The sequence below is a fragment of the Pongo abelii genome, chromosome 9 (genome assembly GCF_028885655.2).
Source record: "Pongo abelii isolate AG06213 chromosome 9, NHGRI_mPonAbe1-v2.0_pri, whole genome shotgun sequence".
Taxonomy (NCBI): Eukaryota; Metazoa; Chordata; class Mammalia; order Primates; family Hominidae; genus Pongo; species Pongo abelii.
In genome coordinates this window covers 34,801,571-34,872,402 of record NC_071994.2, presented here as the reverse complement: position 1 = coordinate 34,872,402, position 70,832 = coordinate 34,801,571, and the positions used below count along the sequence as shown (strand labels likewise).

The 70,832-nt window shown below is 46.8% G+C and overlaps 2 protein-coding genes across 5 annotated transcripts; one reads left to right on the top strand and one right to left on the bottom strand.

The window, feature by feature from the left end:
* Nucleotides 1-16,450: 16,450 nt before the first annotated feature.
* WT1 (WT1 transcription factor) lies at nucleotides 16,451-65,058 on the bottom strand. 4 transcript variants are annotated; one of them, XM_024255267.3, is made up of 10 exons: nucleotides 64,219-65,058; nucleotides 58,066-58,188; nucleotides 57,525-57,627; nucleotides 47,087-47,164; nucleotides 46,007-46,057; nucleotides 29,167-29,263; nucleotides 25,482-25,632; nucleotides 21,872-21,961; nucleotides 21,176-21,268; nucleotides 16,451-18,390 (listed from the first exon to the last, which is right to left on the bottom strand). In XM_024255267.3, exons 1-10 carry the CDS (start codon nucleotides 64,658-64,660, stop codon nucleotides 18,269-18,271), a joined length of 1,350 nt encoding a protein of 449 aa, XP_024111035.1. In that variant the 5' UTR covers nucleotides 64,661-65,058; the 3' UTR covers nucleotides 16,451-18,268. The 4 variants fall into 4 exon arrangements, with proteins under 4 accessions (XP_024111035.1, XP_054380496.1, XP_002821958.2 ...); XM_054524521.1 differs by lacking the exon at nucleotides 64,219-65,058 and adding an exon at nucleotides 60,035-60,318 and having other exon boundaries at nucleotides 16,659-18,390; XM_002821912.3 differs by lacking the exon at nucleotides 64,219-65,058 and adding an exon at nucleotides 60,035-60,318 and having other exon boundaries at nucleotides 16,659-18,390; nucleotides 21,185-21,268.
* LOC100438305 (uncharacterized) lies at nucleotides 64,749-68,124 on the top strand. Its single transcript, XM_024255016.2, has 3 exons — nucleotides 64,749-64,788; nucleotides 64,960-65,365; nucleotides 67,367-68,124. The coding sequence occupies exons 1-3, from the start codon at nucleotides 64,749-64,751 to the stop codon at nucleotides 68,019-68,021; spliced, it is 1,101 nt and encodes a 366-aa protein (XP_024110784.1). The 3' UTR covers nucleotides 68,022-68,124.
* Nucleotides 68,125-70,832: the final 2,708 nt, after the last annotated feature.

The following is a 70,832-nucleotide window of genomic DNA, read 5'->3' as shown; positions in this document are numbered from 1 at the left end:
TCTAAAACTTTATATTATGGGAATTTTTAACATGCACAAAGATAAGAGAGAAAAGTACACTGTTAAACCCTCATGTAGTCACCACCCAGCCTTCACAATTTTTTAACATTTCTCCATTCTTGTTTTATTCACTCTTGTTTTATAACCCCACTCCAAACATTCTTTTCTCCTCCTCCTTCTTTTTTTGCTTTGAGGTGGTGGTCGTGAGGCAGACTGGAAGGTTTTTTTTTTTTTAACTGAGGTAAAAATCAATGAAATGTATAGATTTTAAGTGTACAGTTTGATGACTTTCATTAAATGTATATGCCCCAGTACTCAACAATCCAATCGAGATAAAGAACATTTCATTACGCTAGAAAATTTCCCTGTGCCCTCTTCCAGGAAAACATCACCCTCCACAGACAACCACTTTTCTGATTTATATCACAATAGAAATGGTGCCTTTTCTTGAGCTTCATATATTAGGAATCACGTGGTATCTCCCCCTTTGTCTGACTTCTTTCATTCAAACTTTTTTGAGATTCATCCATGTTGTTGCATATATCAGTTGTTCATTTTTCAAATTGCTGGATAGTATTGCATTGTATGAATGTGCCACACTCTATTCACTTATACCTTCTTCCATTGATAGACATTTGGGTTGTTTCCAATTTTTAGCTATTCTGAATGCAAGTAATATAAACATTCTTATACAATTCTTTTTTCTCATTCTTGTACAGTTCTTATTGTGGATATTTGTTTTCATTTTTAGGGGGGTAGATAACAAAGAGTATAGAATTGCTGGGCCATGGGGTAAATGTATACTTAGCTTTATATGGAACTGCCAAACAGTTTTTCCAAAATGGCTTTGCTATTTCACACTCTCCTCAGCAGTGTATGAGAAGTCTAGCTGTTGCACATCCTTGGTGGTATTTGGTGTTGTCAGTTTTTTCCATTGTAGCCATTTCAGCGAATGTGAAATGGCATCTCATTGCTATTTTAATGTGCACATTGCTATGGTCTGAATGTGTCCCCCCAAATTTCATACGTTGAAATCCTGACCCCCAAGGTGATGGTATTAGGACGTGGGGCCTTTGGGAGGTGATTAGGCCATGAGGACAGAGCCCTTGTGAATGAGATTAGTGCCCTTAGAGAAGAGGTCCTAAAGAGTGAATTCTCTCCCTCCACCATGTAAGGACATGGCAAGGGGCCATCTATGAGCCAGAGAGCAGCCCTCACCAGACACCAGGCCTGCCTGCACCTTGTTGTTGGACTTCCCAGCCTCATGAACTGTGATGAATAAATTTCTGATGTTTATAAACCATCTAGTTATGTTATCCTGCTATATAGCAGTGTGAATAGACTAAGACACAAGTATAATGTGTGTGTGTACAGAAATTCTTCCTACCAAATTTTAAAGAGTTTAATTAAGAAAAGTGATAAGTTTTTCATTGAAGATGTGGTGTTTTATACTTATTAAGATAATTATTTTTCTTTTTAAGTAGTAAACCATTAATAATTTATATGAATGATACCTTCCATTCCCCAAATAAACTTTTTTGAAAGGAATGAAGTGGTGACGCATGCTGCACCACAGATGAAACTTGTTAAGATGAAACTTGCATGCTAAATGGAAGTAACAATGACTCTCTCCTTGGCCAAATTTTAATCAGTGTCCTCTAAGCCCTTTTCTCAACTAAGCTCAGGTTTGCAGAGCCCGGATTCAGCAAAAATCCTACGAAGTCCAGTGTGTGTGTGTGTGTGTGTGTGTGTGTGTGTGTGTGTGTGTGTGTGTGTGGGTTAATTTTTTGAGACAGAGTCTCACTATGTTGCCTAGGCTGGTCTTGAACTCCTGGACTCAAGCAATCCTCCCACCTCGGCCTCCTGAGTAGCTGGGATTACAGGTGCACAAAATAAACCTTATATACCCATAGTGGCCAATATTTTTTTTGAGACAGGGTCTCGCTCTGTTGCCCAGGCTGGAGTGCAGTGGCGCGATCTCAGCTCACTGCAACCTCCACCTCCCAGGTTCAAGCCATTCTCCCACCTCAGCCTCCCCAGTAGCTGGGACTGCAGGTGCACGCCACCACACACAGCTAATTTGTGTATTTTTTGGTAGAGGCAGGGGTTTCACCATGTTGGCCAGGCTGGTCTCAAACTCCTGACCTCAGATGATCCGCCCACCTCAGCTTCCCAAAGTGCTGGGATTACAGGCGTGAGCCACCATGCCTGGCCAATTCTTTTCATATGTGTTGTTTTATTCTAAGTCATACAATTTGATATACCATTTTTTAATCTTTTCCCACGTGTGCTTAGTTTAAATTATTTGGTGGTGGGAAGGGCAGGGTAGAGGTAGTACTGTATCCTTGTCAGATTTAAGGATCAAAAACAAATTCAATTTATACAATCATCTCGGTTAACAGGCCATTCCTTTTCCCAATATTTTGAGAGAATTCATGTAATAAAGGGATTATTTATAGTGCCGTGGGAAGAGCATTGACTTGGGAGGAAAACAGAACTGCTCTTGATGTGAGTTGGCCACTCACCAGCCTTATGACCTAGCAAATTATTTCATCTCTCCTTCAGTATCTTCCACATCACTGAGCAAGTGGTTGGAGAGAGGAAAGACACCTGGTGAATCCGGGTGATAAGACTGACAATTGGAAATAAAATTTGCCATGAGATGGGACAAGCATACTCCAGTATGACCGCATCACAATTAATTGCATCTGCAATGACCTTATTCCCAAATAAAGTCACATTCTGAGGTGACGTGAATTTTGGAATGACACTATCCAAACCACACACCTATATTCATTCATATTTGGAAACTCCATTTCCGGTTATGAAACACGTGCCTCACTTGTTGCATGCCCTTTGCAGACAGGGTGATGCAAAATGTGACACAGTGTGACCTGGGTTCCAGTCATTGTCCTGCCTTGTGCTGGATGACCCTGGGCAATCTAATTCTTCTTTCTAGGCCTCATCCGAATAATGAAGTCGGGAGAGGTGGTCTCTAAGAACCCTTGGAATTTAATTATTCACAAGCTTTTGGGACCCAATTAAACTTTTTTTTTTCAGGGGAAATGTAGGAATGAGCCATCAAGAAACGATGCCAGAGGCTGGAGAGCCTGGATACATTGACACAATTGGGGGATGAACGATTTGTTACAATTCAATTACAGGGCAGCCCAGGCTACAGCTCCCCAGGAAGCATCTCCAAAGGTGCTACTTGCTAATCATCACCATACAAAAGGCGGGGGGATTGCTTTCATCTGTGGCTTTTATGGGACCATCCAGCTATTCTTCAGAGCCAGTTTCTCATCAAAAATGGGGTTTATTACTACAGAAGTTAAAGACCTTAGTACACATTTTGGTAAACATAGATTGATATCCCCTAGCAGGAATCAAGAGAACAGATTTCATTTACTGAAAGGTTACCAGGCATTCTGCTAAGGGCTCTACATGGCTTCTTCCATTTAATCCCCCAAACAACTCTATGAAGTCGTGTGCCAGGTAATCAATGTATCCTTCTCAGGTCCAAATTCACCCTTCAGTACCTGCTCTGCCATAATGACGTGTAAAGCTTTTGTCCTTTACATTGAGGGCCATGATAAGCTTTGTCAGTAGAGGGCGCTGGAGAGACATCACGGGAGTTCGCCGTTTCTCTTCCTGGTTCTGGCCTGCTGTTTTGCTCGGTTTGCTCCAGTTGCTTTGTAAAAGCGTCCTCCTGTGCATATGTGAGGACATCCAGTGGCATTCTGCTCCACCCAGCCTCCCAGAGTGCCCAGTCCCTCAGCCACTTTGCAGCCCTGTCGGGGGCCCAGTGACCACCTTGCTGTGGCCTTTCTGATGCAAATGCCAGTGCACCCCAGGGCTCCCCAACACACTCCCTGGCCTACCCTCCAGGTCGGTTTGCCTGCCCCCCGGGGAGGGCTGTTTTCCACCGCCCTACTAACATCAACACCACAAATCCTAGGCCAAGTGTCGCCCTGCCAGGAAGCAGATTCTCAGCATCCTGACTCCATCTGCCCACTCACCTTGGCTCACCTGGACCTGGGAGGGCTGTTTCCTGCTACCAGGAAGCCCACAGACTTCACCATCCAGTGGGTGGCACCATGCCTTCTCCAACCTAGTCCAAACCCCAGCCTCGGGGAAGGCCTCCCCCTTCCAAGTTTGTCCTTTCTTGGGCAATTTCCCTCTGCCCTGGAGGACCCTTAGAGTTCCCTTCACACCTTCATGGATACTCACCTATCATCATTTCATCCTTCTTTAGATTAAAACAACCCCTGTTCAAATTGCTGTGTGGTTTCTGTCTCCTGATTGGATGCAGACAGATACAAGTAGGTACTATTATTTCCATTTTAAAGATGAGGGAATGAGATTTAAAGAGGCCAAATGGCTTAGTGAGAATCAGATGCAAAATGTGGCAGAGCTGGACACAAACCCCAGGATGGTCTGGCTCTGAAACCTTTGATTTGCACCTCTCTATACATAAACCAGGAGTTAGTGGACAGATACTACATAAGAAAGAGGGGTGATTCAGCCTTCTCCCTCCCCTCTTTTCCTATGCTTATGTGTCCTGGGTGTTTCGGATGAAAACAAGGGCAAAAAATGCAAAAATGAGCCGGCGCAGTGGCTCATGCCTGTAATCCCAACACTTTGGGAGGCTGAGGTAGGTGGATCACTTGAGGTCAGGAGTTCAAGACCAGCCTAGCCAACATGGCGAAACCCCATCTCTACTAAAAAATACAAAAATTATCTGGGCGTGGTAGAGGGTACTGGTAATCCCAACTACTCGGGAGGCTGAGGCAGCAGAATCACTTGAACCTGGGAGGCAGAGGTTGCAGTGAGCTGAGATCGCACCACTGCACTCCAGCCTGGGCGACAGAGTGAGACTTTGTCTCCAAAAAAAAAAAAAAGAAAAAAAAGAAAAGAAAAAAATGCAAAAATGAGGCCAGCTCCTAGAGGAAGATTTTCAACGATCAAGAATGTCAATAGTCATCTCAAGATAATTGCCAAAATAAACACAGAAAAGAAGGGGAGAAAAAAATGCCTCATATATTTAAAAAACCACTTTTATACACTTTACATATGGTCAATACTCTGCTCCAAATACATTTGTTTTGAGGCTATTCAATTTTTGCCAATTTCCCCAGCTTTGTCTTATCTGCTAAAATGCCTTATCCTGCTATGGAGAGAGGTGAAATCCCAACTTTGGGTCTTGCCTGTATTTGCATCTGGCTCAAAGCAGCCAGATTTCTAGATGATGTATGTCCCAGCTCTAAGGGGCTCAGGTCCCCACTGGGGGTGTGCTCAGAGGCAGCATGTAACAGCTTCCATATTCCTGGAAATGAAGCCCCAACTTCCTTGTAGTTTATCCTTTAGGGAAATCAGCAATGTGAATCCTAATTAGCCTCAAAATAACAAACCCTAGTAATTAATGATCTTCTTTGGGGGTTGTTCTGGACTTTCAGCTTCAGTAGGGAGGGAAAAAAAAGGTCCAATAGGAGAATTCACCATTTCCTGCTGATTAGAGCTGGTGAGCTCTGGACTAAGAGTTAAGATACCTGGATTTGAGTCCTGGTTTTGCCACTAATTACACGGTCCTTTGTCTCTCTGTAAACAAAAAAGATTGGCATCTAAGCTCCTTTCTAGTTCTGTGGTCCTTCAGCCTCACAATCCTTTCAACTCTATTTAGCCATGCCCAGTTAAATAACAGCACCTTCACTGAGTGCTCACAATGTGCCAGGCAAATTGCTAAACACCTTAAATACATTATCTAATTTAAGCCTCACTGCAAACTTATGAGGTGAGCACTATTATTATTATTATTATTTTATATTATTTTTTGAGTTGGAGTCTCACTCTGTCACCAGGCTGGAGTGCAGTGGCGTGATCTCAGCTTACTGCAACCTCTGCCTCCCAGGTTCAAGCGATTCTCCTGCCTCAGCCTCCCGAGTAGCTGAGACTACAGGCACGATCCACCATGCCCAGCTAATTTTTGTATTTTTAGTAGGGACGGGGTTTCACCATGTTGGCCAGGGTGGTCTCGATCTCTTGACCTCATGATCCGCCCGCCTTGGCTTCCCAAAGTGCTGGGATTACAGGTGAGAGCCACCGTGCCCAGCCTATTATTATCCCCATTTTACAGGTTCAGAGAGATTAGAGCATGATGATAAGAAAGCCACACCATGTGTCCTCTCCCCACATGGGTTACTGTCCTTACAAATATGCTCCAAATGGGGTCCAGTAGGAGAAATGCAGGTAGATCCCTGATTGACATTGTTCAAGTCAGCATCACCCTCATTAGCGGTAAATGAGGATAAGCAGTAATAAGTAGTCAGGCAGGTGCTTGGAGCCGAAGGCAGGAGGGAAAAGGACATTAATTAGCAAAGCCAGGAACTTTATGCAGGTGGTCTCATTTAATCCTTAGAGCGAAGCTATACATTGGGATTATTCCCATTATACAGATAAAGAAAATGAGGTTCAGAGAGGTTAAGTGACTTGTCCACTTACACTTCCCACCACCGGTCAGCAGCCAACCTGAGACTGCAGTGCATTTTGTTTGACCCCTTTCATCACACTGCATTGGGACAGTCCATTGTTTGCGGCCAGGGATTTCAGGGCCTGAGCAACCATACATACATTTATTGAGGCCAAGACCATGTCAACTGACAGTGAAATAACTGTTCAATTCAGACAAAGGGAAGGTGGGGAAAGGTCTTTAAAAAGTTAGTCCTTTTCTTTGATATTGGCTGAGCTGAGATCTCCTGGGTCTATGCCCAGCCTCTGCCCCAGCCCCTCCAGGACAAGTGCTGTCCTGCCTCTGAGAGAAGAAACCAAGGACCTGCTAATCATCTCCATGGGAACTGACTCAGGGGTTGGACCCCAAGGAGCCTTCAGAATAGGCCTGTTGGAGGAAGAACAGGAACAGGCTGTGAGGCAGAAACAAGGAACAAACCTAGCCATCCTCAAAGAACAAAAAAAAAGTTACATTTTTTTCTATTTCTCTTTTGACCCTATCTTTGAAGACTACATGCTTAAGAAGAACCACTCCACTGGACCTTCCAGACACAAGGAATAATTGAGTACAAAGAGACACGTTGCTCAGGTGCTCTTGGGATATAACTTCTCAGCCACCATCCAAAGAGTAGCCTACCATGGTATACAGGTAAACTGGTTCTCTGGAAAACAAAGCAACAAAGGCAGTCCTGCTTTGTAGCACTTGCCAATTCCCATGGTGTAAAGATTTTCAGTTCAAGCTACTAACACTTTAACATTTGGCTTGCAAAATACCTAAATATTTAACAACTGCCTTCAGCTAAACAAGAAGTGACATCTTGGTTAGAAAACATGTCTTATGGGCCAGGCACGGTGGCTCATGCCTGTAATCCCAGCACTTTGGAGGCCGAGGTGGGTGGGAGCCAGTTGTTAAAGAGTTAGCAGCTCAGTTACTACTAGCAAACCAGTGGAAACCAGTTCCATGTACCCTGGGTAGCCAGCTTTGAGGGTACACCATTCTGAGCAAGCAAGAGTCTCTTGTGGACAATGGCCCAGTGTTCTCCTTCCCCACTGTGACTCCGGGTATGCCAAGATATTCCCTGTCCTTTTAATTTCTTCACTTCCTTTTACCTGGAAGCTTCTTCCCTTTCTCTTCCTTCTGAAAAACTCCTATACATCCTTCAAGAACCAGGCTGAAAATAACTCTGTTAAACCTTCCTCCTGTTAAAGCTCATTCATTCTTGATCCTTTGCCCATGCCTGTATTACCTGTTTAAGTGTCTGATTCTTCTACTAGACTGTGAGACTCTTGATCATATAGTTTGGATCTGTGTCCCTAACCAAATCTCATGTTGAAATGTAACCCCCAATGCTGGAGGTTGCCTGGATCATGGAGGTGGGAAGTGATTGGATCATGGAGGCAGATTCTCATGAATTAACACCATCCCCTCTTGGTGTTCTTGTCACGATGGTGAGTTCTCATGAGGTCTGGATGTTTAAAAGTGTATGGCATCGCCCCACCACTTCTCCCCATGTGTGAGATGCACTTGCTCCTGCTTTCCCTTCAGCCATGAGTAAAACCTCCGTGAGTCCTCCCCAGAAGCAGAAGCCACTATGCTTCCTGTACAGCCTGTGGAACCGTGAGCCAATTAAACCTCTTTCTTATAAATTACCCAGTCTCAGGTATTTCTTTATAAGAGTGCAAGAAGGGACTAATATACTTGGGGAGAAGGCAGTGCCTGATTTATCTCTGAATGAGGGACCAGACACACAGGAGGCTCACAATCAATGTCTGCTAAATGAATGACGTTATAAACTTATCTCTGATTTTAAGAAATTAAGGACATCATTCCTTCACCTAGTTTAAATGTCCATGTTTCCAGAAAGTCTATAGAAGCATTTCCAATGGTGGTAGTTGGGCAACAGCAGCTAATAGAGTACGTCTCTTCTCCAATTATGGGCAAGAACTGACTACAGCAGTGGACAGGGCTCCTCCTGGCCTATCTCAGCCCTGAAGGGATGCCCTAGGAAGACTCAGACCACTATGGCTGGCGTTAACCTTTTTGGCAATCAAAGTAAGGAATGGGAGATTTCAAGGCCAGAACTTGGTTGTTCTCCTAAGTTCCCCGCAAATCTATAAGCCCTCCAAAGGGATGCACTGCAGCCAGGGAGGGCACCCCCAGATATACCCTCTGGACCTGCCATGAGAATCCAAGCATAAGAGGGAAGGGCCAGACCAACTGCCTCAAACTGAGAATTTCCAACCTGTGAGAGAGACGTGGAGGGAAGGGATGAAAACTGGGAGAAATGATGGAGAACAAGAATGACCAGAGACAGTAGTAATGTTCTTTATGTAAACAGGTGATAATAGCAATGACAAAATTAAGAAAATAAAAACATTGCCATGAAGATTTATAGACTAGCTAACACAGAGCTAAATCGGCAATAACTTGGGCTGATAAAAGGCAACGGGGCATCAGCCACATAAACAGCTCGTCACTTCAATGCTTCCGTGTATATTATGATGACACTGGTTTGTTGATACCACACCGCCCCCATGACCCCAGGCACCAGGAATGGGGCCTGACTCACTGTGGGGAGGTTGTGCAGGGTTGACACTGACGAGTAGCTTTTTCGGAAAGACAAGTTATCCTTGACTGGATGCAGATGGCTCGGTGAAAAATGAAATCTGCCAGCAGACACTGCCTTTATCAGCTGTAGAAGTTCAGCAGGGACGAGACTTCCCCATCCCTGGCCCGCCCGGACAAGCCTCTGGTTTCAGCACCATATCACAGGCTGTCCTAATGAATTCTTCTGCGGGGTTGGAGGCTTCACATATCTGCTTCTAGGAGTGCATCCTGGCGTCTAGAGCATGGTACGGAACTCGCCTGGTGTTTGCATTCCGCCTCATGGAGTTGTCAAGGAATGCTTGCAGCAGGAAAGGGAGTGCCAGCCTTACCAGGGCTAAATGCCCTGCCTCAACTGGGCCATCTTGCCAGTATCCTGGGCCACCCTCATTGACTTCCAGGTGAGGGGTGCCCAGGAAAAACCAAGAGGCTCCCCAGGACATGTCAAGCCAGGCAACCATTGGTGTCTACAGTGTGGAAGACAGTAATAACAAGCACCTCTGTTAATTAGCTTTCTCTTATGTGCTGACCCCCATGCCAGGCACTGTGCCTCATGTAACACACGTCTGTCCCATGAGGTTACGGTTATAGCCTCGCCTCATAGATGGGCAAACTGAGGGCTACATGGACCTGTCCAGAGTCAGGGGGCTGGAAAGTGGCAGATCCAGGGAATAAAATGGAGTTTCGTATATCTACAGAGCCTGTAACCTTCAAAGGACAAATAAGAATGAAAATGGGCAAAATAAGACTAAATATCTGGAGATTTGGCACCCTACAGTCAGATAAATGAGCAGATGCTTCGGTTTCACTCGTGATGCAGTTGCATCATTGAGAAGGCCGCAGTCTGACAGATGAATCTACCATGTGGATGTTTTTTAAACACGCTATAAATTCATTTCGGAACACAGCACCTGAAGGTTTGAATTAGTGCTGCTTGTGGTTATTTGTGTCACTGTTCTGCTCCTTTGAAACCAGAACTTAGGAGGCAAGGTGTCTCCAAGGCCCCAAATCGCCCTGTGAACTGAGCCCGATTCCTTGATACTGTCCCTCCTGCCGACACACTCAGGTGAGAAAGGTGTACTTGTCCCAAGTGCTTTCCATACCTTCTTCTTCTCCTCTTATCTGGGAAATTGAAACTGGCAGGAGGCATTCTGATGGGTTCAGAGAAGACTTTTATACAAACGATGCACGGAACAATTGAGGTGTGGGCCTGACCTCCAATGAGGGTGGGTCCCAGCCAGTCCCCTAACAGCACCTTCCTCTCTGGGGTGAGACAGATGGGCACGTGTCCCTTCCACTTCCTGACTTGAGCAGGTCAAAGGAGGAGAACAGAGACAACTGTGTGATGGGGGAGTTTGGCAGTGACTGACCCCGGTTCCTGCCTGCTCCGCCCAGCGGTGCCCAGCTCTCCTCTCTGCAGTGAGGCAGGGCCAAGGTTCCCTGGCAGGAGTGGTGCAGGGCCAGTGCAGGCCGGGGCCCAGCATCAGGCTCTGCCTCAGTCCTTTCTGAATGGCTGCACTTGCTCCACGCACAGCCAGAGGCCTGACTGCTCTGAGCAGTGCCTGCCAGCAAGACTGAGGGTAGGCGGGCTAAGCACCTGTGGCCTCTCCTTTCAGCTTTAGGACAACCTGGGAGGTGAAGAGTGGTGCTGTCTGAGTTGAAGCTCCAAGGCGCAGAAGGCGTTGCTGGGCTCATGGCGGTGAGTGGCAGAGGGCGTGCTGGTAGCCGCTGCACTTTAGCACTGGGATGTTCCTGTCTCTTTGGGGGTGGGGGCCATGCCACCCCACTGCCTCTTCCCACGATCCTTACCCTTTGCTCTGGTCCCTTTCTAGGCTGTCCTTGGTGAGCAGAGGTGAGCAGAGACTGGCCAGGGGCTGGATCAATAGGCAGAAGTGTTGTGGCATCTTGCCACTAGCGGTTGAATGCTACTAACACTGGTGGGGTTGCGGGGAGGGGTGTCCTTCAAAGTTCTTCTCAGTGGTGTTCCCTGGGGCCTGGGAACCCTTGCCTAGGAACAGTGGTGGTTTGTCTCCATGAGGCAGCATTGGGAACATCTCTCTCATCAGGCAACATCGGGAACATTCACTGGGTGGGCACTTTGTGTTGCCCACCCAGTGAATTCAAAGGCAGCTCTCTCAGGAGGGAGAGGTAAATGCTGTCTCCCCCAGCCTGATTATGGGTGAAGGCAGAAGCTGTCCCACCCAGCTCCTCTCACCTTCTTCCTCCACAACAAGCTCTCCATGAGCTGGAGCAGGGAGCACTCCTTCCCAGGACGCTGCTAGGGGAGAGGTTTGCCGGGGCAGGGCTGGAAGGCGGGCAAAGATAGAGGCCACCGACAGGGATCGTTATACTTTTAGAAGTCAGAAAAATTGGGACAGGCGGTGTCTCTAGGACAGGCTTCCTGGCCTTTTTCATTTGGATGGTAAGGACTCATCTTTTAAAAGCGGAGTCTGCCTGCTGAGAAGTGGGAGAATCCCATCCATGGGGTCACATCCACAAGAGTTCCCCCGCACCCCTCCATCCCTGGAAACAAACAGCTTCCTCCTCAGCCCACTCCCTCTGACGTAGAACTCCTTGGGAAAGCAGGATACTGCTTTTAAAGAGTAATCATTGACCTTGAACTCTTAAGATGTGTTTCTCAATTTTCCCCTTTTATCACTATCCGGCTAACATTATGCCGTGTCATTCCTTGAGTTCCAGTATTTAATACAAAATGTTGAATGAAAACATATTTTGTAAACAGGCTCTACAACTGGGTATGGGGGAAGGGAATATTGTGTCAATCCTGCCCATCCTTTCTCTAGGCACCTGAAAAACATCCCTGGTATCCCAGCAAGCGCGCAAGATATCGCTGTTGCATTCTCTCAACATTCCTGCTTCTCTGGTGCATGAGGCCAACGTGCCTGGGACAAATGTGGTACAGTGTAGGAGTGAAGAATATGGGCTGTGACTCAGTCAGATTAAAATCTCAACTCTGCCACATGCGTGAACTGCATGACCCTGTGGGGGGGTACTTTTGGAGTCTCGGTTTCTTCATCTGTAAAATGGGAATCACTGTCAAAAGGAGGCGAGTGGAGAGACTGCATGTAAATGGAGAATGCATGTAAAATGGCACTGAGCTGCACACAAAGGATCAATACATGGTGTGCATTGATCTGATTCACCGTTCATCACTTGAGCATCTCCTAATTGTGAAAGTCCTGGGGTGTGCGTTCACAGGCTGGTGCAGGTTCATGCTAGGGGCAGGCCCTGTGAGACAGAAGCCCCCTCTTCCTGCAGACCTCCCTGACATCCGCACTCCATTCCTCATCTGTCTCATCTTTCTTCCCAGACTGGTCTTCCTCACTCCACCCCTCCTTCTTTCTTCTGGAGCCCAACTGCCTCCTCCACGGCCCTCCGAGTCCCCACTGCATCAGGCAATCCTTCATGGCCAAGTGTCAGCATCACCAATGCTCCTGGGATGACAGGAGAGGGGAAAGCCACTGGTCTCAACCAACCTCTCCCCTCTGCATTTATCTCAGCCCATCCCCCAGACCATCCTTCAATCCTTCCCTGCTCCATAAAAATATTGCTCCAACTCCACAGCTCACATTTGCTCATTTGGTCTGCTTGACTTGCTTACCGCTGCGGTCTCCCTGTCTGAGGCCTCTACTCGAATTGGGATGATTTTGTCTGTGCTTAAAAGCACTGACCTTCCAGATCCCCGGACTTCAGGAATTTGTCCTCATCCCCTCATCAGCCTCTGAAGCACAACCTTATTCAGGGGTCTGGTCTTGATCGTCCTAACTGTGCAGGGCTGGCCGGTGGGTTTCCAGACCTCTGAGATACTATACCCTTCCTATGCTGTCTGGCTCTCTCTTTCCTTCTCAAGGCCAGCCTGAGAGCTAACAGAATCAGGATTTTGCTTGAAAAATGGAGGAAAGCCCAGAGCCCTCCATGGAATCAGCTACTTTCTCAGCATAACATCAACCGACAATAGAAATCAGACCAGGTGTGATCATCATCATGAATATTTATATTTATTTATCGGTTTTGCAAGATCCTATCAAATAAATAATTTCACATATTTCAACCACTTGATAATTAAAATAGTCACTAGAAGCAAAGACCTGAATGAAGAGCCCAGACCTTTATATTTTCATAGGGATTTGTTTCCCTTTTTGTGGTTCTCATGCATTTACCTATGAGAAATTCCTACAAGCCACTCTGCTTAAGACTTTGAAGAACAATGCCTCCTGCGAGTCAGTTAATTCAGAATGATGGGTTCAAGACAGCCCAGACAGCAATTCTTAGGCCAACCAAGATGCACCCCATCACCCCTCTCATCTGGTAACAGTCCATCTACGGCAAGTGACTTCCCTCTTCTATGCCAGGGTCTCTCAACCGGGAGACTATTGACATTTGGGGCCAGATCATTCTTTGGGAAGGGGGAGGAAAGGGCTGTCCTGTGCACTGTAGGTTGTTTAGCAGCATCTCTGGCCTGTATCCCGCAGATACCAGGAGCACCCCACCCCTGCCCTGGTCATGATGATCCAAAATGTCTCCAGAATTGCCAAATATCCCCTGGGGGAGCAAAATCAACCCCCCCACCACCCACACACACACACACCCAAACTTCTTCCTGGCACATCCGTTAGTCCAAGATCAGTGTCGCAAACACCCTTCAGGGAGGACAGGGCTCCAAGGATCGTCACCTTTGCTCTTTGTTACCCAATAGAGCCAAGAAAGTAGTTCCTAGTAGCAGCAAGACATGGGAAAACCCTGCCTGGCAGTGAGGCTTGGGGCTCACAAGGAATACATCCTCACCAAGGCCATAAGACTTCAATTTGTGGATGCTGGAAAACAGGGCATCAGGGAGGCAGGGGTCCACTGCTGAGACGAGTGACTGAGTGAGGTGCAAGGACTGGAGAGGCAGGTATGGCCCCTCACCACACTTGATCTTACCTGTGGAAGTCTCCCCAACTTGTGGAAGTCACCAACATAGGATCTGCCAACTATATTTGAAAACAACCCACTCATGGATGGATTCCCCTGGGCTAGTGCACACAGTTCCTCTGACTGCATTCAGCATGCGTGTCTTGACCCACAGTGGACCTTCACAGCAGGGCCCTGGGCCCTCTTCACTGGCTCCTCTCAAGGACTAGAAGGGCCCAGCACCATCCCAGGATAGTCAAGTGCAAATCTCATCAGTCACCCTTAAAGTATTTAACAAGCCCACCCTGTAGATCCTTGCTACACACAGTGTCATCCACAGGCCGGCACAGTGGGAATCCCCTGGGAACTTGTTAGAAAAGTAGACTCTCAAGGCCCCGCCCCAGAAGTTCTGAATCTAAGCCTGAACTTTAGCAAATTCCCCTGCTGCTGTCCATGGACATGAAAGTTGAGAAGCCCTAATGGAAGTAATGCAGGAAAGGGAGAAGAGGATCTCCTTCCCTCTAGAAGCTCACACTCTGGCAGAGAAGATAGGATATATAAAAATGAAGATCAGTACGGTGGCTCATGCCTGTAATCCCAGCACTTTGGGAGGCCAAGGTGGGCGGATCACAAGGTCAGGAGTTCGAGACCAGCCTGACCAACATGGTGAAACCCCCATCTCTACTAAAAATACAAAAATTAGCCGGGCATGGTGGTGCACGCCAGTAATCCCAGCTACTCGGGAGGCTGAGGCAGGAAAATCGCTTGAACCCAGGAGTTGGAGTTTGCAGTGATCCAAGATCGTGCCACTGCACTCCAGCCTGGGCAACAGAGTGAGACTCCATCTCAAAAAAAAAAAAAATACACACACACACACACACACACACAAATTAGCTGGGCATGATGCCATGAGCCTGTAATCCCAGCTACTCGGGAGGCTGAGGCAGGAGAATCGCTTGAACCCAGCAGGCAGAGGTTGCAGTGAGCCAAGGTCACACCACTACACTCCAGCCAAAAAGAAAAAAAGGATATATAAAAATGAGGCAAGGGAGCAGAGCACAAGTCTACACCACCAAGCATGTTTTGGGAAGACACCTAGATGCTGAAGACCAAGACTAAGTGCTGCCTTAGCCACTTACTTCTACTGAGCCTCAATTTCGTCATCTGTAAAGTGGGACTAACACTTGCCCTGTCTACCTTACAGGATTGTCCTAAAGATCAAAAAGGATGGGAAAACACTATTCTGATCTAAAGTACTATTTAATGTTAAATGTACTCTAAATGCTACAGAGGTTCAGAGAGGAGAGGGCTCCTGGTGACTGGAAGAGTCTGGGAAGATCCAGCAGAGGGAGCTGGGGAGCTGGGAGTACTGAGTCATATGCTAAACCAGGTGCGGCAGTAAATAAAGCAAGATGGAAAAGTGCACATGCTGACCACTGCACCCAACACCGCCTCAAGCCTGGGCCACAGGGAGCTCCCACTGACCTACTTTCAACCACTAACTCCTCACAGTCTATGGAAGAGTAACACAGTGGGTCTCAGAAACACATACAGTGTTCACAAGTGCTTTATAGAAGACACAGAGCAAGCAGAGATGGTCTCTGTGGCAAGGCTGGCAAGAAGCTCAATTGCTGCAAAAGTTATTAACTCTGGGTTGGGGTAGAGGGCAATGGACTTTTTACCATTTTTTAGAGCTGACCTGTGAGGATGGCTAGACACTGCAAGAGGATGCCTGGAGGAGGGAGAGGTAAAAGAAATGAGCCAGTAAGTTCTTGGGTAATAGTTTTCCTAGATAATGTTTATAAGCCTTTGCTGTGTACTTGATGTTTTCATACTTAAAAAAAATTAAACCTCACTACGATCCTATCAGGCAGGGACTTTTGTCCCCACTTCACAGATAAGGAAACTGGAGATTTAGAATTTGAAGCCAGGTTGGTCTGCTTTCCATAGCCCATGATCTTAACTGCAAGCTAAACTTACAGGGTCGTCTGAGAATCTCTGTTCTTCCCTGTGCAGTTGAAACAATCAATGTGGCTGTACTTTTGTTGTAAGACCTGGCTCTTTCCGACTCAGTGACGTTTGCCATGCTTGTCCTGAGCTTCTCCAGAGAAATGCTGTCTTCTGGCAGGAAAAGATAAAAACGGCTGATATAAATGAGTCACCACACTCGCTATAATTAACAGTGATGCAAGAGCCAGATGCAAAATAAGAGGGGCCTCCGGACCTGACTTTTAGGCTGCCCAAACTTTGAGCTGCACTTCAATGTAAAACAGTCTCCATAGCTAGGCTTCCATCTGTTTGAGAAGCATTCTAAATGAAGAAATAAAACCCGGAATGCATGCAAGCCCCAAGATAAGGGAGCTGAGAGGGGCTGCACCAAATTAATCTCCTTACTTACAATTCAAAAACCACACACCAGAACAGAAAGAGAGTTTATAGTTTATAGATAATATAGATCTTTGCTTTCACACTCAGTTGCCCTGGAAAGGCTAAGCAGTTTTCAATCTGCTGAGCTGATTTATAGCAAGTACAGTTGTAAATTCAATTGTACTAGGTGTTTAGCCTATGCCCTCCCAGTGATGTATCTGTGAACTTTTCAAAAGGGCTAGTTATCATTAACATCTCTCTATTTTCTTTTGCTGATCTGGAATGATGGGATGCAATGATAATCTGCTTAAAATAAACCTTAAAACCTTAAAACATAGTCACCACATCATCCACAAACCCCATCCAACCATAGCACGAGCACAATCACTCTGTAACGCAAGGTGAAGATACTCTCTGTTGCTTCTAGGACATATAAGTCCCTCCTGAAGTTTGACAGCGAGAAATAAATTGTGGTCAGGACCTGGATAGGCTCACTAGTAGCCATTGATGTCGGTGGTGTCTTCTCTTACCTGTTTAAAAGAGGCTCAGTGGCCTTGAGATTTGAACACAATACAGCTGATGGAATCTTGCCACTTTCCTTTTGAATAGACTTTAATTGAGAGCAAAGTGAAAAATGCAGGTTACAATTTTAAGTGTTATCATCAATATCTTGTAAGATCAACACCCAGTGATGCATCTAGTACTTATACAGTCCTAATTTTAGTTGTCAAAGAGCAAATCATTATCAGACATATATTTACACAGTAATTTCAAGCAACAGTAAATAATAAATTCCCTCCCTTAAAAAACAAAACACAACACAGCACACACACACACATGCACACACACACACACACAACCACCTTTAAACAATGGATTTCCTCACCCAGTAAGTCTTATTTTTTTCACATATACTTGTAGACCCAAAGTTACTTAAGTTACTTAAAAACAGTCTTATCAGTGGAGATCCTGGACCATCCCCTATTTTCTTTTAAAGTCACTTTCATTTTTACAACTTGAAGCCACATAACCAGCATGGTTTTTATACACTAAGGACACCCCCAATGATGAAAATGAATTCCCCTCCATTTGTGCGAGGAGGTATGTACATCTATAAAGACACATATGATTACCACTCAAAAGAGTCAAAAACATACACAAAAAAATCTCAGATCTTCATAGTTTCTTAAGAGCAGTGAGCCAATGTTCACATTGAATTAACTGAATGGTAAAATTCTTTTAGATTTCTATACAGAGGTACTGGTTAGTTCTGATTCTTTCTTCAGCTGCTTGAAATGCATGCGCTTTAAAAGTTGCCTGGCAGAACTACATCCTGCTTTCCAGGTTAGCAGCCTGGCTGACCTCGGGAATGTTAGACAAGACTCACCCCCGATGCCTTGCTCTCTGATTTATTTCTTGCTGTTGCTGTTAGTAAATGGAAACCATGACAAAGTTTACATTAGCAGACACATACACATGCCCTGGCCTATAAATATTCCATGATAGAAAATGGTACAATAATTCCATCCCCAGCGAAAACGAGCATAAAAAAAGAAGGGAAGGGTCAGGGGGACATGATCAGCTATGGCTCTTCTTACAGTAGAAAATCCAGACCAAATGGCAAGGGGCTTTTAACTAACCAGACATTGTTAGCCGCTTCTCCAGGGCCTGTGAGTCAACTAAAAGTAGGCAGGGCAGAGACCAACTCTTCCAGGCACACCTGGTGGTTTCCAGAAGCACCGGTATCTTGTCTTGGAAGTTGGATGAAGAAGATCAACTGAAGTTTCCTTCTTAGTGAGGAGGAGTGGAGAGTCAGACTTGAAAGCAGTTCACACACTGTGCTGCCTGGGACACTGAACGGTCCCCGAGGGAGACCCCTCAAAGCGCCAGCTGGAGTTTGGTCATGTTTCTCTGATGCATGTTGTGATGGCGGACTAATTCATCTGACCGGGCAAACTTTTTCTGACAACTTGGCCACCGACAGCTGAAGGGCTTTTCACCTGTTGACACAATTGCCAGTCAGAGATACTTGCAATGAAGAGACGGGCGCAAGTTCAACTATCAAGGCCCAAGTGAAGTCATCACAAGGCACCCATTCTGAATTTCCCATCATTCCGTCCCTGAGCTAACCAACTGAGCTCATTTCCCAGGCAGCCTTGAAACAGCAGCATCTCTGGGGGCTTTAAGGATCGAAATATTGTAAAAAGTTCTATTCTTCGGTCAGAAAACTTGGAAAGTGGGAGATGAAGAATGAGTCAAGTTGGGGGAAATGTCTGAGCAATTCATAATTAAGGGGAAAAACATTTGTTTCAGTCTCTGCTGATAGAATGTTTTGTGAACTGTGTAAATTTCTCCCCCTTGTTGAGTAAGTTGGGAACTGAGATGAACTGGGCTGCAGAAGCCTCTGGGTCATCTACCCTGGGTATTACTGAGTGATCACTGTCCAGAGATCTCAGCTGTGACTGAAGCTTTTAATACTTCTATCTGTGTAGATACCCTGGATGGGCTGGATACTTTAAAATAAATCACTGATACCAGTTTACATGTTATGTGTGTGTGTTTTTTTTTTCTCTTAAAGTGTTACTGAGAGCATAATCCTGTTATATGGAAGATTCTAGTTGGGGCGTGGTTCTTAGATTTTTAATAAGCTTGCCAAAAGATTGAGGCTTCTCCAGCCAAAGAGCCCTCAGACATTCTTTCCAAGCCTCATTCTCATTAGGGAGAATAACTACCATTTATTTGATGCTTAACACATGCCAAGCCTTGTGCTGGGCTTCACACACACACACCCTCATGTATTCCTTACAACAGCCCGTAGGGGAAGCGTTATTATCCCCACTCTAAAGATGAGGTAGGACATCTATTGAGGGCGGATCCAGGCAGAACTCATATCTCCAGGTCTGTCGAATTCCAGAACCTGTGCTTTTTCCTGTATCACACCTCCCAGGCCTAGCCATGATGGAAAAGCAGCTGCGGCTCCATCTTAAGGAAGAATGCACAGAAGCCAAACCCTGTACCACCTGACGGATCTTCTCAGATACTGCTGGTCCCACTTGGCCTTCTCTGAGAACTAGTGGTTTGGACAAGCACTGAGAAATGTCCCAGGAGGGCTGGTGTCCCAGGGTCAGACTGGAGGCCAATCAAATGTGGTATTAAACAGTCTGCTGGCAAAACAGGTCATGTCACACTTACTTGGGGAGTGTGACAGCAGTGTACAAGGGACTATAACACTTTGCCACCAAATTATGAGCTCAGGACTAAGTTAAAGAAGCATCAAAGGCACCTGAGGAAGGGAAGCAAGATCCCATCCCGCCAACGATGGGCCACAGGTGCCTTGGCTCTGTTTTTAAATGCAGCCAGTTTGGGCGAAGAATCTGGGGCTGCTCAGGGGTTTGTGATGTCGTGTTTTCCTTCACTCACTGTTCCTCTGCTCTTCCTGGCCTGGCTTCCACTCTCCAACCCCACCTCCAGCAGTGCTGTTAGGGGCTGGCTCCTAATGGACTAATCCCAACCCTGTCTCTCGTCATCTTCATTCCTCTCAGTCTCTCAGTGATGTTCAGCTTTGCTGACTTTGACTCTCTACTTGACTCTCCATGCTCCCTGGACTGCAGAGTAAATACCTGCCCCTTCTCCAATAAAGAAGCAAGTGGGACAAGGTGGGCTGGAAGCAGACAGAACTGGATTTGCTACTTACTAGCTTTGTGACTTTAGATAAGCCATTGAATTACTATTGCCTCAGTCTCCTCATCTGTAAGATGGGAATAACACATGCCTACCTCACTTTTTTTGTTTGTTTTGTTTTGTTTTGAGACAGGGTCTTGCTCTGTTGCTTGGGCTAGAGTACAGTGGTGGGATCACAGCTCACTGCAGCCTCAGCCTCCCAAGCAAGGTCTAGTGAGCATCCTACCTCAGCCTCCCCCAAATAGCTGGGACTACAGGTCCACACCACCATGCCCAGCTAGTTTTTGTATTTTTTGTAGAGACAGGGTTTTGCCATGTTGCCCAGCCTGGTCTTGAAATCCTGGGCTCAAGCGATCCACCCACCTCAACCTCCCAAAGAGCTGGGATTACAGGCATGAGCCACCACAGCCGGTCCTACCTTACTCTACTTACAAGCATGTTGTGAAGATAGACTTAGATAAGCTAAATATTAACCCTCTTTCCAAAGGTAGAAAACATGCATCAAAGGTGGTGCTATTTTTATTATGAATCACACCAGCCTTGCAGAAAGCAAAAACCTTCAGCAGCCAGTAAATAAATGCCCTATTCTCTTCTCTGTACTAGTACGAAGGAAATAATATCCACACACTGATACTGGTCCAGCAGAAACCAAGACCGCTCCTGGGGCATTAACTTTCAGCAGAGCAAGGACTCAGTTCTCTGAAAATAGTGCCATGAAACATGTGCTCTCAGAAGAATAAATGTTTGGCTTGCTAAAATTTCTGCTGCTTTTCTGTAAAGTTGATTATCGTATCAAAGAGAGTGACAAAATGTGTGACGCAACAAACTGGAAACAGTAGGGACCTGGCTTATCTCTTCATTTTCATTCTGCACACTCCAGCCATTCTTTTCCCATCTTTCTCCTTCTCTGTATTTCCACCCTCCCCTTCTTTAAAAAATGTTATTATTTATTATTTAAAGATAGCCACGCACTATTCCTTCTCTCAACTGAGTCTAAACCTTAGAACTTTTACACTAGTCTTTTCCAATCCCTCTCATCATAATTTCATTCCACAATAGTTTAAAAAAATAATGAAAAATAAATGTGAAGAAAAGTTTACGCACTTGTTTTACCTGTATGAGTCCTGGTGTGGGTCTTCAGGTGGTCGGACCGGGAGAACTTTCGCTGACAAGTTTTACACTGGAATGGTTTCACACCTAAATGGACAGAGAAGGTCTAGCCTCGGCCCTAACAATGTGGGGCACTGTGAGGCCCACAAGGCTGACTTCCGGCAGCTGGAGGAGCCCAGCATTTCCTGCCATGCCTGCAATGTCTGCATCTGCCTCACCCTTAGATTTCCCCAGTCCCCCAGGCCCAACGAGAATCACTGATTCTGCACAGTAATCTTCAAGGACCTGCTTCTGTCTTGGGAACAACCATTCCTTAACCACAGAGGTCCAGCTTCTCACCAGCTGGAAGATCTCAGCTGTGTCAGAGACAGGAAAAGTGAATCACATGCTACAAATTGGATTCCGCTCTCCATCACCCTCATTCTTTGCTGATGCTCAGTGTATCATCGGCCCACTGCTATTGGGATCTCACTGTTCTGTGGTTTGCAGGGGAAATGTGGGGTGTTTCCTTTTCTTTCTTTTTCTTTATTTAAGAGGAGGAACATCTCCAGAGATTATGGGGGAGAAAATACTGGAAAAACTAAACACATGGCTGACTCTCTCATTCATATTCAGCAACAAAGAGAATCATGAAATCAACCCTAGCCCAAGGGAACACAGCTGCCAGCAATGAGAAGTGAACCTACAAACCTGTATGTCTCCTTTGGTGTCTTTTGAGCTGGTCTGAACGAGAAAACCTTCGCTCACAGTCCTTGAAGTCACACTGGTATGGTTTCTCACCTTGGGGAAGACACATATCCTATTTGAAAATGATACTGGAAAAGAGGATCTCATTAAAGGCAACCTCTCCTACTAGGACTGAACAGATCCCAAAATGCTTAGGGAACTTCACTGGAGCTTGTTAGGGTAGGATGATCCCCATCTTGCAAGTTACAAATGAATGGGAGCTCAGGGGCCAGAGGATTCTGCCCCAAGTCTCACATCTAGCTCTGCCATTAAAAAAAAAAAAAAAAAAAAAAAGCCCTGGGTGAGGTGTGGTTTCTTTATTGTAAAATGGGTCCAATAATCCAACAACTTCAAAGGATTTATGACCTTCACATAAAGGGCTCAGCCCAGAGCCTAGCATAGAAGGCGTGCTCAAAAAATATTAGCAAATAAAAAACAAAATATTTAACTTCCAGGCAGAATCTGAGGCAGAATTCTGGGATGCATGCGCCTTGAGGTCAACCTCATGAAATAAGAGTTTTATGTTTTACGGCCCAAAGACCTGGTGTTCTTTGCTACTGACTCCTTGTTCTTGAGTCAAGCAAATATGACTCCATGGTTGCGAGACACTCAAGACACACCAAAATCACTGAGAAAGTTTTTGGTGTGCTTTATCCAAGAGAAGTCAGTAGTGGGATTACCCAACCTCCTGTCTCAGAATGGAGAAGCCTCACCCCTGTCCTCGCTAGAGAAAGTTCAGCCAAATACTGGGACCTGAGCCCCAAGAGAAGTGAGCAACCTCAGGCCTTCCCACCTTCTTAGGAGAATCCTGAGTCACAGGCATCTGGGATGGAAACAAGCCATTCTAGAATCAGTCAGGTCTTTCTGTTGCAAGGCAGCCCCCTGTTACCTTTCCAACCTCAAAGCCTCTGCTATTTCCCTCATGAATCTCTATTCCCCACTATGCCAGAGCTCACATCCTGAAGTCCTCCTTGCACTCTGCTCACACTAAATGTCCCCCATCCCTATCTCCACATCGAAAGTCTCCTGGGTGTCTCCTTCTTCTGCAATGCCTGCTTGGAAACTGCATGAGCCAATTTCCCTTCCTTCCCTCATTACGACATTTATTCCAGGCTGTCTAATGTGGTGAGCTGTGTCTGGGTCTGTAATTCTACAATTCTTCAATGGGCTGGAAAATCCTGAGGGCTAGAGCCTTTTTACTTTTATTTTTTCTCAGAGACAGAGTCTCTCTCTGTTGCCCAAACTGAAGTACAGTGGTGTGAGCCTAGCTCACTGCAGCCTCTAAACCGTGGGCACAAGCGATCCTCCCACCTCAGCCTCCTGAGTAGCTGGGACTACAGGCATACACCAGCACACTTGGCTAAATTTTTAAAAATATTTTTTGTAGAGACAGGGTCTCACTATATTGCCCAGGCTGGTCTTGAACCCCTTAAGCAATCCTCCCGCCTATGCCTCCCAACATACTGGGATTACAGGTGTGAGCCACTGCGCCTGGCCCCTCTCTTTGTATTTGTATCCAGGTTGGTGCCTTGTGTTTCACCTCTGTGAGCTGGAGAAGATGATACCCCTATTGAGTCTGATTTCCTTCCCCTGCCTTTGAGCTTCTGCTCATCTATCACTTTCTCTGCCCAAACTACCAGCCTCCACTGGCTAACACAAGCCGTTCTTCCTCTGAGAAACTTTCTCGGATGACCTTAGTTCAAACTGATACCCTCCGAACTCCTCGGTACCTCCTGTCTCTGATTTAGTACATGATCATGTACTCTCTCAGTCACTTTTCATTTGTTTATATCCTAGCTCCCAAACAAACCATGAACTCTTTGAGAAGGAGGATTACAACCTTCAGTTAAAAAGCAAGAGTTTGAGTCCTCTTGCTGCTATATCCTATCCTCTTCATAAATGTTTTGTGAGTGAGGATTAAATGAAATATACATGTAGAGAGCCTGACACCCAAAAAGTACTTAATATAACAGTCTGTACTGTTGTTATAAATAAATAAGAAAATATTGCTGTCTTTCAAGGGGGACTGTAGGATTGTTAAATACCAACCTGCCCTCATCTTCTGCAAGGAAGAGTTTCTTAAAGGCTCCAGTGGGTCTGGGGTTTTGGCTGTCTTGTTCACTGCCTTCCCTTCACACAGTTGTCTAACCCTCACTGCATTCTAAGTGCTTCTCTCCCATTAAAAGTTTCTACAACCATACTGCCTTCATTTATTCCCTTGCATTTTTCAGGCAGGACTTTACTTTTTCGTTTTCTTTATAACCTTGACAGTCACTTTTCAAACGATCCCATTTGGGGAAATGTGTAAAAATATAACATGCCACTGGTCCCCTCCTTTTTAGCCTCAAAGCCTGTGGCCCACTGAGTGCAAACTCAGATTGACACCAGAATTGCATCCTCTGGACACAGTGAATTAGCAAAATCCAATGGTCCAAGGAAATCTGAATGCAGCTCACTTTTTTCTCCAGCTTCCCAAGAGCAAAATCAGCAGTAATAATACAGTTGTAACAGTGATCCTATAATAATGCTGTTCTTCGATTGTGGAAAAGGCAGCAGTAGCTCCTCTGTAGGAAAACCTGGGTTTCACCACACTCCCACACTCCCACCTAGTGCCCACAAGGCCCAGAGCAAACGTTCTGTGATATGGCTGTCCATATTCAAGGTGGCCAACACCAAACAATGCCAGTTCTCTGTTTCCCAGAAGCAGCCTCCTTGACCTGGGGGAAAATCCAGTTTCATTGGCGTATCTTCAAAAATAAAAAATCATCATCTCTCTCTCTTTTTTTTTTTTTTTTTGGCAGAGTCTTGCTCTGTCGCCCAGGCTGGAGTACAGTGGTAAGATCTCAGCTCATTGCAACCTCTGCCTCCTAGGTTCAAGCAATTCTCCTGACCCAGCCTCCCGAGTAGCTGGGATTACAGGTGCGTGCCACCACACCCGGCTCATTTTTGTATTTTTAGTAGAGATGGGGTTTCACCTTGTTGGCCAGGCTGGTCTCCAACTCCTAACCTTGGGTGATACACCCCACTTCGGCCTCCCAAAGTGCTGGGATTACAGGCGTGAGCCCACACGCCTGACCTTTTTTTTTTTAAAGTGATCACAAAAAAATCAAACTAACAATCAATTTTCCCCTTCCTGTCTAGTTGATTATTACTGACCCAAGAAGGTAAGTTTTTCTTTGGACCATCTCTTCTAAAATTTCACAATGATCTTGCCCATCGACCTCCTAAAACCATGTGATGACTATATTCCCAGGCCAGTTCCTCTCCCCTTAGAAATGCTAATAGTATTCTAACACCAACACGATTCCCACACAGGTCTCTTTAACTCTGTGGCACTTTCTCTCTACCACTCTGCTCTGCCTTTCTGGAAGACAGTTTACTGATCTCTGTAATAAAGGATAGATAATCAGAATGCAAAATGGCCCCACAACCTCTTTACATCACCTGGATCAGACCTTTCAAAGCAGTGCTTACTTTCCATCCTGGAAATGACCTGGGTCCTTAGCAGTGTGAGAGCCTGGAAAAAGAGCTCTTGAACCATGTTTGCCCAAGGCTGGACAGCGGGCATACTTACCAGTGTGCTTCCTGCTGTGCATCTGTAAGTGAGACAGCTTAAAATATCTCTTATTGCAGCCTGGGTAAGCACACATGAAGGGGCGTTTCTCACTGGTCTCAGATGCCGACCGCACAAGAGTCGGGGCTACTCCAGGCACACGCCGCACATCCTGCGGGCAGAGAGTAAGAGGAAGGGAGGCTTTAAGCCACATGTGAACATTCACGTAGGTCTTGAGGGAGAGTGAGCACTGGAATATATCCAAAGAAGGGGTGGCAGGTGCAGACCTAAAACCACTCCCATTCACACTCCAGATCCCCATGGCAGACATCAGTAATGGATGCTAGATCAGGACATTCTACAATGCATTGCTCTAAGATCATCACTACTGAGCAACCAGAAGTGGCTCTTGAGATGAAACCTACATGAAATGGCTGTCCCAGAGCCTCTGCAAAAGAAATGCTGGTACCTGGAAGAGCTCCCAATCCATTCTATCTCTCAGCTTCTCCTCTTGAGGTAGTGATGTCTGCAAGTCCAAAGTCCCAAAGTCTAACTACTCCCTCCCACTTGGAGACATGACCACATGACCTAGAGCCAATCTGCAATGGGTGGGGACATCCTTATTAGAAAAAAGTGGGATAATGAATGAGCCCCAAACTGACCAGATCGTCCAAGTATAAGTAAATAGCAAGGAAGAAGGAGCCCCTGGATTTGGGGATCCCATCTGTGAAAGGAAGCAAAACCCACCAGAAGGCCATGGTGAAGCCAGCACAACCTTTAATAGTGCAGCCAGAAAGCACTGGAATCCATCTGCCTTCTGTGCACTGCACACGTCCTTTGCAGGGCATCTGTTGCTCCCCTTTATCTTGTGGAAGTGCAGTGTGTGTGTTGTCAGTCTTCCAAGAATAAGAACTGGAGGAAAACAAAGAGGCAAGCTCCCCTTCCTCTTCTTGGGGTCAGGGAGTCATAAATGGGAGCTGAGCAAGTGCCTGAGTGGCCACTAAATTCTCCTCATTCCTTCACAGATGAGTAAATCAACCCCAAAGGGGGTGAGATGCTGACACAAGAGTGCATCCATGTTTTGGTTTTGTTTGTTCTTAAGACAGGATCTTATTCTGTTGCCCAGGCTGGAGTGCAGTGGCACGATTGGGGCTCCTGCAGCCTCAACCTCACCAGCTTAAGTAATCCTCCCACTTCAGCCTCCTGAACAGCTGGGACAACAGGTGAGAGTCATCATGCCCAGCTAATTTTTTTTTTTTTTGGTAGAGATAGGGTCTCCCTATGTTGCTCAGGCTTGTCTCAAACTCTCGAGCTGAAGGGATCCTTCCACCTTGGCCTCCTAGAGTGCTGGGATTACAGGCATGAGCCACCATGCCTGGCCTAAAGTGCATCCATGTTTTGTGCTAAGACCTGAAACCACTTCTGAATATAACCAACTCCTTGCCCTGTGCATTTTCCACTCTACCCCATGCTTATGTTCTAGTCCCTATTTCGCATTGCCCTGCACTGAAAGGTCAGTTTCTTTTTTGGAAGAAAAAATGCTGTAGTGACATACAACACAACATTGATGTTAATAGGCCATAGTGTCTCAGGGATAATGGAGGCATAAAATTAAATGGTGAGCCAGCTGTTGGATTGGAATACTCAATACCTGTCCGGTCTGGAGTTTTTTAGAGGCCATGGCAAGTGAGCCTGACAAACTGGGCTTGATGGGAAAGAAAGCAAAGGAAGCATTTTCCATTTCCCTTAATTCATCCTAGAAGCAATGCACATGGGAACAGGAGCTGTTAATCTCAGTAAGGGTCCTGGTGAAGGATTCTGATTGTATTCGTCAGGGGAGAGGCTTGATGTCTCCCCAAATTGTCGTCAGATTTCCGTATTTCTGCAACCCTTGCCTTTATTTCTCTCCATTGAAAGGCTTGGGAGTAGGGAGCACACTGTTCTTTCTTCGTGACACTTCTGGAAACATTAATCAGAACATCTCAGAGCTACTTGCCCACGTATCATGTGGGGTCTGGCCCAGATACAACTTATTTCTAGAGTACTGACCATTCTGGTGAAAGTATCACTGCTGTTACTCACGTTGCAGCCATGGATTGATGTTTATAAGTCATAAATGAAACCCTTAGTAACTGTATGTGCTTCTGACCACCCAAAATAGAGACTCTGCAGGGAAGGCAGACTGAAGGTCTATGGAGGTGGCAGATCAAAAGTGTCTATTGAATTCTCCAAAACTTTTACCTTTATAGTTTACTTTCTTCGTGCTCCTTGGAGACTTCTCCCTCCCACAAACTGTTCACCATCCTCTGCCTCCCTAAGAAGCAGTATCGTGAAGTAGGTATAAACAGGGGGTCTGAAGTCGGGCAAGACCTGTGTTATTAGTCTCGGCTCCAATATTTACTAGCGATGTGATTCTGGACACATTATTCATCACCTCTGGGCTTCAGTTTCCCCATCCATGAAATGGAGAGAATAACAGTACCTACCTCATAAGGGTGTATTGCAGATGAAATGAAGGGGGAAAGGCCACAAATAGAGAAGGAGAAACCTTACATGCATATTGCTAAGAGAAAGAAGTCAGCCTGAAAATGCTACATCTAGTATGATTCCAACTATATGACATTCTGAAAAAAGACCGAGCCGGGTGCAGTGGCTCACGCCTGTAATCCCAGCACTTTGGGAGGCCGAGGCGAGCGGATCACGAGGTCAGGAGATCGAGACCATCCTGGCTAACACTGTGAAATCCCGTCTCTACTAAAAATACAAAAAATTAGCCAGGCGTGGTGGCGGGCGCCTGTAGTCCCAGCTACTCGGGAGGCTGAGGCAGGAGAACGGCGTGAACCCTGGAGGCGGAGCTTGCAGTGAGCCGAGATAGCGCCACTGCACTCCAGCCTAGGTGACAGAGCGAGACTCCCATCTCAAAAAAAAGAAAAAAAGAAAAAAAAAGACCGGTGATTATTGAGAAGAGAAGAAGAGGGAAGGAAGAACAGGTGGAGTGTAGGGAATTTTAAGGGCAGTGAAACTATTCTGTATGATACTAGAATAATAGGTACATGGCATAATGCATTTTTCAAAACCCATAAAACTGTACAACACAAAAAGTGAACCCTAATGTAAACTATGGGCTTTAGTTAACAATAATTTATCAATATCGGCTCATCAATTATAACAAATGTACCACATCAATACAAAATGGTACTGATAGGGTAAAGTCCATTTTTTTTAAGTCCACGTATAAAGCTTAGCACAATGCCTAGTATACAGAAAACGTCCAGCCATAGGCGCTACAGTTAGTATGATTATCATCAACACTTGGCAAGATGTGAGTCTACCTGTGGGGACTTTACGATGTAGACCGAATCTTAGAAGTCAAAGGTCCAAGCGGTTAATTCAAGCCCAATTAGCTTAAATACAAAAGCCGCACAGCCCGCCCTGGAGAAGTCAAATGGAGCAGTAAAGGCAGAAAGCAGAGGATTCTGTAGCACGCATCTTGGGCAGCGCCAGGCGGCGGGGCAGCCTCTCTAGGAGAGGACACAGCCGCCTTATCAGACCCAGGGGATGAGCAGGGGTCCCTGATGTTAAAGGAGCCTGCAATGAAGAAGAGGCTTGCCAGGGCCAAAGAGTCCATCAGTAAGGAGCTAAAGGGCCGGTAAGCAGGAAGAGGCAGTGCGGCCCTCTTCCTGCTGGGGCCTCTCTGTGTGCTCACCTGAATGCCTCTGAAGACACCGTGCGTGTGTATTCTGTACTGGGCACCGCAGAGGATGGGCGTTGTGTGGTTATCGCTCTCGTACCCTGTGCCGTGGCTGCAAACACAAAGAAAGGAAAAAGGCTCAGGGTGGCTCACAGTCGCCATTTGGAAATGCTTATCTGCAGTCAGGAGAGAATGATGGTTTTTAAAGCTCACAGAACAAAAATCGTTGGTTTTTGCCTCCCTCCACGGGGCCACTTTAGATGCAGGGTTCTGCGAAGGGCGAGGCCGCTGGATCCTGGGGCCGCCACCTCGCAGCCCCTCCCTCATCCTCCGATTCTCGTAGGCGTGCACCGTCGCGGTCCAGGTCTCGCTCAGACAAGCCGAGGAAAACCACAGTGGCAGGGTTTCATCCTCGGCAAGTTGTTTACCATCTAGACGGCAGGGCTGACAGCTGCAAGTATCTCAGGAATGAACAGAATGCCTCAAGCTTCACGTTTAAGTGCACTGAATTTTTGTTGGCACCTCATGACTCAGTTTTTACCAGATAGCACCAAAAAAGTGATGACGCAAGAAGAGATGTCGTGTCCTCAGAAGTGGGGATTACGTATCTGTGGCCCCATTCTGCTTAAATGACAGGTCAGTTTTCCAGATCAGCTTAACTCTTGGTAGCCAGCCTGTGCTGTAGGTGGGCACTGGAGAATCTTCCTCCAGCATTGGACTGACTAGTCCCCTAACGTGCTCAAGTTAAGCTTCGACTACATAGGAAGAGCTGAAAGATGTGCAATGCTGCAAAGGACAACTTGGAAGGGATGAATGTTCTGCTCTAAAATTATTCTCTCCTTCAGATACAATGCCTCTATCTGTTCTACAGTTAGTTTACTTCCAGATGAGATGAGGCAGACTGAGGTTTTTCACCCACACCAGCAGCACATTAGAATCACACCTAGAAGCACCGAGGAGAGCTCTTATGAAATAGCTCTGTGAAATGATGCAGCTGCTTTGCAAAATATCTGGCAGTTCCTCAAAAGGTTAGACATAAAGTTAACATATGACCCAGACATCCCACTCTTAGGGATATTCCCAAGGGAAATGAAAACAGATGTCCACACAAAAACTTGTATACATTGTGCATTAGCAGCATATTCCTAAGAGCCAAAAAGTAGAATCAACCCAAATGTCCATCAACTGATGAATGGATAAATCGAAGAGAGTATCTTCATACGATGGAATATTACTCAGCAATGAAAAGGAATAAATTACCAATACATGCTACAATATGGATGAACCTTTAAAATATCGTGCTAAGAAGCCATTCACAGAAGACCACATGTAGTATGATTGCATTTCTATAAAATGTCCAGAATAAGCAAATCTGTAGGGACAGAAACTAGATTAGTGGTTGGGTGCCTTGAATTGGGGGAGTTGGGAAGACAAAGAAAATGACTGCTGAAAATGTCCTAAAATTGTGGTAATGGTCATACAACTGTGAATATACTAAAAACCATTGCATTGTACACTCTAAATTGGTGAATCATACAGTCCGTGGAATCTATAAATCTGCTTTTAAAAAATTATTGGTGGGGGGGGGGGTGGTCTGAGAAGGATGCATCAGTATATTTATTTATTTATTTTGAGACGGAGTCTCGCTTTATTACCCAGGCTGGAGTGCAGTGGTGCGATCTTGGCTCACTGCAACCAGCACCTCCCGGGTTCAAGCTATTCTCGTGCCTCAGCCTCCGGAGTAGCTGGGATTATAGGCGCACATCACCACACCCGGCTCATTTTTGTACTTTAAGTAGAGACGGGGTTTCACCATGTTGGCCAGGCCAGTCTCGAACTCCTGGCCTTAAATGATCCACCCGTCTCGGCCTCCCAAAGTGCGAGGATTACAGGTGTGAGCCACCAGGCCCAGCCGCATCAGCATTTTTAAAAGCCTCCAGGTGGGATTAAACTGGCTGTCAGCACTGAGAATTCCATTCTCTGCCTCCATTACTCTAACAATTGGTTACAGGGTCCTGGGCAGGGAGGCAGGTAAGCTGGTGGGTGGATCAGCCCACTCCATCTGATGTGGTGTGGGGAAACCTGGAGTTGACCCAATACTCACTCACCCAGAGGAGAGAGTGCCTGGAAGGGAAGAGTGTCTGCCAGGACAACTGGAATGTCCACACCCGCTAGGGCCACAGAAGCTGTAGGGTTTCACATTTACTTCTGGCTCTAAGCATTTTAGAAAGAACTGCCTGCCCCTCTAAGCTACCATATCTTGTCTCCACATCCTTCAAGTAATTTTTGACTTATCTAGGGCAGGGGGAATGTCTCAAAGAAGTAGCCCCAGGGTCAAACATGCAAAAATTGGGCAAAAAATGCCAAACCCAAAGAACATATGCCCTTCTGACCCTTAGAATGTGTTTGTCAGGAGAAAGAGGCTATGTCTGCCTTCCTTACAATTACTTGGTACAGACAGTGGGAAAGTGAGAGGTGATGACAATGGCCATTTGGCAGCAGAAAGAGGGCAGGACCAGAATGGTGCCATGGTGCTGCCAGAACATTTTGCCTCAAAGGCTGTGAAGAGAAGCTGCCTTTGCTTGCTTCAGTCATCTGCATGGAGCCACAATGTGACTTACACATTTTCTTTCTTTTTCTTTTTTAGAGCTTGCTCTATTGCCCAGGCTGGAATGTAGTGGTGTGATCACAGCTCACTGCAGCCTTGAATTTCCAGGCTCAAGTGTTCCTCCTGCTTCCATCTCCCAAAGAGCTAGGACTATAGGTGCCCCGCACCATGTCCAGCTGATTTTTATTTTTATCTTTGTAGAAACAAGGTCTTGCTATGTCCTCCATAGGATGGTCTCAAACTCCTGGGCTCAAGTGATTCTCCCACCTTGGCCTCCCAAAGTGCCAGGATCACAGGAGTGAGCCACTGCACCTGGCCTACTTTCCACATTTTCTAGGGCTGAAGGATTTCTAGGGACACAACATTAAAGTTCTGCCATCGAAGGGTAAAAATTAGAAATCTGTCTTGACAGCTAAGCTCTGGGTGTTAGCTGGGTTCCTGGAGGGTGGGGGCATGGGAACAGACTTTCCTGAAGACAACTGTCTCATGAAATGAAGTGGTGTGACACTCAAAGGGAACAGCAATCTGCACAGCCAGATGCAAACCACAAACAAAAGAAGCAACAAGCAACAAGACTATATCTGCCAAATATGCCAGCGGATTCTCCTACAAGGTCCATGAAGAAAAAAAAATAGCCAGACCCCTGCCTATGGGGACTTGGGTCTCCAAAAGACAAATACACCAATGCAATTCCACACTGTGGAAACCTGCAATTCACCAGAACACCGAGTACAACGTACTGGCATCTGATGTGGTAGCAATTCTCTCTAAATGAGTTTTTAAAAAGCAACTTGGTGGTCTGGGAACCATAGACTAATAGAGATAGAAAGGATCTAGAAGGGCCATCTACACCAACCCCCATTCGGAGCAGAAATCCCTTCCAGCTTATGCCCAACAGTTGATCAACATGACTGGTGACTAGTTTTCAAGATAGCCCATTGCATTTTAGGAGAGCTTTAAAAACAAGCTGAAATCTACCTTCTCATTTCTGACTCCTGGAGAACCACTGAGCGAATATTACTTTTTTTTTTTTTTTGAGACAGAGTCTCACTCTGTCACCCAGGCTGGAGTGCAGTGGCACGAAGTCAGCTCACTGCAACCCCCGCCTCCCGGGTTCACGCCATTCTCCTGCCTCAGTCTCCTGAGTAGCTGGGAATGCAGGCACCCGCCACCACGCCCGGCTAATTTTTTTGTAGTTTTAGTAGAGACGGGGTTTCACCGTGTTGCAGGATGGTCTTAATCTCCTGACCTCATGATCCTCAAGCCTTGGCTCCCAACGTGCTGGGATTACAGGCGTGAGCCACGGCACCGGGCCCAGCCGCAAATATTACCATTTTACAGCCATCTGTGTGTATCTCCTCTGCCCCATTGTAAACTTGGCCTTGAATACAAAGACTCTCTGCTCCTCTCTGCATCCTCTAAACTCAGTCACTGAGGCAAGACGTGGTGGCTCAGGCCTGTAATCCCAGCACTTTGGGAGGCCGAGGCAGGAGGATCATGATGTTAGGAGATTGAGACCAGCCTAGCCACCATGGTGAAACCCATCTCTACAAAAATACAAAAATTAGTTGGGCATGGTGGCACGTGCCTGTAATCCTATCTACTTGGGAGGCTGAGGCAGGAGAATCGCTTGAACCCGGGAGGCGCAGTTGCAGTGAGCTGAGATCGTGCCATTGCACTCCAGCCTGGGGGACAGAGCGAGACTCTGTCTCAAAAAAAAAAAAGATTTCAAACAGTTTTCATGTTTTTCTGTTTTGTTTCCTTTTGAGACATAAGATAATTGACCCTGCTGAATGACAGGGAGAAGGGATTTATGAGTCCTTGGCCAAGATAGTCAGCAAGATCACAGGAATTGACAGCAAGGTGTCATGAGGCTATGGTTCCAAGTGGGAAAAGAACGGTGAGTCTGGGGCAGGCAGGTAAAGTCACGGGAGAGAAGGTTCAGGATAATATGACTGCTTCTCCTGTCCTGCCACAGGGAACACTCTGTGCTAGAAGGCACTCTCCAACTTAACAAAGATACTTTAGACAACAGTTCCTTTGGTTTTATTGTTCAACCAAACACAAATCATCCATTTAAGCATTTAGCCCATCATCCCCTATCTTGTCCACAAGGACGCCAAAAATATCAAATATCTTTTGCAATGAAGAGCCACTATATTAGTGAACTTCCGCTATTGGACTGGTAATTCTACCCAAAAAGAAACGGACTTGGGCACGTGTCTTGCATACCACTAACCAACCTTGGTAATGATCCCTGTTTTCTCCCCAGCTTGTTCTCAAAGATCTGGCTTAATAACTTTTCCAAGAATTCGTGCTAACTCTGTGGTTTCCAGAATCCACTGGGTTTTTTTCCTACTTGAGAACTAAGACATTTATCTGTCTCAACTCTTCGGTCACCTCTCTTATTCTCCATGAATTTCCAGGTTATTGGATAAGGAGGCAGTTATTTTATGTGTTTGCTAAATTGGTCAGAATATGGGTTTGACTCTTTTTAATTTAAAACAGAGCCATGAACTCAAATATTCCTATAGGGACCAAGTAAGACAAGTAAAATGAAGGCGACCCTAAAGAATGAGACGACATTGAACTCACAGGGACGGCTACCCTGGCCACATGACCCTCTGACCAACAGAGGCAGCCACGACTCAGCTCTCCCAGCCAATAACTGTAAACAATGTGAACCCAGCATTGCTATACTTTTCCATTCTCAAAGAAAAGTAGGAAATCTGGACTTTTTTGAGAGCACCTGAGTTATAAGTTCTTGCAAATAATTGAAATTTTAAAGAATCACTGTCAGGTCAAATAAAACACACATCTAGCCCAAGGGCCGCCAATCTGCAACTTATTGTATGCGTCTCATGAGCCTGGTGATTGAGATCAATAAAATTTATGTCTTTAGGGCATGTGGGTGGCTCACGCCTATAATCCCATCACTTTTGGGAGGCCGAGGCAGGAGGATCACTTGAGCCCCAAGAGTTCAGACCAGCCTGGGCAATATCATGGTAAGACGCTGTCTCTACAAAAAAATTAAAATTAAAATCAAAAAATGCTGAGTGTGTTGGTGTGCACCTATAGTCCCAGCTAGTTGGGAGGCTAACATGGGAAGATCACTTGTGCCCAGGAGTTCAAGGCTGCAGTGAGCCATGATGGCACCACTGCACTCTAGCCTGGGTGACAAGAGTAAGACTCTGTCTGTAAAAATATATATATATATTTTAATATACATATATGTTATATATAATATATTCATAAATGTATAATAAAATATGTTGAATATATAAATATATAGAGAATATATACTTATACATAAATACATATATTTTTCAATCCTTAGAACCCTAGGAGTCATTCATTAAGTTCCATCACCTTACACAAATGACATAACTTCCTCCCTGGCCTCAGCTTCATGTAAAATGAAAATAACAGCACTTCCCCCATCAGACTGATGCAATAGGTCAGGTAAGTAAATCACAGTGCTTGGTATGCACTCAATAAGTGTTAAACTGTTGCTTATATAGTATTATCCCCATTTTACAGCAAAGAATACTGAGGTTTAAGGCGACATTGCATTATTTGCCCACAGTCAGATGGCAAGTGGCAGAGCTAGAGTTTGAGTCCAGGTCAGTGCTGTTCTTCCTTCCAAATGAGCTGGATAATCCTGGTGGTATTAACCCCACCCTACAGGTTCACTTTTATCATCATGAGACTTGAACGACTCCCAGCTCTTTTCTCCAGCAGGATGAATGAAATTAGGCATGCTGAAGGTTTTAAAGGTGAACTGGGGTAGAGGGAAAGGACTAGGGTAGAGGAGAGTTAGGGGAGTAGGGAGGGACAGGTTTGAAACATTCCCTCTTTAGCCTTCTTCAGCTTCTACTTGGAGGCACAACATGTAGTTTTGCATAAAGCAGTGTTCCCCAATGTTTTTGGCACCAGGGACCAGTTTTCTGGAAGATCATTTTTCCACAGACCAGGGGTGGGATGGGGCGGGGGGTGGTTTTGGGATGAAATTGTTCCACCTCAGATCATCAGGCATTAGTTAGATTCTTATAAGGAGAGTGCAACCTAGATCCCTCACATGCGCAGTTCACAATAGGGTTCACGCTGCCATGAGAATCTAATGTCGCCACTGATCTGACAGAAGGTGGAGCTCAGGCAGTAATTCGAGTGATGGTGTGGCTATAAATACAGATGAAGCTTTGCTACCTCGCCTGCCGCTCACCTCCTGCTGCAAGGCCCAATTCCTAACTGGCCACAGACCACTACTGGTCCATGGCCCGAGGGTTGGGGACCTTTGGTATAAAGAAAGCACAAGGCTAACTGATGGAAATGGCTGCTTATGTGCAACAGAGCACGATGTTTACCCTCCACCAAAAAAAAAAAATCATTTCTATTGAACTGGGAAAATAAGCAGAAGCAGTTATCAGCAGAGCATGCACTTTGGCGCTTCACTTCTGGCAGTGGCCTGGACTGTACATTTTCCTAAACAGCTTTAAGATGCATAAAAATGTATCCTGAGAAAATTTGCTTTTCCTAGACAGCTTTAAAATGCATAAACACGGCCGGGTGTGGTGGCTCATGCTTGTAATCCCAGCACTTTGGGAGGCCGAGGTGGGCGGATCACATGAGGTCAGGAGTTCGAGACCAGCCTGGCCAACATGGTGAAACCCTATCTCTACTAAAAATACAAAAATTAGCCGGGTGGGGTGGTGGGCGCCTGTAATCCCAGCTACTTGGGAGGCTGAGTCGAGAGAATTGCTTGAATCTGGGAGGCAGAGTTTGCAGTGAGCCAAGATCGCATCACTGCACTCCAGCCTCGGCGACAAAGCGAGACTCTGTCTCAAAAACAAAAACAAAAACAAACAAAAAATGCATACACACTTTCCTTAGAAAGTTTGCAAAAAGAGAAAAATGTCCTTCATATAACACCAATTGTGAGCCCTCTTCCCGCTAAAAACATGTACATTGAGATTTGGCCTGGGAAAAAAAAAAAACAAAAAAACAAAAAACAAAAAACAAAACAGTTAACATTGCAAGAGTGGCTTCTTTAGAAATGATTAACTTTGATATTCCACAGGCACATGAAGATTAATAAAAAGGAATTGAGGTTTTACAGATGAGGAAAACCAGAGCCGCCCTGAAATCCCTTATCAACAGAAGAAGTAAAAGAGAGAAAAGAAAAAGAGCCTTTGGAAGGCAATTAGCATCCGTATGAATATTCAAAAAGGGAGAACTTTGGCCTGTCATTTCTCTCTCCCACCTCTAGTTATTGGCCAGGCAGGCATCCCCTCATCTTCACCTCTGTCTTCTCCCCTCTGCAGAGTTAATCAGATTGAAGGGAAGCACCTGGGGACATTCAAACTCTTGTGTCTCTAAAACACGGAATTTACCCATCAACCCCTCTTCTCTCCCCACCCTTGATACTCAGGGTTCATACGTGAGATGCTGAAATGCCTGATTCTTTTCGGTGTTGACAATAAACCCCGCTGCAAGCCTTGAGAACCATTCACCCCCTTCTTTAAGGATCTGTGCTAAGAAACTATGCTTCCTTAAACACAAGAGAAGAGGCTGAACACAGTGCCACTCATCAATTACATTTACCTAAAAAAGAAAGAAAGAAAAAGGAAAAAAGAAAATAAAAAAAGAAACCCAAATCGAATCAAGCCTCTAGGAAATACAGGGGAGGCCAGGCGGCCAGGCGCGGTGTCTCATGCCTGTAATCCCAGCACTTTGGGAGGCTGAGACAGGTGGATCACTTGAGGTCAGGAGCTTGAGGCCAGCCTGGCTAACATGGTGAAAACCCATCTCTACTAATAATACAAAAATTAGCTGGGCATGGTGGCATTTGCCTGTAATCCCAGCTACTTGGGAGGCTAAGGCAGGAGAATCACTTGAACCAGGGAGTTGGAGGTTGCAGTGAGCCGAGATCACGCCAGCCTGGCGATAAAGTGGGACTACATCTCAGAAAAAAAAAAAGGCTGGGCGTAGTGGCTCATGCCTGTAATCCCAGCACTTTGGGAGGCTGAGGCAGGCGGATCCCTTGAGGTCAGAAGATCAAGACCATCCTGGCTAACATGGTGAAACCCCGTCTCTCCTAAAAAATACAAAAAATTAGCCAGGTGTGGTGGTACGCGCCTATAGTCCCAGCTACTTGGGAGGCTGAAGCAGGAGAATTGCTTGAACCCAGGAGGTGGAGGTTGTGGTGAGCCAAGATTGGGCCATTTCACTCCAGCCTGGGTGACAGAAGGAGACTATGTCTCAAAAAAAAAAAAGAAAGAAAAAAAGAAAAGAAGGAAGGCAGGGAGGGAGGGAAAGAATGAGAGAGAGAGAGAGGAAGAAAGAGAAAGAACAGAAAAAAGAAATACAGGAGAGAGAGGCCCAAGTTTAAAAGACTGTAAGATAAAGCAATCTGCCAAATCCAGATTGTGGAATATTCTACCAGAAAACTGACCTGCTATTTCCAGTAAACCAATAGCCTGATAAGAAGAGGGAGGAAGGGGCTGTTATAATATAAGCTAGACTTAGGAGAGGACAACTACCAAATAAAACAAAACACATCAAAACAATAAACCTCTGCATAAATATTGTACTCACTGTGTACTCGTATGAACCACAGATTGCTGGACTTGAATTAATCAGCCCTAAGGGAATTAGGGCCAAAAGATCCAGGAGTATTCCCTAGGAATTCTCAGTGGTTATGCCACAATGCTTAGGTTTAACACTTCACTCAATGAATATCCAATTTCCCTGTAGCCACAGTAATTTCAAAAGTCACTTTCATATGCACTTATCAGATCTTATTTGGGGAATGAATAGATACTGGGATTATCCACATTCAGAGCTGGTGGCAACCTGGCACAGATGCCGCTAGATTAACATAAATATTATTTTATTATTTGCTTGAGTGTGACATGCTCCATCTCTTTATTTTAAAAAGTAAAATTTTAAAAATACCAGAAATAATTAAATATTTTAAAACACTTGGGATGGGAAAAATCTATGCATGATCCAAAAGTCAAAAACTTGAAACTGTAAGACAAAAACTTACTATTTTTACCATAAAACAAAAATATCTGACAGTAAAAAGCCATTAGCAGAATTAAAATACAAACCAGAGAAAATATTTTCATTACATATGACAAGCAAAATAACTCTTATAAACAAAGAACTTTTTCTTTATTATTATTATTTTTAGAGAGATGGTCTCTGTTGCCCAGGCTGGAGTGCAGTGGCATCATCATAGCTCATTGCAGCCTCAAACTCCTGGGCCCAAGCAATCCTCCCACCTCAGCCTTCCAAGTAGCTGGAACTATAGGCATGCCACCATGCCCAGCTAATTTTTTAATTTTTTTGTTTTCTATAGCGATGAGATCTTGCTATATTGACCAGGCTGGTCTTGAATTCCTGCCTCAGCTTTCCAAAGTGCTGGGATTACAAGCATGAGCCACCGAGCCTGGCAGAAAGAACTCTTATAAATTAATATTGTTACCAGATGAACTATCCCAGCTTCTAGCTAAAGCCAGCCCCACCAACTTATCTATGGAGCCCCTTCTCTCCCACCTCCTTCAAGGACACTGTTCCAGTGATTCTGTCCCCTCCCATTGACCATTTTTTTCCTCCTCTTTTTTTCCTTTTCTTTTTTTATTTTTGTTTTTTTGAGACACAGTCTTGCTCTGTTGCCCACACTGGAGTGCAGTGGCAAAATCTCAGCTCACTGCAACCTCTGCCTCCTGGGTTCAAGCAATTCTCTGGCCTCAGCCTCCTGAGCAGCTAGGATTACAGGTGTGTGCAACTATGCTCAGCTAATTTTTGTATTTCTGTAGAGACAGGGTTTCGCCATGTTGGCCAGGCTGGTCTCCAACTCCTGACCTCAAGTGATCCACCTGCCTCAGCCTCCCAAAGTGCTGGGATTACAGGTATGAGCCACTATGCCCGCCCCATTTTTTCCTCCTCTTGATCATTCTCATCAGCAAACAAACATGCAGATACTTCTATCTAAAGATAAATAACCAAATAAAAGCAGAACAATTTAAAACAAAACCACTCCTTCTCCCGACCTTCTTTCCCCAGCCAGCTAGAACCCCATTTTTTTGCTCCCTTTTGCAGCAGAACTCCATGAAAGCATGGTCTTTACCTCCTCTCCTTATCTCTTAAACCCATCTGTTTCAGGCTTTTGTCTCTTCCCTCTAATATATTTAGAGGTAACTGCAATTAATAGTCTGATAAATGTTTCCAGAATTTTTTTTCTGAAGATATAAATACACCTCAAAATGCTTTTTTTAAACCATTATCTCTGGGTGGTGAGAAGATAGATGAATTTTCTTTTTCTCTTTATAATGTTTTGGTCCTGTCTGAATTTTTTTAAAAACGATAAGCCTGTGTGACTTTTATAATCAAGGAGAAAATAGCTGTTTTCATTTTAGATAAAGTCGCCATCTAGGCATACATAACTACATCTGTTGTTTTAAAAATGAAGAGTTAGAAATACAGCTAGAATAAATAAACTTGTTCACTTTTAATAGAAAAACTCCTACTAAAGTATTCAGTAGCTCCTCATTTCGGAGAAACACTTATCTGGATAACTTTTTATTAGTGTAGCTTCCAGATCAATGTTCTTCTACCTAGAGGTTATGATCTTTTCTTGGGCAGATGACAGGCAGAAGGATAAATGGTGAGTAGAGGGTCTCAGAAGAGAGCAGGGATAGGAGAAGTCCAAATACTGCTTTGGATCATTAAGGTATCTTCCACTCATCTGATGTAACCTCTCCCTTTCCAATACACACACACAGACACACACAGACACACACACACACACACACACACACGCTTTTATCAATCCTCATTAACCTCAATTCACCTCCCTGTGCTACAATCACTGTGTTTCTCATTTCCAACTTGGCCCCTTCTCCATCCCAACCTTCCTTTCCTATCTTTCCTATTCAGCTCCTTTCTTCCCCAGATCTAAACAAACCTAGCATTTTTCCTCACCTCCACAAGATGAAAATAATTCCTTGCTTTAAAATAAAATAGTTAAAATCATGGTATGGAGAAAAGTCTTCAGAGCCCAAAAATATTTTTTAAGAGGCTGAGAATATTTTCAAGAAGTCAAGTCTGTCATGACAACTTCGCAATGGCCTATAAATATGCATTTGCTGAACTGAATCTCACCTGAAGCCAATCATTTTTATAAGAAAGAAAATGACACAAATGTACATGCATGGACAGGAAAGGGTCTAAAATTGTGTGCAACATCATTATCATCACAGTTTCATCTGGGCTTTTGGGGGGAGTTTTAATTTCCTTCTCTGTGTAGTTGTATTTTCTAACTGTTCTATAATTTATACACATTACTTACATAATAAAAAAATTCAATACATTCATCGAATGCATGTCCAAAAATAAAAGGATAGAAAAGACCAGCAGCCAGAGAGGGGAAAGAAGAAGCAGAAAAGTGAGAAGCCAAGGAAAGAAGCTTCCGAATCAGTCCACACTAAGTGAGAGGGACACAGAGCTAAGTCACGAGTCTCCATCTTTATCAAACCCTGGAGTCCCATTCTTCGTTCTGGTTGGCAGGGTTAACAGACCCCAGGCCAAGTCCAATGCAAGGCAATAATAAGGAAAAAAAAACTCTTTAAACGACATTAAAGGAAACTGTTTAAACGGGGGAAAATTAATAACTTGTTGCTGGGGGTGGAGATGAAGGAGTAGGCTCGGGAATGCTGATATTCACAGAACTGAGGCTCCCCACCTTCACTTTGCATCTCAGGCTCCAGGAGCCACTTAAAAGCAAGCTATCTATTTCCAAGAAGTAAATCTCTTGGACGGGTACCTTATGTTCACGAGCCCGTGAGGGAAGGTGCTGGGCTGTGTATTGGAGCTCCCAGCCAGAGAAGACAGCTATCTCTTTTGGCACAGGTTCTCAGGGATGAGACCATGTCTGGTGGGGATTTTCTCCAGATTCGACAGCCTTGGACCTACCAAAACGCACAGCTTTGTTTTCACCATACATCACTCATTGTTGAGTCTTTTTTGTTTTTCCTCTCAAGCATCCACAGGTTGAATACTGTGTGTTCCCAACAGCCTGTGAACTTCTTGGACCAGCAAAGGGACATTCATTTTGCTGAGCACTCCTTTCACATTTCTATTGTGTTCAATTTCCCACTCCCCCTACCCGAGTCCCCAGAGAATAACTTCTTCCTTGTTTTAATAACTTGGATCACAGTCAAGGTTGATGTGTTTCTCCATTTTGCAGGATATTTTCTTCAGAAGAGACAAAACAGAGGCCAACAGGGTAGGAGAGGCTTGGTCGGAAATCAGCAGCCATTGAGAACACACAGAAAATGTTTTCAAAGAAATAGAAAGCAGATAACACAAGGCACCATCAACAGAAGGCTTCAAAATGGTGGACTCATACTCAGAAAGATTCCCCAGCAACGTTTTCTCCCAGGGACCCACTTTAAAAATCTAATTTCATTTGTTTGGGGGTGAGGGAGAAGAAAGTACTTTCCATAAAGTACCTTCTCATTGACTTAAATTGAAATACATTCTCCCATTGGAGGTCATAAAAGTAGCTGTGATCCCAGTGGGTATGCAGAAATTAGAAAATAAGTAAAGAGAGAAGGAGGAGAAAGGAGCGGTTCAGTCACACAAGTATATCCCACCTCTAACACAGCAAGTTTTCATTTCATCTGCCCATGTTCTTTATAAAATCCTATCCCCACCCATTGTAACACTGCCCCCTGACATCTAATGAAAGATGTCTCCGTGGACTTGCTTGGGATACAAGGAAACAAACCTATTCTTTATGAAGCCACTTTTTTAAAAAGAAACATTTTCAAGGAAAGAAGACCCGAACCAGCATTTAGTGGGGTTTAGTCTGAGGTACATGATCTTTTAATAAAAAATTGATAATGCCTCTCTTTTATGAGTGATATGGAAATTACATCTTTCTTCTCTAAAACATGAATCAAATCACCAGTTTTTCCTGTAATAGATCTACCTTGTCACATGATTTTTCTTACCATTGATTTCAAACAGTGTCAAGACACTAGTTATGAATGAACGCAAAAAGTTATGTGTCTGAATTTGTCTTCATGGAATATCTTTTCTCAAATGTATTGTCCATATTAATACTTTTCATACCATGGCAAAAGAAAGTAAATCCAGTATCACAAAGAACAATGACCCCAACCCAGATTGGTCTCCCCTGGGGAAAGGCCAAACTTTCTACTGGAATTACAGATTCAACTAAATCTAGTTCTGGGCTGTTCATGAGTTTGGAGGAGACAGCCAAGGTGTCACCACGTTTGAATGCTAAAAGTGAGGCAAACTGTGGGTCATGACACATCAGTGGGTTGTAAAATCAATCTAGTACATCACAATCAGCATTTTAAAAAGTGAAATAGGATACAGAGAAAATGTCAGCATGCAGAGCATGTCATAAGAGTATTGCTCAGTGAAATCTATGTTGTGTGTGTGTGTGTGCACATGTGTGTATATGGGATCTCACTGTAAAGGGTATTTCTAACTGTGGTCACAGTCTAAAAGGTTTCCACCCATTTAAGAAGCTCTAATCTGGGGCCCAGGTCCTGGAGTCAGACAGAACTGATTCCAACATGGCTCTGCCACTCACTCACTCACTATGTGACCTTGGTTAGGTAGCTTAATCTCTCCACCTCCTCAGCTAAAAAAATGGATGTGGCCATAGTGTCCTGGGGGTGTTGTAAGATCAGATCAGAAGAGGAAACATGTACAGCCCCTCATACAGCACCCAATACTGTTTATATACATCCTTAGATAAATGTCCAATTCACAAAATGGAAGCAGAAATTCGTGGATTTACAGTATGTTCTACAAGGATAAATTCACAGTGTGAGAGAAGATGGTAGGCAATTAGCTAATTGTAATTTTTGCTCTGCAAAACAGTTGTTCTTTTGTGGAACTATCTGTTGGGCCATCTAGCCCTTTTCATAACAGCTCCCTGAATAAAGTTAATATTCGAGAAATATACATATATATTGTGTTTGTTTGTTTTGTTTTGTTTTGTTTTGTGGAAGAGTCTCACTCTGTCGCGCAGGCTGGAATGCAGTGGCCTGATCTTGGCTCACTGCAACCTCTGCCACCCAAGCTCAAGCAATCCGCCCACCTCAGCATTGCAAGTAGCTGGGGTTACAGGCATATGCCACCACGTCTGGCTAATTTTTTTGTATTTTTTGTAGAGAAGGGGTTTCACCATATTGTCCAAGTTGATCTCAAACTCCTGAGCTCAAGTGATCCACCCACCTCAGCCTCCCAAAGTGCTGGGATTATAAGCGTGAGCCACCATGCCAGGCCAAGAAATACATTTTTAGGCAGGGCACAGCAGCTATTACCTGCAATCTCAGCACTTTGGGAGGCCAAGTGGGGCAGATCGCCTGAGGTCAGGTGTTCGAGACCAGCCTGGCCAACATGGCGAAAACCTGTCTCTACCAAAAATACAAAAATTAGCCGGGTATGGTGGCAGATGCCTGCAATCCCAGCTACTCAGGAGGCTGAGGCAGGAGACTCACTTGAGCCCAGGAGGCAGAGGTTCCAGTGAGCTGAGATCGTGCCACTGCACTCCAGCCTGGGTGACAGAGTGGGACTCCATCTCAAAAAAAAAAAGAAATACATTTTTATTTCAGAAATCCTTTCCAAGATGTAAGTAACAGACCAATGAAAACTCTTCTCATTTTTTTCTTATGCAGGATTGAACAGAACAAATTGTTCACATTTTGTGCTTCATCCTTATAATACAGCTTCTGCCTCCTCAGCAAGTGACTAACAGTACGTGTCTAAAGACCTTAAAAAGTATCGAAATTATCTCAACCATGGAAAGATCCAGCTGCAAATACATGCCAAAATTCCTTATCTGTAATTTTTGTAACTGAACAAACAAGCCCCTGTATTACAGCATGAAGAAGTTTTTGAAACTGAAACGTACTGCTCACTTCACAATCATGTTCTGTCTATCCTTGCTATTTAGCTTGGGGAAGGTTATCAAGTTCTGAGGAGAGGAGAAAGGAGAAAAGGAAGGGAGCCAGAAAGAAAGGGTGGGACCAAGAAGCCAAGGAACTTAAGACGAGTTAAGAACAGGTAGAAAGGCCAGGCGCGGTGGCTAACGCCTGTAATCCCAGCACTTCGGGAGAACAAGGTGGGCAGATCACCTGAGGTCGGGAGTTTGACACCAGACTGACCAACATGGAGAAACCCCATCTCTACTAAAAATACAAAATTAGCTGGGCGTGGTGGCACATGCCTGTAATCCCAGCTACTGGGGAGGCTGAGGCAGGAGAATCGCTTGAACCCGGGAGGCGGAGGTTGCGGTGAGTGAGATGGCACCATTGCACTCCAGCCTGGGCGACAAGAGCTAAACTCCATCTCAAAAAGAAAAGAGAACAGGTAGAAAGACAGAATGCTAAAACTGTCAGCAGCCCCCCAGATGGAAGACGGGAGAGAAATAATTTAAAACAACAGAAAGCCTTTTCTTTGAGGTCCAGAGAGAGGAAGAGGAGATCTGGATAAAACTGCTGAAAATTTTGGGGGCGGGGGTGAGGTGAAGAACCTAACAGTAAGTCTTGGAAGATGAAATACAACTCTGTTGATTACTGAAGGATGAACCAAATAACAGGACTGGGCCAACACAATAAAGAAGAAAAGAGGGCGGCTGGTTGTGGAGTTAAAGCAGGGAGAAGAAAAAGAAACAGCTACAGAAATGCCCCAAGGTGCAGGGTATAGGGCTGGGGACGGTGTGAATGTTTGGGAATAAAAACAAACTTTGAAAAACAACAAAAAACAAGTCTTTTCAAAGCCTGGCCTCGGACTTAGGGTAAGTTCTCCCTGAGAGATTTAAAGGTAAATAAAGAACAAGTAACTAAGTTAAGACTGAAAGGCTTGACTGATCTAACAGGAACCTGTGGCATGATGGTTGTAATGCCACAAATTTCTTATTTAGTATTTTGTGAAATATTCACAAAGAAATGAACAGGATGCTGCATAATTTTTTACATTGTTTTCCAGGGGCATGTTGATGAGAAATGCTACTCCCTCCATTTTGTCCCCAGCATGTGTATGATGAATAAGAAGAGGTGGGGGCCGGGGAGAGAGATTCTTCCCATCCACCAAATGCTACCCTGATTACCCACGTCAGTCCTAACTCCTGCATTGCCCCAGGTGCCAGTCAACAAGGCCTACACCATTTGCTTTGCCATCTCCGCATTGTCCACTCACTTGCTCTGCCCTTCTGTCCATTTCACTGAGCTGGAGCTCCCAGAAGCAACTCTAGAAGAGAAGAAGAGGTGGGGAGTGGGGAATGGAGCATGCATGGATCTGGCAAGCCCCCCAGATCCCAGAATCCAATGAAAAGCCCCTCAATACACAGAGACATCAAGCTAGCTATCAAGAGTGCTGAACTAAGTCCCCAGTCCCACTGGGGCCAATGGTGGGGTGGAAGGCACCACTGGAGGCTGCATAGAGCTTGGGCTTTAGAATCAGATCTGGACTTGGAATCCCAGCTCTAGCACTTAGTAGGATGTGAACCTGGGAAGTAACTTAACCCTCTGAGCTTGGTTTACTCATCTGTAAACCAAGCAGTACTTAGCTCTCATGAGAGTGTTGGGAAGATAAGATGAGGTAACCTGGAAGGGCACCTGACGCTGCAGGCACTTCACGAGTGTTCTATGCTACTGCCCATCTCTTCACACTTGTTAGAAAATGAAAAGTGAGTTCTTTCAATGGTGAAAGCAAGTCCCACCTGCCTTCTTTTTTTTTTCATTCTTAGGTGCAAAGAGTAGCTCCTTCTGATGTTTCCTGGCTGTATTCTCCCTATTATGGTTGTATTATCAAGTATGGAAAGAAAAACCCTGTTGGTGCAATCAGGTATGGGCATATCTGACTGTGGATTGCCCAGATCAGCATCACACAAATATGAATTTGGATCCTGGACTTTGCACACCCAAAGCACTTCTTGATAAGATAGTGGAATGGTTAACAACTGTGATATCATAGTAAAACACAATTATTAAATGAGGTTGAATGGCCTTTGAAGAATTATAAAACATTCAACAAGACCATAATAAGTGTCCTCAATATTCCTTGTTCCAGACAGAAACACCCCATATTTATGTTTTTGAAAATTTAATACTGAACACAACTCACCAACTAGGGGAAGGAGGAAAGCATTCTAATGTCACAGAGAGCTTTGCCCTTTCTTCTAAAACTGTACTCTCTTCATAAGTTCTAAGCACCTTTAAAATGGTTCAAACAGGTATAAGTTACTGTGGAAAGGCAATGGAATAGAGAAAACCTTACCCCTTTAAGGTGGCTCCTAAGTTCATCTGATTCCAGGTCATGCATTCAAGCTGGGAGGTCATTTGGTATAAATTGTCACTGTTAGAAAAACATCCAGAGTTAGAAACACATAACCACATAATACACAATTGTTTCTTCAAAAGCAATGGAGTTTTAACTTTCCTTGGAAGTGCAAGCCTCCACGTTTTCCAGAATGACAGAATATGCAAATCTGAAATTATTTTCATTTCATCCCACTGATCTCTGCACAGTTATACACTTCATACACAGCAGAAGGGATGTGAGAGTAACTCGGAAGCATTTTTTAAAACCTTTGTATAGCAACCATTGAAGTTTCTAAAGAAGTATTAAACCTTTGAGGGGAAAAGGCTAAGGGGAGTGAAACTTTGAAAGGCACACAGGCTGGATAACTCAACATTAAAGTTAAAAGCCTGGAGCTGAAAGTAAAGACAGCAGATTAATTATTCTTGAAAAGGCCATTAAGTTGTTTTAATCAAAAGGATAAGTATCATGTGGATTATGAGGGTCTGAAAAGTCAAAGAGTGATGGGTGATAAATGGTCTAAAAAGCAAGGATGTGACAAGCAGAAGAAAGATGATGATAAACTCTATGCACAGTTGAAGGAATCATTTTCTATATGTTTTATAATCCTGGTACAAGTCAAATGTAAAAAAAAAAAAAAAAAAAAAAAAAAAAAAAAAAAAAAAAAGATCCCAGTTCTGTAAGATTCTATGAGGGAAATGGCTTATCATTTACATTAAGACTCCAAAGAAGTCTTACACTGCTATGTAAACCAACCAAAAGCTGTTCTGTCCCCTCTGTATTTATCTCATTCCTAGAAAATTAGTACATGAATCAATTGCCAGAAATATCCTAAATTACCAAGCCCCATCAGGAACAAATTTATGCCTGAACTGAAATGGTTAATTATGCAATTTGAAACCCAAGAGACCAAGAGTTTGTCTGGGACCTCTTGGTCTAAACACTTTACAGAAGAAAAATTTCATTCTACTTTCATGGCAGAAATGAAAAAAATATAAGAGGCATTTAATACCTGACGTGTGGTATCAGATTGCGGATTTCGGACCGTCTCTGTCTGGTTATGGCATTCTTTTAAGCTGCTTCACTGGGCAGAGGCAACACCAAATTTTAATTCAGAAAGGCTTTTTTCAGGCCAAGCATAACTGGGAACTTGAGGAGGGGAGAGGGAAATTACAGCAACTCAGAATAAATGAATTCTGTGCTCTCTTTCTGCATAGCTTGATAAATCATGGCAGAGTCCATCTGACTCTCATATAAGAACTCTGAAAATTATTTGGAACTCCTTAGTGGTGGGTACACAGGATAAGGAGGAAATCAGATTCCAGGAGGGAATTTTGCATATGAAAAGTGAAGTGACTTCAAACTCAAAGTATGTGCCATTTCATTAGTCAGTGTGTATCTGGACGCCGTCACTCATCCCCGTGTCTGACTGGCTATTATGCTACTACAATATCCTACATATCAATGAAAAAAAATGATGAGTTTCTCCTGCAGCTTCCCCATTTGTAGCAGCAGCCCGTACTGGTCTGTGCCACAACATTTTGCAATTCCACAAATTCTTGCTGTAAGGCTGGAGTAATTAATTCCTGAAGGACCCCAACTTTTATTAGAAGTGCCAGCCTGCTGCATTTACCACAGGAGCATTTCTTGAACTTTCTTTGGGCTGACAGTTCATTAATAAGTGGCCTCCTCCACAATCTCTCTACTGGTTTTTGTTCTCCTGCGCCTTTTCATCAAGCAATCCATTTATTAATCTTACCATTAATCTCAGCCAACAGGCATTGTATTCCCCAGGCAGCTCTATATTTTTGTCACTAATTTTTAAAAAATTGTTCACCAACTAAAATCACTCAGCCCCAGTTGACAATTTTCCTAGGCCCTTTGGGGATATGGGATCTTTCTGAAATTATTTCATCCTTTCACAACTCAGAAAATCATAATTTTCAAGAGAGCTGGGAAAGAAAGATGAGTGACAGACGCTGATGCAGAAGGGTGAATGAATCCCAAATATCTAACTTTATGAGTTGGAAATTTTCTCACAGACTTAAAGAATAGTCTGGTTGATTCCTAAGGTCTCTATAAGGAAGTACCCCAAAGAGAAAATAAACATTTTTTTTTCGTTAGATGGAGTCTCACTCTGTCACCCAGGCTAGAGTGCAATGGCGCTATTTCAGTTCACTGCAACCTCAGTCTCCCTTGCGCAAGCGATTCTCCTGCCTCAGCCTCCCAAGTAGCTGGGCTTACAGGCATCTGCCACCATGCCCGGCTAATTTTTGTATTTTTAGTAGAGACGGGGTTTCACCATGGTCAGGCTGGTCTCAAACTCCTAACCTCAGATGATCCACCCACCTCAGCCTCCCAAAGTGCTGAGATTACAGGCATGAGCCACCGTGCCCGGCCAATATTTTTAATGGCATTTTCTTGGCCCTCAGAAGGCAAACCTTCTCAAATACAGGGTCTATGTCTTACATATATGACTTTTTCTAGTGTGTACTGTACTGTCTAATATGGTATACACTGGCCACATGTGACTCATGCCACACATTAAAATGGTAAGATGTTTTGCTTTATTGAGTCAAATATGCTATTTGAAAAATTAATTTCACAGCTTCTTATTTTTTGAATATGGTTGCTAGCAAATTTCAAATTACATGTATGGCTTGTGTTATGTTTCTATTGGACAGTGATGTTCTATAAGTTTTGGGACATTGAGCAAATCAGTTCAGCTCCCTGCCCCTCAGTTTTCTCATCTGTTCAATGGGAATATTAATCTCCATCAGTCTAACTGTACAGGAATGTTGTGAGGCCCATAAAAGGTAATGCCCTCAATGGCCCTTTGAAGATGATACAGATAATATACTTTAATTACTTTAATTTGTTCTAACCTACCAAATTTTGCACAGCACTTTCACACATTCTCAATACCGCTCACAGCTTTGCGAGGCAGATGTAATTCTGAGTCCCCATTTATTAGATGAGGGTTAAGGCACACAGAGATGCCCAGTGCTGGCATGCCTGATGCCCCCACCCTCACTCTGCCCTGCCCCTATGAAGGCATTCTGAGCCTCATCCTCTCATTACCATTTATATAATAATAATAATAATAATAATAATAATAATACAGACAAGAGTCTGGAGGTGAAAGAGAATATCTCAAGGGAGCATCATGACCTAGTCAGTCTCTAGAAAATGACGATGCTGCAAGATGCCCCGTGCGTCTTCTTCAGCTCACTAAGGACAGTGTGCCAAGATCCCAATAGAAGCCCCCTTTGCCATTCTAGTTGTCCTGATAGCTTAGCCTACAAACTCTCAGAAGAGGGGAGAAGGTGGGGAGGATGTATGGGAGAGAAGGACTTTCAGAAAATCCCCAAGCTACTAATAGGTTTCCTGAGACCAGAGATAGGATCAGAGCACAGTTTTAACCACATCCTGCCTTTTGCTGGCTGGGGCTCCTCAGCTGCTCAGTCAGTGGGCCTGGCTGGCACAGCCTTTCAAATGGAAGTCAATGACAGCAATGACAATAACGGCTGCTGGGGAGGGGACAAAAATGTGAACTGGAGCTAAAAATACTGGGCCCAAGCATGCTCAGGCTCTGATCTCTTTGGGCAATCGCTCAACACCCAGCTCTCATCATGGAAGCCCATGGAAACAGGCAGCTTCATTCAAGGAATATAGAGCCTCTGGCAAATGAAGCATCTAATTACTCAATAACCACTGTAGGTGCCACCACCTCATTCCCAGAGGAGATCAGATAAGCAGGTGGTTTGGCTTACAGCGACCACTGTGGTCACGTAGGCATTTCAGCTCCAACCGTCTAACTCTGCCTGTTCGGAAGTGAACTTTCAAATTGCAGGCTGCCAAAATGTATTCCAAAAGTCATGGTGTCCTTTATATTTTTTAAGCAGATTTTTTTTAAAGCCACTTGTTTCCTATGTAAGAATGTTTGAAGTTGGAGGCAAGGGAAAGAGGAAAGAAACTTCTATAACTGGGATTAATGCAAGTTGGAGTAAAATAAAAGGAAGTCAGTCCTAGCAAAAAGGGGGAGCTTAAAAGGAAATCAGTAGTAGATCATATAGAGTTTGTTTTGGCCTGAACTGCAGTATTATTAAGTTCTCGACCTCTGCACAAAAAGAAAGGAAGAAAAAAAGCCTCAGCTGTTATCTAGACGAGAACTCCTCCACTCTTCAAATGCATGTGTGATTCAAGCACATTTTCATCTTTAAGTCTGTTTATTCTATTCGGCAGAATAATTTGTGTCATCAAGGGAATAGAACCATCTAACCTGGCTGAGATTAGGGTCACCTCTGCCACGTAGTTGCTGGCTGGCCAGGTAATATCTTGGAAGAAGTAAAGAGCTGCCCCCAGAGGATAAAAAATAAAAAGGCTCAAAGTAGACATAACTGGCATCTGTGATTAGAATTCATGTTTCCAGCTTTTTTGGTAATAGCTGTGCCCCACACCAACAGAAAGGCCTCTGTGGGTGTACCTCTACCTAATAACTTAACAGAGGGTGCAGCCAGACTTCCACACACCCTTTTCCTGTGCTCCTCCCTCTGAGGTGCCTTGCAACCTGCCTGCCTAGAAATTTCTGCCCAGCAGGCCATGATGAATAATTATTTCACAGTCACTCTCTTGGTATTGTAATTTCTCTCAAGCTCACCAGCTAACCAAAGAAAAACCCACTGGGGATTCCATTTCTATTAATAAACACTTGGTCAGCACAAAAGTTACAGGAATATTTGGAACTAGATTTTTCCTCCTCCCTGGAGACGAGTTTAATTCAAGCCTGTGGCTTTGATAACATTGCCCATCACCCTAGAAGCCATTTCAGACCTTCCACCTTCTGCCTATCATTGCAGGAAACAAATACTGATTTTGTACTAAAGGAAAAGACAGTGTACAATGTACATAGGTACACAAGTGAAAAGAGGCATTATTAATTACAATTTTATTTTCTTGGGCATGGGCTGTCATCCGATTTATGTCTATGTTGAAGGCCAACCCAAGTGGTGGATCGGCACTTCCCACTGAGTTGTGGAACCCAAGATTTCCCAGAAACTCTATGGCTGCTGAGGAAGTTTCTCTCATATGAAAAATAATCTACTTGTAACAGGCTCTACTGTCAATGTCACCATTTGTGAATCATCAACATTCAGTTCAAAACAGACTAACATTAAGTGATTGCTTCCAGAGTCTGAGTGGTTTTACCTGGTAACAGGCAAAAGTACAGCAAAAGGAAATATCCTCATTTAAATTTGTAGCACAGTTGCTAAAGAAGAATATGCAAACCTAATAAAAGAGCAAAAGGAAAGGGAAAGGGCTAGAATGCCTAAAAGAAACAATCAGTGTGCATGGGAATATTTTTGAAACACAGTGCGCAGAACTTTTCAAAATAGCCATGAGGATCATATGTGAAGTCGGTATCGTCAAGGACTGGGGTCTCCAAGCAAGTCAGCAAACAGATGAGGCAAAGGGACTCTGGGAAGGAAAAACAGCAGAAAAGGCCCAGCTAGCTGCCTTTTCTAGGTAGAAATTAGGGAGGAAATTGTGCCTAGTAAGGTTGGACCCCACTACTCCCTACACTGACAGAAGAACTTTTCCCTGGGACCTTCCCTCTGGGCAAGCCCAAACCAGGGTGGTCCTGGAAGCAGTCATTCTTTCTGGGTCTGGATGGACAGGGAGAAAGGTCTCTGCCCTGCAATTCTTTAGGTGCCTGGGCTGAACTTCACCCCAACAGTTCACACCCAGTGGTAAAGACAAAACTGGAGGAGTCTGGAGTTCGAAAGACAGCTGCTCTGTGTGTTAGAACTTCAGGAGAATGCTCAAGTCTGCTTCTGATAATGGCCTTCAGGGAAAACGCTGTCCCAAACCACTAAGAACTTTCTACTGAAAGCTACAGGTAAAACTAATGGACAACCGACTTCTTTCACAACTGTGGGAAATAGGAGACCATCCTTGAGTGAGACTGAGGACAGATGCCACCTTCACAAAGAGAATGGCACTTATCCATCTAGAGAGAAAGCAAGTGCAGAGGGTAGGAGGATGGATTCTGGAGCTGTATTGCCTGAATTTGAACATCACTTCCGTCCCTTAACTGTGTCACACTAGGGAAATTTACTTCTCAGGGCCTGAGTTTCCTCCTCTGTAAAATGGGAGTGATAACCTGTTGTGTCCTTCAGAGAGTCACTAGGTAGATTAAATAAGTCAATACTTGTAAAGTGCTTACAGTGGTACCTGGTGCACGTTAAGTCTACATAAGCATGTGCTCTTATGATTTATGAGCAAAAGTGATACATCGGCCCGGCGTGGTGGCTCACGCCTGTAATTCCAGCACTTTGGGAGGCCAAGGCGGGTGGATCACAAGGTCAGGAGTTCGAGACCATCCTGGCTAACACGGTGAAACCCCCTCTCTACTAAAAATACAAAAAATTAGCCAGGCGTGGTGGCACATGCCTGTAGTCCCAGCTGCTTGGGAGGCTGAGGCAGGAGAATCTCTTGAACCCGGCAGGCAGAGGTTGCAGTGAGCCGAGATTGCACCATTGCACTCCAGCCTTGCAACAGAGCGAGACACCATCTCAAAAAAAACAAAAAACAAAAAACAAAAAACCAGTGATACATTGACTGTACAAGGGGAGTAATCAGATAGGGAATCCTGCATGGTCTGGTGTCACTCAGTGATTCAGAGCACATCTGGGCTGTGAAGTAAGAGAGACTAAGGATCAAATCCTGATTCTGATTCTCACTTGCTGTGTGACCTTGAGCAAGTTACTTTGAGACTGTGAACTTATTTCCTCATCAGTAAACTAGAAATTATAGTGCCTGCCTCAAAGAATAGTCAAAAGGGTTAAATGGGTAAACTGAGTGAACCATTTAACATCATGCACAGCAACATATAGTCAGCATGCAATAAATTCCAGTTATTACATTATAAGGACTCATGCTTTCATCCAACAATGATCACTGGGTTCCGTAAGTGCAGACACCTGGTTTCAGAAACCCTAGTGACCTTTACACAAAACTCCAACCACCTTCTATATGAGAGGAGAGGGTAAAGAGGATGGAGAAAACCACCTCCTGTCACTTCCCATAAGTTGCTGATTGAGTGCATTTTCTATTCACTGTTGTTCATAGCCACAACAAATATATATGCAGCTGCAACTCCTCAGAACTGTCACCTGAGAGAAAGGAGGGAATTGTGCAGGGGACAAGGAAAGAACTGGGATTTTGAGAACGTCCTCAAAGCACACTCCACACTGTATTCTTCTTATTTAATGTCAGATCTGTACCATTACCTTTCTTTAGGCTGGCAAGGGAAAGTACATCCAAAGACTGGGAAGAGACCCAGCACAGTGGCTCACACCTGTAATTCCAGCACTTTTCAAGGCCAAGGTGGGCAGATTACCTGAGATTAGGAGTTTGAGACCAGCCTGGCCAATATGTTGAAACCCTGTCTCTACTAAAAATACAAAAGTTAGCTGGGCATGGTGGCCGGCACCTATAATCCCAGCTACTTGGAAGGCTGAGGCACGAGAATCACTTGAACCTGGGAGATGGAGTTGCAGTGAGCCAAGATTGTGCCACTGCACTCCAGCCTGGGCAACAGAGGGAGACTGTCTCACAAAGAAAAAAAAAAAAAAAAAAAAAAAAGACGGGAGGAAAAAGTTTGGTGGGGGGGGAGAAAAAGCTGGGCAGTCAGCCTCAGGGGGTCAAATGCAGCAAGGCAAACAAAATACAAGCAAGCTTTCCCCAGAAAGTCCCAAACTTCAGAGAGAAAAATGAATGAAACCAGGGACCAGTAGAAGCACCACTGAATACCTAAAATCCAAAAGTTAGGGTGTTAAGCAATTAAAGTTTAGTCCTATTTTTATGCTTCTTCAAACACTGCATTCACAAAAGCATTTAAATACCCTTTCAAGCTTGTTTAGGAGTAGGAAAGAGGGAAACCATGTAACTGTAGTAATGTTGGTGCACAGACCCAGGTTTAAAACATTCCTACACCTGCCCATTCATCTTTAGACTGCAAGGGAGGCACATGATCTTTGAAAACTGATTGGAAATGTTAGTTTAGAGTGAATGGAGCTTTCAAGATCCAGACAGCACAAATTTCAAGAGAACAAACTCTTCCTACAGGGGTCACAAATTCTTTTTTGAGATGTTACTACTGGGGAAATTTTCTGTGAGAGGGAAAAATAGTATTTTTATTGGATTCGTGTAAAAATAACAGGACCAAAGAAAGTTCCTGAATTATAAAGAAAGAAGATAGAAACAAATACTTCTGAAAGGTGAATTTGACGAAGTGCTTAATACAGTGGCCAATCAGAAGCTGGATTAGAAAACGTGAAAATTTATGTGCTGTTTCCTACTTCCCTAGCAACCACAAAATCAGACCTAAGTCAAAATCTACCATAGGCCCCCTGGAGAATTGCTATTAAACCAGTGGTAATGATCGCTTTTTCCTGGACTCCTCTTTCAAGGCTGCCAGGTCCTCTGATGGACCCCTTCCTAGGGTCCCACAGGGTGAGTCTCGGCTTCGGAGAGGGGAGTAACAGATGTGTGTGTAGCTTCGAGTCACTGATGCACCGAACTGCAATGTCTTCCAGTCCCCAACCCCCAAGAACACCTCCCATACCGACAGTGCCCACTCCCGCATCAAGGTCTTCTCTCAGCCTAGTGTGACACACCAACTGAGCCCACAGGGAGCTAAGGAGGAAGGGGTGGACCAAGGTCATTACGTGGGAACCATTCCAACAGCCCGCCTGATGGCTACTAGAATAACAGCAATGACACCCTGGCAATGGGCGGGAGCAGCTACTCAAGAAGAATGGCAATGGCCCCGCTGCCAGTTTTGCTAGGGAAGGAGATTCACCTTAGAGAATAGGTGCGAATCCTGCCCCCATTCCAAAGACTTTACCCACCCAAGGGAGGCGCTGAGGTGGCAGGCTTGGGGCAGCATGCCGCGCCTGTGGTGCAGAACAGGAATGATTTCTAGCTAGGGACGCAGAAAAAGAAGGATGGGGAGGTGCGAACATTGGTGTTCTTGCCCACCGCCTGCCTCCACCTGCCCAAAAAAAAGTGTGATGAGGAATCCAAGTTTCGAATAGATAAACCGGATGTTCTGGGGAAAAAAAAGAAAAAAAAAAAAAAGGTTTCCCCAGTCCGCGCGCCTCAGGCGTTAGAAATAGAAGGGGCGCGTCCCTGCACCTCTCTAGAAACTCCCGGGAAGGAGAACCTTACATGCGAGAGCCAGGCCAGCCCTGGGCTCACTCTCGTAAGGGCAGCAAGGGCCTGGGGCTGCGCCTCGCTCCGGATCCAGGACTCCCGCCCCTCCTCCACCTGCGGGACTGGACAGTCCCCCAGGCGCGGCCACTCCCCCACCCAATCTCCCAGGGCAGGCGCTTTTCCTTCCTTCATGACCTCACTACCTCCTTCCCTTGACGTCAGCCCCGGGTCCCCGCGCGGAGGGGCGGGAGGATGGGGATGGGTTTGGGGGCAGCCGGTGTCAGGATCCCCGAGCACCCGGGAGGAGGGGGCTATGAGGTCATGTGCGCCCAATCCCGGGCCGCACAGGCCGCGCGCTGCTGCTCCCCGGCCCCCGCTCCAACTTCCAGCCCCGTGCGGGCTGGTGTGTGCCGCAGTTGCTAGGCAACCCTATCGCAGACGCGGGCGGCCGGCCAAGTTCACCCAAAGTTGAAGAAGAAATTTGGGGGAGAGAAGGTGGAGCGAGAGGCGAGAAGAGGAAGCACGGAGCGGGGAAAATTTGGAAGGGAATGAAGCTGGCCTTGGGCCTCCCGCGCACAGGAAGAAGGTCCCACGCGGGCCAGAGCAGCCTCCCCGCAGGGCCCTGTTGCGACCCGACCTCCGTCCCGCATCCAGGCCGGGGGCCCACCCCAGAGCATAGCAGGGGCGCTGGGAACCACGTCCACAAAGCGCTGCCACGGGCCGAAACCCTGGAGGGTTGAGGTGGGGAGAAGGCTGTGGCCAAGGCTGTGGCCGAGGGTACGCGCCTTCGAGGTAGTCTTGCTGGTGTGGCCATTGGATGGGTTTGAGGTCTCAGAACCGAGTGGGAGTGGACTCCGTATTTAATATTTAGTCCCGATGAAGGTAAATTCCTCCCAGTAAAGACCTTCTAAAAATAATAACTTCTCGAGCGCCGCTCCTTCTTCAGCTGGAAACAGTAATTGTCCTCATTTTTATACAACATAAGAACAACTCAGAGACCAGGGAGATCAGCTTTAATTTCCTCTAAGTAGTAGAGTGGAGTCGAGGCGTCTCGTGCCTCAAAGACCCTGCATGACCGCAGTCAGGGCAGCCCGGCTGGGGCGCTCCCAAGTCCGCCGGCTCGTGCGTCCCCTCCGGGGTCCCAGGGACCCAGACGCAGAGCCCAGCGCCTTCCTACCTGCTGTAGGGCGTCCTCAGCAGCAAAGCCTGGCTGCCGGTGCAGCTGTCGGTGGGGGTGTGGCAGCCATAGACCGGGGGCGGCACCGAGTACTGCTGCTCACCTGCAGAGAGAACCGAAGACAGCTGAGCTAGTGCGCCCCAAGGGCTCGGGGTGCGAGGCTGCGGGCAGGGGTTGGGGGAGATGCGAGATCCTGAGCCTGGGGCACTGGGGCCTGGATGAGCGGCGTGCAGAGCGAGGCCGTCCAGAATGCAAGAAGCTAAGCCTCTCACTTTGCATTCCCCTATCAGTCGCTGCGCGGTGAACACAAAAGGCCCTCGGGACATTCATAGACTTAGTTGGATGGCCATGTCCCTAACGTACCTGGGATGGAGGGAGACCCAGTCTTGTCCTTTAAATACAGTGCCATTGGGGTAATGATTTCTAAGGTCCTTTTAGATGTCCTCCTTTGCCTAACTTGCTGTGGGTTGGGAATTCCTGGGGGAGAGGAGGATAGCACGGAAGAAGGGGAGAAGGACTCCACTTGGTTCGGCTCGCTTACCCAGCGAGCCCTGCTGGCCCATGGGATCCTCATGCTTGAAGGAGTGGTTGGGGAATTGCGCCGCATGGTGCGAGGGCGTGTGACCGTAGCTGGGAGTTCCGTCGAAGGTGACCGTGCTGTAACCTGCAGGAGCGGCAGGGAGAAGCACAGTGTCAGCGGGGATCTCGCAAGACGGGGCAGTGGGTCTGAACCAGCCAAGGGCGGGGGGTGTGCGCTGAACCCCGCATTCGGACCCCCAGCGGAGGAGAATCCAGCCCCACCAGCCTCCAGGACTTTCGGCAGGAAGACGGCCCAAGTCCCTGGATGTGACCTCGGGACAGGCTTCTCCATCCTTTTCTGACTAAAACCCCGACTTCGCTTTTTCCCAATTTATTTATGCCTCAGTCTTCTACGGTCTCTGCCGCTTCTGCAGCGAACTCCTGGCAAATTAAGTATAAAACTCGTTGCCTGACCGACAGAGAAAGTTGTTCACCCCCAAAAAACAAACTCTGCAGCTCTCCCGCAGGAGCAGCGCGGGCAAGCGAAATGGATCTGCTGGGCTAACCCCGCGCTGACTCCGAGCTGTAAATCAGGGGCCCGCGCACCAACTTTCATTAATTACTCGGAGCCAGTTAAATGGCCTGGTCTTAAAAATGGGAAGAGTAATTACCGAGTAATGTTATCTGTCTGGGGCTACCCGACCCGACACCATGACACCCAAGGGAAAGCTGGTGAGGGGGAAAACAAGGGCCCCTTCCAGTCGGGCCTTCAGATAGCGACCCTGCGCTCTCCTCCTCCCCCCTATGGGACCCACCTTGCGCCCAGGGGTCCGACCCTGACCACTGCTGTAGGAGCCAACTTCCTCGCTCCCCAGGCTGGACAACCAGTTTCCTTTAGAGTGTGCCTGACACTGTATCTCCCTTTCCCTCCACGGTAGTGCTGCGGTCCTTTGCCTCAGTTTCCCCTAGGGAAATCCTGGCATTTACCCCTGCCCCCAAAGTGAGAAAAAGAGCGTGGAGCCTCAGTTGGAAAACATAGTCTTTTATAATTTTTGTTATTAAATTGCTTTAAACATATACCCCAGAAGCTTCTGGAAAGCTGTTGCTGCCTCTGGGGAAAAGGATCCTTCGGCTAAAGATCCGTCATCGGCCCCGGAACCCAAGGGTGGGGTCCCATTCCTCTACAAGTTCCGGAGTCTGTAGCCTGAAGTCCAGACACAATGGCTAAGGAGAGCTGCTCCTATGGGATCCTGGCAGGGCCACCCCACCAGCCTCAGATCCTCCTGGCCCAGTGACTGCCCTGGGTCTCCAAACTTCACAAAATTCTCAGGGGTAAGTTGGGTCAAACAGCACCCATTCTCCCACTCTTGCACGATTTGATCAAAGTGCCTCCAAAGACTTAAGCAGGACTCAGCCGATGAGCAGGAACCAGGGCATCGTTACCTCCATTTTCGAAACACACACGCACACTCATGCACACACACCACCACCCCCTGCCCAGAAAAAAAAAAAAAAGCTTCTCTGGGGCAACAGAGGCATGAGCCTGGAGGGTGGTGTGGCAGAGTGCAAGGGAGGGAAGGAGGGGGCAAATCCTAACTCCCGAATAGTACAGGTCCAGGCTTAAGTCTCACACACCGCTCAGCACCACACATTGGGGATTTGAGAAGCCACTAGCTTTTATCATATGACCCCGAGGGCCTCCATTTCTCGCCTGCTAAGTGGGCAAAGATAACCCCCGGCCCCGTTAGCTCTCCAGCGTGGGTAAGCACGTTTGGGCTTCCACAGACTTCCTTTTGAAACCTGAGGCCTGGCCTTCTTTGAGGCCTATAGATGAGCTTACAAACGAAATTTGGCTCCAGGCACCCACTATTGCCCGGAGGGAAGGCCGAATTTCTGAAAAGACACTAAAAAGAGAGAGAGAGAAAGAGAGACAGATAGAGAGAGAGAGAGAGACGAAATAGAAGCTACGAAGAAGTTTTCTCTAGACGAACCCTTCTCCATTCCTGAGCCGAGGAGTAGGCAGGGACCCAGGGCACTGCACAATCCTCAGAGCCCTGCTCGGCAACTGTCTGTGCCAGGCGAGGGCCGTGGGTCCCGAGTTGCGGCACCCACTCTCGAGACGTCCGTCCGCACCCCAGAACTCGGGCCCAAGGGTGCCTGTGGCCCGCGAGGCCTCCTAGGCCCCCTCCCAGACCGGACACGCAGACCTCGGCGGGCAGAGACCGGCCTCGAACCCTCTCCTTCAGGTCCCCCCGGGAGGGGCAGTGGTGAAAGCGCCTGCGGAGCGGAGGGAGGTCTCTTTTAATTAGAAGCTTATCGGACGCGGGTTTGATTAGAGCGCGCTGTCCCTGGGCCCAGCGCTGGGCCTGGCGCGGAGAGTGCGGGGGCAGGGGCCAGGGGAGGTAAAGGTGCCGGCTGGAAGGAGCAGCGTGTTCAAAGGCTCCTTGTACAGGCCTTGGAGGGAAAGAATCGAGTGGCCAAGGTAGCGCCTTTCCCACGGTTAGTCCCGGCCCGGAAGGGGAGCGCAACCTTGACCATGCGCTAAGAGGCGAGACGCGCTCTGTGCCCTCCTCCCCCGCCGGCGGCTGCAGAGAAGCCGGGAACCGCCTAGCCCGGCCGGGCCGGGAGAGCTGAGGGGTGAAATGGACAGCAGGCTCAGCCAGGAAGGTGCTCAGAAGGCTGAAAACGATGACTGCAGCTGCACCGTGATTGGGGAAAACCTGTCCCCCAACAAAATACCCTCTCCTATGTGACCGGAAGAGGGAGCCTTTGGCCCTCGGGCTTCGCAGGCCTCCGCACCTGACCCTAGGGTGGCCTGATGATCCCAGGCCTAATCATGCGTTAGGGTTCTGCGAGCCTGCGGGGCTGCGGGATCAGTGGACTAGCAAGCAACCTCTTTTTTTTTTTTTTTTTTTTTCCCGAGACGGAGTTTCGCTCTGTCGCCCAGGCTGCAGTGCAGTGGCGCGATCTCGGCTCACTTCAACCTCAGCCTCCCGGGTTCAAACGATTCTCGTGCCTCAGCCTCCTGAGTAGCTGGGATTATAGGCTCCCGTCACCAAGCCTGGCCAATTTTTTTTTTTTTTTTTTTTTTTTTGTATATTTAGTAGAGACAGGGTTTCGCCGTGTTGGCCAGGCTGGTCTCAAACTCCTGACCTCAGGTGATCCAAACGCCTCGAGCCACCGCGTCCGGCCCAAGCAAGCTTTTTTCTCCTCCTCCTTAAAGCCTTGCATCTAGTCTGGGGCTACTCGAGTCCTCACCCCACATCTGCCCTCACAAACCCGTCAACCCCCACACAGGGACTAAGAGTTTGGTGCCCCTCCCGCAGGCCAGAAGAAATCCATCTCAAAGGTGGGGCCAAGATCCCTGGAAAAGGAGTCGAAACACCCTAGAATGGTCTGGGTTCAAATCCCACCTCTGCCACCTAATCTCATAGAACCTGGATTTCCTCATCCAGAACAAGGGGCTTCTCCAGGATTAGCTGGTGAGCTTCTTGCAAAGACTCTCGAGGCCATTGTCTTAATTAATATTCAGAACCCAGTGCCTGACCAAGTAGGCGATTGATGTTTGCTAAATTAATGTTTACAAGATTAGGATGCCAGATATAATATTTAAGAATTTAAAATATGAACACGCTTGTGAAGTTTTGGGCGGTTGTGAGTGGGTACCAGCAATTGCCCCTGCCTGTGCGCCATGGCTAGGCTGCCCTAGGGATCCAGAGACGGCCTTGATTCCTCTCCCCTGGGGTTTGGCCTTGGCACTCTGATGGCCATTTCCACATTTTTGAGAGAGTTGATGCCCTTGCCTCTCACAGCCCAAGTCTTGGGCCAGGCCCTGCATTCCTGGGGAAGCAGCAGGAAGCCTGGAAATCAAAAGAATAAACCCAGAATCTCGAGGGCCACCCTTGTTGCCCACTCCAGGATAGCAGCCGGAGCGCTTCTCACATCCAAGCTGCCCAGTGAGCCTGAAGGGCTGGGTAAGCTGGACCCATCTGTTTTCATTGCAAGACAAAACTTAAACCTGGAGATAGTGCTTCCAGGCTATATGACTTGAACCTAGGGCCCTGTCTCCATTGGGCTTTTTCTCCAGGGTGGAGAAGGAGGATACATTCACCTGCTAGTCCTGGTCCCCTTTTAACTTTTTCTCCATGGCAGCCACGCCTGTATATTACAGAGGAATCCAGATATTTTCCAGAAGTGTAATGCCTGCTGGCTGCAAAACCCACAGTCCCACCCCCCACTATGTGTGATAAGATCCCACGCACCAGACCTGCCCTGAAAAGGGCTGGACAAGAGACCCAAACGAAGCGACAGAACCCAGGTTTCAAAAATCCCTTAGAAGTACTAAAAAGATAATGGCATAGTAGTATTTTGTGCCCCACGGGCATGGATTCGATGGTTTCTCAACCGCCTCCAAATAGCACACATGCAGACAGAGATTCATGGTTTCTCAGTCACAGATGTTTAGATGGGTTGCCGAGTTCCATATTTAAAGCCCCAAGAGGGTGGTGGGTCGCGCTTCTGCATCTATGGAGTATAACTTCAAGCCGGACCCAATCTCCAGGTTGCCCATCTCAGCTGTCCTCTTATAGACGGGACACTGAGACCTAGAAACTCCCCAAAAGTAACACCAGCCTGCTAAACAAAGGTGGCGCGATCTGATCAAAGAACACAGGCCTCAGTGACCAGTAAGTTGTCCCAACGCCCCTTGAGTACAAAATACTAATTTCACTAACTAAAGGCATAGAGTGGAGGCAACCCTTGGGACTGCTTGCGGTTCCTCCACAGGACAGTGATCCCAGATTCTCCGGAAGAAAAGGGCAGTTTCGATTTCTCCAAAGCTTCGCGGGGGCCCGGCGCTCCTGGTTAGGCTAAGGTAGGAGCGGCCTGAAGACGCGCGTTTAGAAGGCGCGGGTGAAGGCGGGCAACAAGGGCAGAGCCCTTCTCCCGAGCCTTGGGCGAAGGTACCTCCTGCAAAAGATACACTCTGCTTCCCACGCATTCCAAAAACGTCCCAGTCCCTAGGCCCTCGAGTAATTTTGCTCCAGGAAAAGCATCCGCCATTGTATTAGTAAAGCCTTTACTAAATTACCGAATCAAACCGAACTGGCTTAGGTTCTCAATAGCGCAGAAATCCACTGAAAACAAACGAAGAGGGCAAACTACAGGGGCTCCGCAGGTTCGGGTCCGCGCCGCCCAGGCGAAAGAGAGGTGGGCGGGCATCCGCGCGGGATGAGAAGCCAACCTGATACTTATCGTGTGCCGAGTTCCCTCCTTGTATCCTGACTAAGCACAGCGAATAACCCTGTCCTTGTTCTAACCCCAGGTCTTGAAGAAATACTGTTCCAGCTGAGCCCCGCGTTTACAAGATGAAGAGGAACCCCAGATGCGCTGAAAGAAAGGCCAAATCTCGTGCCTCCTTCCACTGCCTGCGGTAGAACCTGGTCCCGCATAGCTTGGAATCGGATAAGTCAAGTTCTCTTCCATCCCCAGAACCTGCGTGGCCGCCGCCTGAGCGAAGCCCAGTGAAGATCCACTTCTGTATTACCATACGCGGTAGCTATCCACGGATACGACGCTGTTCCAGAAAGCCATTTAGTTACTGGCGGTGCATGTGCTCATTCTAGTTCTCTACGATACTTAATGTGCACCTAAGTGTGTGCTAACAGCGTATTATAAGGGCTGGAGGTGCTCCTGGACATTTTAGCGCTGCGGAGGCAGCACAGCACAGGCGCTCACCCCGCGCTGGTCCCACTCCGAATCCAGAGTCCAGACGTCTGAAAAGCCCAACGCTTGGTGACAATTTGGCGTTGCCTTAATTAACAAAACTCTCCCCGAGGCGAGCCAGACACTGCGCCGGTCTCCTGGTTCCACTCCCGTGGGGACTAGCAGTCCTGGAATCTCTCGGACTCTAAGGGGCCCCAGACGCCCTCCCGGCTCTTGCGAACAGTCAGGCTCCTAGCTCTGCCTGGCTTTGGAGGATGTCGGGGGCCAGTGCCTGCGTGCACTCCCACTCCCCGGCCTCCTCCCCAGCCGCCGCTTCCGCTATCCTCACGGCCCTTGGGAAGCAGCTGGGTAAGAGCTGCGGTCAAAAGGGGTAGGAGTGGGGGGTGTCCTAGAGCGGCGAGCCCCTGGCGCCACTGCCCCGCGCGTAGGGGGCGCTCCCCGGCCTACTTACCCTGATTGCGAATAGCGGGCTGGCTCTCGAGGCAGCTGGGCAGGTAGGGCGCGTTAGGAAACATCCTGGCCTGGCCGGATGACGCCTGGCTGGGCGGAGGAGGACCGAAGGGCCCGTAACGACAGGCTCCGGCTGTGCCAGTGAACTGGCCAGAAAAGTGGACAGTGAAGGCGCTCAGGCACTGCTCCTCGTGCGGCTCCGCGCCGCCCCAGCTCGGCTCCTGTTTGATGAAGGAGTGAGGCGGCGGCGGCGGGGGTGGCGGCGGAGCCGGTGGCGGCGCGGGGCCGCCCAACGACCCGTAAGCCGAAGCGCCCGGGGGCGCAAAGTCCAGCACCGGCGCCCACTGCGCCGCGCCGCTCACAGGCAGGGCACAACCGCCGCCGCCACCCAGCGAGGGGACGGCGGGCAGCAGCGCGTTCAGGTCCCGCACGTCGGAGCCCATTTGCTGAGGCTCAGACCCGGACGCCCCGCTGCTCCTCCGGCCCTGGAAACGTTCAGCGCTGGCCTCGGCGGCGCCTAACTTGGCCCAGATGCCGCCCGAGTCCCGGACTCCCTGCTGCTCTGGCTGCTGTAGGCACCCAGGCCCGGAGCGGAGCGTGTGCTGAGACGCCGGCTCCGGGACACACGTGGAAGCCGGGTCCTGCAGCAAGAGGAAGTCCAGGATCGCGGCGAGGAGACGGCGGGGCCCGGGCGCCTGGGCTGCCGTCCCGGCTCTGGGTGGGTGGGTGGGTGAATGAGTAGGTGGGAGGGAGGGCGGGAAGTGGGGGAGCGGACAGGCGGTCGGGTTGCGGAGAGCCCCCGGGTGTGGGCGCTGCCTTGAACTCCTTACCCCAGCTGCCTGGCTGCCCTCAGCTTCCCAAAGCTCAAATAAGAGGGGCCGGCGGCGCGGGGAGGAGGAGGAGCCAGGAGGCTCGGCAGCTCCATTCACTCAGCAGCCCAAGCCCGGCCAGGCAGCGCGCGCTGCTCCTTGGGGGCGCCCTCGCAGACGGGGTGGGGGCGGGTCCGAGGGAGCGTCCCTCTCGGAGACACCCTCCTCTTCAACCCAACACGCACTCTCAGCTGGCCGGTGTGGCACAACCCTCCCCCCACCTCCCCTTCTTGGCCTTCGCCAGTGTGGGAGCCTCGTCTCACTGGAGAGTCCGTTCAGGTAAGCAGTGAGTCCGGGCAGGGTCGAATGCGGTGGGAGTAGAGATGGGGTTGTTAATCTAAGAGAGTGGTTTGGAGGGAGGGGCAGGCAGGTTCCAAGAGGGCGGGAACTTCAGGAAAGCGCAGAAAGAACTCAGTCAAGCTTCAAAGAAGCCTATACCCTTGCTTTGCACCCTTGAGTCTGGCTCTTGCTTCTAGAACTGTCGGATAGGGGAGTGGCCATGATCTTGGGGTCACTGGGGAAAGAGGTGGCCCTTTGTGGGTTCCAGAGGTCGGGACTGAAGGCGAACGTCCCTCAGTTGGGTGGCCCGGAGTTGGACCAGTTATAAGCCGGGCGTGTTTCGATCGGCTAGTAGTTGTTTACTTGGTGAGGTTTGAGCCACGCGGAAGGCGGTTGCCGCCTACCTAAAATTGGAGTCAGCAGCACTTAGTTTCCCTTTCCAGTGAGGAATATCTAATTCTTCTACGGTTAAGCCGGGAAAACAGCGGCTAGTTTGGGAGGGAAGAAAACCCTTGGGCAAACGCCCAAAGCCTGCGTATATTCCGGCCGGAGCATCCTGGCGCCCAGTTTGGGGAGGAGGGGTGAAGGGGAGGGTTTGGATACGAAGCCCGGCAGAGAGAGGGTAACTCCTGGAGCCACTCCGCCGAGCACTGCCTGCGGCCCTGGTCGAGGATACCGTTCTGGTTGCTCAGTGATTGACCACGAGGCGGAAACCAGTTAAAGGGACCAAGGAGTGGAGTAGGGAGAACCTTCATCGGCCCACGGGCGCGAGTTAGTGTTCGAATCTTTGGGAGCTCGAAGAGCTTCGCTAAATCTGACTCCCTTCATCTAGTCTCTGTTTGGCAGCCCCCGCGCCCCAGAGCAGGTGTTTGTGGGGGGGTAGGGGAGGGTTGTTTTGGTTTGGTTTTTGGATCTTCTAAAGGAGTCAGTATCTATTGGGAAACAATCCTAGGCAAGGAGAAGAACCGGGAGCCCGGAGCGGAGCGTGTTTCAGAGGTGCGTATAAAATCCCAGGGGCGTCAGGAGGCAGCAGCGACGGCGCAGCGTGGGACAGCCAGGCGCGACGGGAGGGAAGCAACCGGTTGCAGTCCGGCCTCCTGTACCTGGCTGGCCCGGGTTGGGGCTGCAAGCTTTCCAGTCAAACTTAACGTGAAGTAAAGTAGTTGCAGTTTGACAAAGAATGGCGTTTCAATAAATGACATAGTAATTTTTTACGCTTTGGTTTTTAGCTTGCATTGCATAAACGTTGTCGCCATTAAATTCTGGCTGCGGACCCGAAGTGTGTGCGGGCCCAGGACTTACTCGAAGGGCGCACTTCTTGGGGATGCGCATCCCGTAGGCGCAGGAGACCCTGAGGGTAAAGATACAGAATTTGAGCCCTCCGCTTGCCTCCCAGGCCACCTTTGCTGCTTGACTTTGCTTCGTCTCCACTCAGAAGCTTTTAAAATTATTATTAAGAAAAGGATTCTACAAGACACTGCCCCCTACGCTCTCTGCTCAGTCCTCTCCCACACGCTCTATCCCTAAACCTTTCGCGGGGCTCGCGCGTTTGGTTTTTGAGTGGAGAAAGGACTCTCGAGACAAAATTCACTGCCAGTTGCCCTAAGAACCCCCCAGATCCCTGTATCTCCCTTCCTTCTCCCCGCCTGTTATTTCTACTTGGAAGTCGTTTTTCTTAACTAGGACTCAACTATGAGGTGCGAGGAGCCGTTTATGAAAAGCCGGGGACTTTCACTTCCAAACGAAAAGATTGAGATTGTTTCTTCTTTTACCATCCTTGGCACTTTTAGCGGGGGAAGAGAAGGTTATCTGAAGGGAGGCTGGCTTGAATGTGAGTCTTTGTGTTTGTGAAACCCAGGTAAGGCAAAGACACGTAAATCTCTGCCAACATTTTTAAAAAATAAGTTTTTGCCACGGGGTGAGGGATGTAGGGGTGGATAGGAGGAAAGGGGAGCCAAGCAAATGTAGAACTCCTCTCTCCTCTGCCATTTATTTTCTCAGAATCCTTGTGGGGGCGGGGAGGGGAAGAGCACCGGTGCGAACCCCGGGGTGCCCCCTCGACCGACTTGGACTTCTCCGACTGAAGAGGTGGGAGGAGTTCCCTGCAGCCTGCGGGGCCAAGAAGAAAGTGCTAAGCTCAGGAGCCGCAGTCGGAGGACCCCGGGGACCCTACAGGAAGTCTCCGTACGACCCCCACGGATCCACATGCCCGGAAGCCCAGGCGACACTAAGCCAGCGCTGGGGAACTGACGTACTCCTGCAGTCGCAGGGCGCTCCATGCCTCTCTCTCCTCTTCTTTCTTGTGGGTAACGTTCTCTGCGGGAGACCTGAAGTTATCCAAGGGGGATCGCGCCAGCTACACTGGCCTTGGCGCCCTGAGCTAAGCACTAGGACTCACCGCCTAGCACGAAGGCAGGTAGCACCTTCACCCGCCGCGGACGATAGGCACTCTCCTGTACCTCCTTTAGCTCCCGAGGCCCGCCCTTCAGGAGGTCCCAGGGAAAAGCAGGCTGTGGAAAACCTGGCGCTCCCTTCTTTCACCCACCTTCTTACCCCAGTCAGCGCCGAGATCTGTGGCAGAGGTTCCTGGTCTGAACCACCGATTGGCAAAGAAAGCTGCAGATTAAACTTCTCGTTTTACAGAGAAGGAAACTGAGGCCCAGACAGCCGAAGGAGAGGCAGTCTATGGAGGGCAGCGGTAAAGAGCAAGGGGTTGGTGGCCCCAGAATGGAACCTCAGCTCTGCCAGGTAACCAACAGCTGTGTGACCCTAGACGAGTTCCGCAGTCTCTCTGAGCCTCAGTTTCCTTACTAGTCAAACGGGATAATGGGATACTAGCGCCCACCTCATAGAGTTGTTCTGAGGATTAGATAGGAGAGTAGTGTGGGCCTTTGACTCAATCAACTTTACAGTTTTTGTTACTACTACTGTTTAAGGACAGGAAAACAAGTTAGTGGCAACGCCGAGCTGAAACCCGGGTCTCTCAACGTCCAGTTGGAGGTTTTACCCACCACCCCTCTACCTCTTTAGAGCTAATGGGATGCAGAGGCGAGGACAGCCCCTGGAAAACCATGTGGCGTTGATACACTGGCAAAGCGCAGGCATCCCGGCCTCGAAGGTGCATAATTATTGCAATATGAAAAAATCGAGGCTGGGTGGGAGCAGGGCAGTGAGGATTTCTCAACCCCTACTTTCACCCCGGCGCTGTCCACTGCATCTGACCGAGCGCGGAGCTGGGCTGCTACAGCCGCAACCCCAGGGACCAGTGCGCACGCCTGGGCCGCCCTCCGGGAGTCACCCAGCGGCCGCGGACAACTGAATAAACACCCCAAAGCGCTGCGATCGGTCAAGGGCGGGGACAGCCACACTGCATGCGGGGCCCGCAGGCCGTAATAAAGAGTGGCTCGACCTCGCTGCCGCCTGTCGCGGGAGAGGAACAGGCTTTCGACTAGCCCCTCTCCCCGGGGCCCGCGCCCCGAGCCCCACGCGCAAGACAGCCCGACAGGTCTTCCTCCCCTCCCCGCTGACTCTAACTCTTCGGAATCTGCCCACTCGGGGCTGCAGGGCAAGTGTTTAGGATGGTTCCCAGCCCCGCGCTGGCGGTAAAAATTTCAACGTCATTTCTTTAATTTAAAAAAAAGGGGGGGGGGCAAAGGAGGGGCTTTGTGATAACTACTCCCAGCTTCTTCTGATCATTTCAAAATTAACTCGATTTTTTTTTAACCAGTCCCCACTTACGGTCCTAACTCTCCTCGGTGACCCTATCTGGGGGCCCGGAACCATTAGGTACTGCCCAGTGCGGTGCAAAATTTCCCCCTCTCCACCAGTTCGCAGTGCCTGGAGCCGCTGGGGTTACTCGTCTGTTATTATGCCACCGCGAGATGGTCCCCGAGCTCCCCGAGAGTCCTCAATGAAAGGATTCTGCGGCACTGCCTCTATTATTATACCGTAAATCTTTTTAAATTCTGGAACTAATTATATAGAGGATATGTCTCAATTTGTTCTGCATTAATGCCACAGTGGGGATGGAGGCCAGGCCGTGGCCAGAGCAGATACGTAGGCCCATGAAATTGATGAACTGAGAGTTGCTTCCAGTCCTGAGCGCACCATCTGGAATTCCAGTCTGAGGTTACAATTAGAACTCCTGACCCCAGATTCAACTTTGCAAACAACAGGGGGAAAAAAATGGGGAAAAGAAAAACCATGAGAGAGGGAAAAAAAATTATTCTGCACCTGTAAAAAAAAAAAAAAAAAAAAAAAAAGTCACACAATCTTAAAATCTTTCCGTCTTAGACAATTCTTTCCAAGTATTTCTTTTGTGTTTTTTAACCTATAAAAGATAATGGAATGTTTTATAGACTGGATTTTATCTCATCCCCTTTCCCTCTCCCAACTGCCCTCAGTTTAATAGTTGTCAGTTTTACCTCAGTGTTGAATTTAATTATATAGGAACAAAATATTCCTCAGTAAATTAGCTTGCTAAATATTCTGTCACGTTTACTTCCCCTTTGAGAAAATGGCTTAATTATAGAAATCTACCTGCATCTAGGAACTTTTTTCCCTTTTCTTTTTTGACTGCCATGCCAGCTTAATCGTAAGCAGAGATTTTATTTGTGCAGTAATTTTATTTGTGTTCTAAATTAGTTTAGCCAATTTCTTCCTTCTTTCATTAGTAACACCCTGCTTTATTTTCCTCTCATTTTGACCCCCTGAAGAAAACGAAGGACCAGGCAGTACTGGAGAATCTGTTAAATTTATTAGCATAAATGCTTAGACAAAACGAGATATAAATCATTCAGATGTATTAAGCCATAAAGTATCCCAATGAAGTCAGTCCCTTGCCAGGGTCCTGGTGTATAAATGTTCATATAAAACAAGGTATCAGTATTATCTTTCAAACGGAATATATGCTGTAAAAATATCCAAGGCTGAGTTAGGAATATGGGGGAGGGTGCAGCAGGGCAGGAAGGGGATATTCTTTAGAGCAGTTTGTTAACATAGTGGTGGCTCAGAAACTATGGTGGAAAGGAAAAATTTCAACCGTTTACATTTGGAGTCTTCTTAGATAATATGTTTTTAAAGAAAGGTATGCAGGATATATTTGAGAGCAAAGGAATAAGAGAAAAAAAAAAAGATGACTAGAGGGAGAAAGGCATTGCTTTCTGCAGAATGCATTTTTCCCCCAAAGGTCAGTTTAGCTTCACAAAAATCCACCCAGAGGAGGCACTGGCTCTTCACACAGATAACGGATTAGCCAGTAGAGAAGAACTACCTGGGCCTTCGTCTGGGAACTGGGATATGCAGCCGCTGGTCAGCAGAAGGATGTGTATTCATTAGTGGTGGAAGAAGAGGAAAGCGCCCGGGAGTGAGGAAGAGGAATGGACAGAATTCCTGGCAGAGGCTTACCAAGACAAAAATCAGACACAATGTTTAAGCAGCAATTGCTCGTGAAGTTCATAACCATGGC

Excerpts from the sequence above, each read along its gene's own strand:
- WT1 (XM_024255267.3), bottom strand. The coding sequence starts at position 64,660 with ATGGGCTCCGACGTGCGGGACCTGAACGCGCTGCTGCCCGCCGTCCCC. Across the intron at positions 57,628-58,065 it reads GGGCCAGCAGGGCTCGCTGG|GTGAGCAGCAGTACTCGGTG; the intron begins GTAAGCGAGCCG and ends TTCTCTCTGCAG. Across the intron at positions 47,165-57,524 it reads CTGAGGACGCCCTACAGCAG|TGACAATTTATACCAAATGA; the intron begins GTAGGAAGGCGC and ends TTTTTCTAACAG.
- LOC100438305 (XM_024255016.2), top strand. The coding sequence starts at position 64,749 with ATGCCGCCCGAGTCCCGGACTCCCTGCTGCTCTGGCTGCT. Across the intron at positions 64,789-64,959 it reads TCCCTGCTGCTCTGGCTGCT|GTGGGAGGGAGGGCGGGAAG; the intron begins GTAGGCACCCAG and ends GTGAATGAGTAG. Across the intron at positions 65,366-67,366 it reads TCACTGGAGAGTCCGTTCAG|AATCCTTGTGGGGGCGGGGA; the intron begins GTAAGCAGTGAG and ends TTATTTTCTCAG.